Source organism: Adiantum capillus-veneris, chromosome 28 (genome assembly GCF_014529385.1).
Source record: "Adiantum capillus-veneris isolate H3 chromosome 28, ASM1452938v2, whole genome shotgun sequence".
NCBI lineage: Eukaryota > Viridiplantae > Streptophyta > Polypodiopsida > Polypodiales > Pteridaceae > Adiantum > Adiantum capillus-veneris.
In genome coordinates this window covers 95,912,808-95,984,896 of record NC_140958.1, presented here as the reverse complement: position 1 = coordinate 95,984,896, position 72,089 = coordinate 95,912,808, and the positions used below count along the sequence as shown (strand labels likewise).

Genomic DNA, 72,089 nt, shown 5'->3' with positions numbered 1-72,089 from the left:
GGACATTGTTGACGGCCCAGAGCCCCATCCTACAAGGAATCCTAACAACATGTACACTTGCCTTCAAGATGACAAGTATCTAAAATTGTGTGTCAATTGGGATGCTACTAGTGCAAAGGCAATGTCGGCCATTGCCGAGTCTCTTATAAAAGAAATTTCTCAAGCCATTTAGACTTTGAAGACTACCAATGATATGTGGTTCAAGCTCGTTGGAATGTTTGATTGAGACTCTATGATGCGAGCAATCACCCTTCTTGAACAATTATTTGCCATCCAATTTCCACGAGGAAGTTCCTTGCAATCATTTCTTATGAATGCTAAAGTTATTTATGATCAACTATTTGCTATGAAAAGTGCAATGACCAGTAATCAATTAGCTGCTTTGGTTCTCACAAAGTTGCTTGAGGTGTATAAAACAATTAGATACTTCAACTACAAATCACAAAGGAAAAGTCAACTCATTTCTCATTGAGGAGGAAGCCGTGTTGATAATTCAAGGCAAAATCTAATTTTTTTAGAAAGGTGTGGAAGCACTTGCTGCTTCAAATTCTTGAAAGAAGACCAAGAATTATTGGTGTAGCCAAAAAGTGTCGATGCCAGAAAGCATGGAAAACAGTGTCAAGGGTGCTTACAAATGTGAAATTCAATATCAAAGTATGTGGGAAGATTCAATGCAGACAAAAGAATTCATGGTGTGTATGAATTATGCGGCTATGTAGACCAAGATAGAGATTTTATGCTTCAAAGAAGGTTTTTCATATGAAATGTCTCTTAGGACATACAAGGTAGGTAGGGAAGTGAAGGCCATGTGGTTAGTGATAATAAAGGAAAGTGGGTGTGTGGCTTAACTTTCTTGCATGAGGACAACTAAAAAGTCATATTCTGTAAACCGTGTGGTTGAAGGAAAATGCCATTCTAGACGTTTTTGTGTCTTATGTACTTAAGCTAATTTGGCACTGTTTGGAAGATATTTTAATTGTCATGACCTCTTGCTTTTTTAGGTTGCAGACATGACAGAGAAGGAGATAGATCTCTAAGAGAGTGTTCTTGTGTATATGCAACCATACTCAATCACTTGGGAAAGAAGCAGGCTTTGATTGCATTGTCTTTGGGGTTGTCTCCCCCATCCCTTCTTCTCTTCTCTTCTCTTCTCTTCTCTTTTGCAAAGGTATTGGTTAGAGTGAGTGAGTGTGTGTGTGTGTGTGTGTGTGTGTGTGTGTGTGTGTGTGTGTGTGTGTGTGTGTGTAGGCTGTGTGTGAACCCCGCCAAACCAATTGGTGTGTTTGCAAAGAGAGAGAGAGAGAGAGAGAGGGAGAGAGGGGTGTTATGTGTGTGGTCGAGTATTAGGAAGTGATTATGATGGTTGAGATGCTATAAGCTATGCTTTTATGTGTGCTTGTGGGATTGGGTGTGTGTAGATGAGTGTTTGCAGTAAAGTTCTATTGTTTGGTGTGTTTTTTCAAGAGTATCGGGGTGTTGTGATTCCATATGAGGTATAGAGAGATGTGTGTGTGTTGTCGAGTGTGTTTCCCCTTTCCCCCCTTCCATCTTTTGGTGCCCCCACTGACAACCACTGGTTGCTTGTTGGTTTGATCAAGAAGCCAATTTTTCCACAAAGAAACAATGGCAACATGAAGCTACATGCCGATTTTCATCGACAAGAATGATCTGAAGGAGTGGATCGCTGATTTTGAGTTGTACATGTTGTCATTGCATATGCCAAATGAAGATAACAAGATGCATGAATTTTGCTACTGATGCAAGGAAAAGCAAAGGTATGGTTTTATGCTTTGGAAGGAGAACCTAGGTTGGTATGACTGGCCCTGTGGGCTTGCTTCTTATAGAATTTTTGTAAAGAGGTGTATTCAATTGATTTGGATGCAAGATTAAAGACTTTAAGGTAGGATGTGAATGAATAATTTGGTGTTTTTATTAACTATTTTGAAGAGTGTTGGGCACAGTTTGTAGCCACCATGCATTTGGCCAATGACGAGTACTTCAAATTGGATAGATTCATGGCATTTTTGCATCCTAAGGTTTGAGAGAAGGTAGATTTTGAGAGTCTAGAGATTTACAATGGTGCAATTTTGTAGTTGTACAAGCGAAGAATAGAAAAATCAAGAAGAAGATCGATCAAGGTGTTTTGGGGTATGAAGCTATGGCTACTAGCCTGCTCCAAAGTCCATGAGAAGAAGTGGAGAATCAATTAAATCAAGGCATGGCAATTGTTCCTTCACAATAAGTACATATTATTCAAGATTTAATTGAGCAAATGCAAGAGCTTTGTTTAAGTGCTATGGACAGAGGTCAATCGAGGTTTGGAAGAGGCAGGCTAGGCTATTGCCAAGTAGGTGCTACAAATGTGGAGAAGAAGGTCACTACGCTCTAGATTGCTTGCATTCACCAAGAGAAAGAGGTGGAATGTACCCATTATTTGGCCAAGGTAGAGGGCACAAGCACAGTTCAATGGTCAAAGAGAACATCAACCAATTGAGAACTTGGCACACTAGCTCGGCCAAGTAATGATGAAGCGCCTAGAGTTAATATCATTGGTGTGGATAAGCAGGATGTGGATGTTTTGAAAACAAAAGGGCAAGAGGAAAGTGGGAGACAAAGACCAAACAAAGAGAAGGTTTACAAAGGCAGAGATCATCCAGAAACAAGCGGGAGGAGGCATTATCGCAAGATCAAGTAGTCAGATTTCCAGTTCATTTCCAGCTAGGACGGGGTCATCTTAAGTATGGTTTGGTGAGTGATGTTTAAAATTGGAAATATAATATAACATTTGGTCAATTTCTTGCATTGAACCCCAAGTTGGGGAATCAATGGTCTACCAGTGTTATCGCGAGGCTTCCATGAGCTAGAGGTGATGTGCATGCAATGGAAAATCTGGCTCTAAGGGTAGGGAGCCCGATTGATGTGCTTGATAAACTTATGGATTCAATAAAGCTAGGGTAGGTGATTTCTAATCATGATGCACAAGGGAAAAAGAATTTGACCATTCAGGGCTCCAACAGAATAATTCAAATCATGACGGATAATACCAGAAGCAAGAGGAAGGCTCTAAGGCCTGAGGAATTATATAGGAAGTATGAGACGAAGAAAATTGAAAGGATGCTTGCTTCTATGAATGTTTTCCCTTTAACCAGAGATTAATCTATCTAGAGTAGTTCACTGAGCTGAACTATAGAGAACTACCACTTCAAATAGATTGGCGTCTACTAGAATACCCATCATTAGATAAGTTCAATTAGTGGCTAGAAGAGAAAACTAATTCAATGAACTCTAATGAAGGAAATCCAGCAGCACTCGTACCAAAAACTTAGAATGATATTCTAAAAATAATTAATCCTTTTAATGATTATATTGTTGGCATTTAAACTGAGAAGAAAGCGAAATCAATGGCCAAACGGAAGGGAGGAGGGCCAAGTTGGTTAATCCCAAATGATCAAGAGGTAGAGTAGAATTGCGGCTTAGAGGAAAATCTCAGAATGATCAAGATCAACAAGCATCTAAAGCTAGAAATCAAAGAAAAGGCAAAGACATTGTTCCAAAAATACAAGGATGTATTTTCATGGGAACATACTGATCTGAAGGGCGTGGATCCAGAAGTGTGCCAGCATCAAATACCACTTAAGCCAAATTCTAGACTAGTTAGATTGCAGAGGTACAAAATGAACCCTAACTATGACAAGAAAGTCAAGAAGGAGATGGATAATCTTCTCAAAGAAGGGTTCATCACAAAAGTAGCAAGTAGTGACTAGTTGTTCCCTATAGTGGTAGTCCCCAAAAAGAATGGGAAATTGAGAGTGTGTGTGGATTACAGAAATTTGAATTCTTAGATCATTAAGGATCGTTTCCCATTACCATTTACAAATATGATGCTAGATGAGATTACAGGCCATGAAATGTACATCTTTATGGATGGGTATAGTGGCTACAATCAACTGAAGATTGCACCTGAGGATAGGGTCAAAACTAAATTTATTGAATGAAGGGAAGCATTCATGTATTTGGTGATGCCATTTGGGCTCTATAATGCTCCAATGACTTTTTAGAGATGTATGATGGAAATATGTAGTGAATTTTTGCATAAGTTTCTAGCCATCTTTGTGGATTACTTTACTGTGTTCTCCACTGAAGAGATACACTTATTATTTCTAGAAATGGTTTTCAAAAGTGCAAAGAGAAGAATATCTATCTGAACCCTTTCAAATTAGTATTCATTGTCTAGAAGGGACACCTTTGGGGACACATAGTGTCCCAAAATGGGATTGAAATGGCAAATGACAAGATCATGTGCATTTAGCAAGCCACAGCACCAACCACAATATCTGAATTAAGCTCCTTTGTGGGATATATCAACTTTTACATTATTTTTGCTCATATGTTTATAGCTGAGGCATTATCTTTATATGAACTGACCAAAAAAGGGAACAAGTTTATTTGGATTGAAGAATGTGAGCAGCGTTTCCAGTGCTTAAAGGACACGATCAGTAGGAAGCCAATCCTTTGCCAACAAAATTGGGATGTAATTTCTCATGTACATGTAGATGCTTTTAAAATGGTGATGGAGCTATCCCAGAAATCTCACCAATGGCCAAATGGAATGGCTAGTTCAAAAGTCAACTCCATATCAGCTCCTACAAATCAGCTAAAGAAGAATCAAAGTCAGGCTAGAGGCATGAATGCCTCTAGCCAGAAGGGAGGGCTAATGACGGCCGGTTTTCAAAACCGTGGCCGCAAGAACCAACCCCAATCGAGGAGGAGCACAATACCAAGAAAACAATAAAAAAATGTTTTTTTACATTCACCACCACCCCTTCTATGCTTGCTCACAGTGGGCCACCTCTCAGTCTGGCCACACCCCTCCATTATCACCAAAGGACGAGTCCTCTCTCTCTTGCTCGGCTCTACCAACCCACTATCTCTCTCTCTTATCTTGCTCCTGTGTCACCTAGCCCAATGGGCACATAAAACAAGCCCACTCTCTCTTTCTCCCACTGGCGGTCCTCCATACTTGGACAAAAGTCTCCCTCTCTCTCTTTCATTATTCACTCTCTCTCTCACCCCTCTCGTCCATACTCCCTCTTTCTCGCCATGTCAGGCCGCCATACCACCCTTCCCTCTCCCCTCTCATCCACACACTCACCAAGCCCCTCTCCTCCTCTCTTGTTTGTCAACCTCTAGCGGGCCGCCACTCACCCAAGCTCCCCATCTCTCTCTCTCTCTCTCTCTCTCTCTCTCTCTCTCTCTCTCTCTCTCTCTCTCTCTCTCTCTCTCTCTCTCTCTCTCTCTCTCTCTCTCTCTCCCAGCCCCACATTCCCCCCCCCCCCCCCCCTCACCCCTTGCTAACTCTCTTACACTCTCTCCCTCTCTCTCGATGTCGACCGAGCATCCCATGCGGGCGCAGCCAAAGTTTTCACTCTCTCTCTCTCTCTCTCATAGCACACACACACACACACACACACACCTTCACCCTCTCTCTCACCCTCACCCCCTCTGGTCCGCTACCTCTCTCTCTTCCCCATCCCGTTGACTCCCCCCCTTCTCGTTCTTGTTGGAGAGGCAGCCCGAACCATCTCTCTCTCTCTCTCTCTCTCTCTCTCTCTCTCTCTCTCTCTCTCTCTCTCTCTCTCTCTCTCTCTCTCTCTCTCTCTCTCTCTCTCTCTCTCTCTCTTTCTCTCTTGCACTCTCTGTGTAAGAAGCCCGCAGGTGCATCATAACAGAAGTCTCTCTCTCCCTCTTTTGTTCACGCCCACACACTCACACACATACCCCACACTACCCCCTCAACACTCCCTCTCCCCATCTCACTCCCGCCCTCTCTGTCTCTCTTTCCCCTCGGCCAGCCTGCAGGCAGCAGGGTGCAACAATGGCTCTCTCTCTCTCTCTCTCTCTCTCTCTCTCTCTCTCTCTCTCTCTCTCTCTCTCTCTCTCTCTCTCTCTCTCTCTCTCTCTCTCTCTCTCTCTCTCTCTCACACACACACACACACACACACACACACACAAACACGCACGCACGCACCCACACACACACACACAAACACGCACGCACACACACACAAACACGCACGCACGCACCCACACACCCACACACACACCTCAGCCTCTTTCCATCACTCTCTCTCTCTCCTCGCTCAAGTCGATAGAGCTGCATAAATTATAAAAGATATATAATAATTATATTTCTCTCCCTCTCGTTCCCACGCACACATTCTCGCATGCACTCTCACTCACGCCTATCTCACCCATTTCCCGCACGCTTGCCGACCACACACACACACGTGAAACCCCATATATATGCACGTACACACTCACATGCACATACATATACGAGAAAACACGCCTACGTACACACATACATTCAAACACATATGTGTACACACATATAAACACACAGCACATGCTGCCATACGCACCCACAAAAACTTAAAAAAACAACAAAATAATCGACATCGACAAAGAATAAAGACGGCCAAGTCGCACGATGGCGACACCAAATCAAGGAAAGATGTCGAAGGCATGCCCCGGTTGACCCCGAAACTGGTGAACGCACTACATCAACGCACCAGTGAGCCCCGCCATTCGTCGACATCTTGTCCACAACGTATCTCCACAGTAACATCCGTAGGTTATTATTATTTTCCAGGTTCAAGCCAAAAGTCTTGTATAAAAATCGATTGTAAATTGCCACCTCTCTAGGTGATGGTCACAAAGGCCCACCTAAGAGATATCATTTTTAAAATTCTCCTAAGACAAAGCAAGGGTCAACCATCTGGGACCCAACTCCTTGCTTTGTCTCTCCTTACTAGGGCCCTAACCTAATCAAATTACCCTAACCTAATGCAACCTGCACCTATAAAAAGGCATTGAGAGGTCACTACCGGGGGGGTCAGTATTTGGTAGCATTTTGGTGAGGGGACTGGCATCACTTGCATCAAGAGAGGAGATTTTGGGACAACATTTTGGGAAGTTAGCACTATGAAAAGGAAGCCATGTCCACACCGTGACTCCAAGGTTTTCCACACGTACACGAGGGTGGAATCTTCGTGCTTATGAAATCACCTCTAGAGAATGCACTATTAGGCTCACTATCTCTCTCTATCACCATGGTTGCCATCTTGCCGAAGCTAAGATTTCTATAAACATTGCATTGAATCAAGTTTCCCTCACATCCCGAGGATTTTTCATCACCTACGTCTCTCTCTCTCTCTCTCTCTCTCTCTCTCTCTCTCTCTCTCTCTCTCTCTCTCTCTCTCTCTCTCTCTCTCTCTCTCTCTCTGTGTGTGTGTGTGTGTGTGTGTGTGTGTGTGTGTGTGTGTGTGTGTGTGTGTGTGTGTGTGTGTGTGTGTGTGTGTGCGCTATTTCAAATCATTGTTGTCCACGTCCTAGCCGCTCAAAACTAGGTGGTGCCCCCTGTTTATTTCACCGTGGCCAGCTCGGTGTGCATCGGCTCCTGGCGTTTGAGGCCGCCGGGGTGCGTGTGGTGCTTTGCGCTCGTCATTTGGTGCCCCCACTGAGGATAGCTTCTTGGAAACCTCCAGCTTACAATGCTGAAGACAACGCACATCGTCGACCATGGACAAATGGCTGCAAGAATTCTCCAACTGGAGAACGGAGGAGGAGGAGATTAAAGAAACACTAACCGCCTTCATCGAAGTGCTACTGCCAGGTTGTAGCGTCATCAATATCCAAGAGGTAAGCTCCCCATCTCGCATTGCTCGTGCTAATTGCAAATTAAGAGCATCAAGTGGGAAGGCTTCAAAATGTTGTCACTGTCGTCAACCAAAGCATTCTGTCAACAATGAGTATCGATAGAGGAGGGGAAGAAAGAACGATGAGTTTTTCTTTTGAGAAACGCAGCACTCTCACCACAATCAGATTTTGTGTAGCACCAAGTGTTTTCTCTCTAATGGTCCGAGAAGGGTCGTCAACTACCTTAACCACAAAGTCCAAGCCACAAAGCCTAAAGCATTTGGTGGACGTGATTGGGCCTACGCTCTCTCTAGGCCTAGAGAGTTCAAGCGAAGTGCAACCACCCAAGCGCCACTGCCGCATGCAGAATGGAAAGCCGATTGAGGTAGACTCTTCTCGCCCATTCTGTTTTGAACCTAATGTGGAGGATTGTGCGGACTTCAACAAGAGCTAGAGGCATGTGGCGAAGGTGTCACCTTGTCAACACTTAAGGTATGCAACTCTAGTAATCAGTTCCCTACACCCAACATGGATAATAACAATAGGCCAGAAGTCTTTCCTTTCCGTTTCTTACAACACATGCATGTAAACGTGTACATTGATAGGAAGATATTCTACTAGCAAAAGATTGTTTTCCTGTTCGGAGCAGAAATGCTTGATGAAATCCTGATATCTCCACATCCCATCATCTTACCCCTTCTTGATTATTACCACTCTTTTTATGTAAGCATCTTTATTTTGTTCTAGCTTTGCAATCCTCTTATTGTTTTAAATCTATCCACCCAACCCTGTAAGAAAGCCTCTATGCACCGCTAAGTTGTTTGTGATATTAAATTAAAAAAAAGTTTGTAATTTCTTGCTCATTGAGTTACTACCATGGCAAGTGTCTCTTTCCCCACATTCAGTGGAAAGAAAGGAGAAGACATCACCACCAATTTTTTGGATGACTTTGACATCGCTTGTGTGGTTTCCAACAAGGATGACGATGCGTCACGACTACGAATTTTTCCTCTACTAATGAAAGTAGAGGCCAAGTCTTGGTACAATGCTTTTGCCCCAAGCTACCAAGAATGCATGGGATGTACTACGTGTTGCCTTTATGAAGAGGTTTGGTGGAGGCACAACCTTAGAAAAGTTATGGCAACTGCTGACAAAATTAAAGCAAGGAGGTCTGCTAGAGTATGCCACTTACGAGTCCAAGTTTGTGGATTTGTAGGGGCGATGGGTTGACTCACTGGAGGAAGGTGAACGAGAGCCTAATTTCTTGAAGAAGGACCGTTTCATTGCTGGCCTGTGGTCGCCGCTTAAAGAGAAGGTGAAGGGGACATTCCAACGTATGAGTTGGCAGTGGAAGTAGCCCTCCTTAAAGACAAGAAGCTGCCGCATGAAAGCAAGTGTCAACAAGTCAGAGGAATCAAGCTCAGTCCGACTAACCCCAGTGACTGTAATAACCGCTCAGAGAACCCAACCACAAGAGGCATCAAAAGAGCAGCGAGACCTATTAAATTGCATCACTACTCAACTTGAAAGTCTATCCATGCATCTGGTGCAGCAAGGGCATGCACCTGTCAAAAATCCAGAGCAAGGGAGGGGACAACAAAGGCAAAACCAAGAATACCACTGCTACAATTGTGGGGAGCACGGCCATGGCATGTATTAGTGCCCACATCCGAGAAGACAGAACTTCAATAGAGGAGGAAGATAGAATCAGATCTCCCCACCAAGGACGAGACCACCGCCGCCCAAGCAACCAATCCCACCTGTTCAAATTCCACATCAACTGTGCAACCACAGCCAGTCTCACTAGTTCAAGTCCTACAATCACCAATGCAACCACCACCACAATCACCACTTACACTCATCCTACACCACTTACACTCTCTCTCTCTCCTCCCTCAATCCATTCGAGCTGCATAAATTATAAAAAATATATAATAACTATATTTATCTCCCTCTCGTTCCGCGCACACATTCTCGCATGCACTCTCACTCACGCCTATTTCACCCATCTCTCGCACTCTTGCCGACCACACTCACAGCTACACACACACACACACACACACACACAACCCCATATATATACACGTACGTACACACTCACATGCACATACATATACGAGCACACACGCCTACGCACACACATACATTCAAACGCATATGCGTACACACATATAAACATACAGCACATGCATGCCATATGCACCCACAAAAAAATAAAAAAAAACAACGAAGGAATCGACATCAACAAAGAATAAAGACGGCCAAGTTGCACGATGGCGACACCAAATCAAGGAAAGAAGCCAAAGGCATGCCCCGGCCGACCTCAAATCTGGCGAACGCACTACATCGACGCACCAACGAGGCCCGCCATTCATCGATATCTCGTCCACGATGCATCTCCGCAGTAACATCCATAGGTTATTATTATTATTCATGGCCCAACCCTAACCCTAAGGTTAAAGCAAAAAAATTCAGAGACAAGTCTAGTGAAGATGCAGATTGTCATGTGGCTAAGTGATAACTCACCTTGAAGGTTGTAGATGACGATGCTCGGCGTTTGCGCTATGTTTGCAATGTAACTATCCATGCGAAGCTCTTGTGGTGGCTACATTAGTGGTGCTCTTGGTTTTGGCAGTGGACCACCATGTGGTGCAATGCAAACAAACAAAGATGGTGGGAGAGAGAGAGAGAGAGAGAGAGAGAGAGAGAGAGAGAGAGAGAGAGAGAGAGAGAGAGATAAGTGATAACGTACAGAGATAAGCTCCAAAAAACTCTTCAGTATTACTTAAATACTACACTTTGCCTGTGAGTAAACATAAAAAATGTTTTAAGAGATCAGTCACTTATTGTGTCCTTGATAGGGTAGTTAGTTAAATAACGGAAGCGTAAATAGTAATAAGAGGGAATTATGTCATTCTCACGGCTGGCATGCCATGCACGCAGAGGTGTAAGTCCGGGGCGACATTGATGGTGAGCTTATTCCAAAAGTGTCGTGCCTCACCAAGCATGGATAGATCACAAGTTGTCTTTGTCTTATGGAATTTGTGAGCTTATATCCGCACAGTGCCAAATGCCCGGAACTGTGTGCCAATGTCATTGATTTGAAGTCAATGACAGGAGCGTAGCATGAGCTAGACGACTTGCGTCTCGTATATGTTATCAAAGCACGTTGATTTGTACAATAGGCAAGCCAAGAAAATTTGAAATTGTTTATCCTTGTTGCTATGTTGCGGCAAGGTGTCTTGAGTTGCAAAATAAAACTCGTTGGAATTTGGCTCATAGCCATATCTGTGACGGAAGAGAATGTTGTTGTACGCGCCATATACACTCTCTTGTGATGTAAAAACTTGTTAGTAGCATAGTCCAAACCTTTGGAAACTACTTTTCCAAATGGCAAAAGGTATGGCCGCTTAGCTGAGGACGAGGTCGAGGGTTGCGGCCATGGGCAAGCACCCTAGGAGGGGGAAGAGAGGCGCAGTCAACCATGGCGAAACGGAGTGGAGTTGGGCTTGATGGAGTCACAGAGGACCACTAAGAGTTTCTTGTCAATGCCGCGAGGGGGAAGGGGATATGAATACACCGCGGTGTTGCTTGCCGGCCCACACGCCTATGATAAGAAACTCTCAACGGTCCTCTATGACTCCATCAAGCCCAGCTCCACGCGCCTATGATAAGAAACTCTCAGCGGTCCTCTGTGACCCCATCAACCCCAGCTCCACTTTGTTTTGCCATGGTCGACTGCACCTCTCTCCCACTTCTAGGGTGCTTGCCCACGGCCGCAACCCTTGACCTCGTCCTCTGCTAAGCGGCCATGCCCGCCCCCAATCTCTTCGGTCCTCCTTGTTTGCATGAACATGCAAGAAGAAAGTGGGTGGCTCCACGCCCTAGGCCCAAAATAAAATCTTTGATACCATTGTGAAGCCCGTGGTGGGACTGACTTGAAATGGTCCTCCCAACCTCCCTTTATATAGCCCCCTAGGCCTCATTCCCTATCCACACTAGCAGCTGGCCCCTTACGCCTGGTGCTTGACCAGTGGGCTTTATGCCCTTGGCATGACACGAGCACTTCAAGTAAACATCAATAAAAAAGCTACTAATAAAAATAAGGGTCAATCAAGCATAGATCATACTTCAGACTTACAGTTTACTTCTCCCATAATTAATACTTGATAGTGAATTTGTTGCTCGGGTGAAATGCATGCGATGTTCAGAAAAACCATCATTTCATGTCTCAATAGCAATCTCTTTGTTCATTTTTTTATGGAAATATGTCGTGCTCTTTATTTATTTTTATGTAAAATAGAAAGAAGTACCCAAATTTGAATATTTCAGCTCCAAAGCATCGGACAATAATGGTAAAGGTAATCACAGTGGTAATATATGCGATTATTAATAATGGTGGTAACCAAGGCAATAATATAATATGTTGGGATAAGCCTTAGCTTACACTCACGATGAGAAAAAACCCTTAATCCAAGCATGCACCATTAAAGTGCATAGTCACATTTTTCCTATGGAACCTATAAGCCTCACACATGCTACTTATTCCCTAAACACATGCTACTTGTGGTAGCTCACATGACCCTTGCCATTTCCACTTGTGGGGCATATCCATCAAATCATTGATTGCACTTCTCCACAGTGAGCCTATATATGGCCAATATCCAAATCTTGAAACACTCTTATTCTAATTAACCAAGAAAGTTCATTTTCATTGTATTGAACACACTCTCAATTCTCTAATCTACTTACTCCTAATTGTTATGAGTCTCCTATTATGATGAATTGATCATTGGTATATCCACCTTAGGCATTATATGTGGTATCATAGCTAATGTGTAATTAGCATGTCCTAATTACACCAGTTAAGATCCCTATGTTAGATTTAGTGCTTTTCTCTCTTTAAGCACTAAATCTAGCATGTCTTAATTACACCGGTTAATATCCCTATGTTAGATTTAGTGATTTTCTCTAAAATACTAAATCAATTCATAACCCTTGAGGAAGAGGATAATTAAGCTTAAACCTACCTATCTCTTTCCTTGTGATTAGATCTAATTAGGATCAAGCTTTATGTTGTGTGCAATTTTTCTTCTTTCTTGATTGGTTGTACATGCTTTGTTGCTTACTCTTCATGCTTTCTCCTAGCCAAACTAGCTTGCTTGAGAGCATTAATTGAGAATTATTTTGTATGTGCGCATGAAGCCATTTGCAAGACTTTTCCATTGAGCCCTTAATCGTCTAATTTGCACTAAGACCAAACCATCAATTTTTTGCTTATCATTGGTTTGATTAAGTGTAGGTTAGTGTGTGTGTGCTCACTTTATTTAAATTTGTGTGTGCGCCCTCTTGGAGGAGAATGTATGTTGCTATAAGGATAAAAAGGACCTCTTCAATGTCCACTAGTAGGAACCACTTTGAGGACATAAAAAGGTCTTTTTTAATTTGTGAAATTTCAAGCCATTTGTCACATTGATCAGCCACTACTTGCGCTGCTAATTTTAGGTTGTCCTCCACAGTCTTTGCTACTTGGTACTCATGCTCTACCCTCATCGATAGCCTCAACCTTGACTTGCCATCCTCACTAATTCACCACACAAAGCTGCTCGACTTTTGCTACCCTTCAAATTGGGTGCAACCTTCTTACTATGTGGCCTTGTCGATTGTTGTCATCTAACATATCATTTGGCGCTTGCTACCAAACATCACTTGCTGCCAAAGCTTGAAACCTTGCTCCAGTAAGTGTCACATGCCTCCAAACTTCAAAGCCCGGGACAACTGTTAACCTGCAAACAAAAGCGTTGCTTGACCGCATTGAATCTCTTCAACGGCATGTAAGTGCTTGTCATCTATTGAAATCAAGCATTGCTGCTAGGCCCATCATCAAGCCTATCCATCTAATGTAATCAGTTGCCCTACTCACCCAACTGCCTCGCGGCCTCATCATCGATGATTGGAGACTATTGCATGCTTGCTCATCATCGGTTTTTTTTACCATAAGCACGAGGAAATATATTAGAAGAGCAAAAAGATTACAGGAGAGCAGTAACTAAGACTGCACAACAACCAGCAAACCATAGGTTTTGAATACACATACTCCACAACACAGAGATCTAAAGACATGACCAACATTATAATGCATTACAATTATCAATTTCAGCTTGGAGCTTGTCCAGAAAGTAGTACCCTTCATTGATCCTATCTTCCAGTTGAGCTAACTCGATGCATAGCTCATTCTCCCACCCGTTTTGAGCCAACCCTCCAGCTCCTAATCATAAAAGTGCTTGGCGTCCTTCAGAATATCCCTTTTTTCCCAATACAACGTGATCTGATCCTTAGCAATATGCATGTCCTACATAGTAAGAGACGAGAGAAGGATTTTCAGACTTGGTGTCTGGTAAGCAACTTCGAACATTTTACAATTTCTTTGCCGCGAGATCAGCCATAAGAACTCGGCTCTAGACTTATTCCAAAAAACAGAGAGAACTCCTGCATAATCCCCTAGAAGAAGTTGTTTCCATGAGGGAGAGAATCCTAAGGTGCGGGTCAGAGGAGCAAGGAGCTGTTTATTGTTAGGGCAGGCCAGAAAAAGATGGCCTATATCTTCTATGCCTCTATTGCATCTAACACAGATTCCATAGCTGATGTTAGCTTGGAGGGATTTTTTCCCTGTTCATAACGCTTTGTGAAGGATCAACCACAGGAGGACTGACTTCTTAGGCTCAATAGAGGAGGCCCAGATATTATGGAACTTGAATTCCCATTTCTTACGAGAGTAGTCGACTCTCCATCTCTTGTTGAGAGTGGCAGGGATAGAAGAGGCCACACTGCTATGTTTCCAGACCGGGTTTTGGAGTTTGAACCGTCCTATCCAGGTGAAGGCCCTGAGGTCTAAGGAGGGGGGGTCTTGAAGAGTCCATACAAGCTCAGAGGGAAAGGACCTGATCCTTGATCGGATGAGTTGTATGTCCCAAGGTTTAACCCTGAACCTGAGAGAGAGTTGAAAATCATCCAGCCAATCTCAGGTACTGGGATCCCAAAGTTGAGACCATACTTTGAGACCTTTTTTGTGAAGAACCAGAGCCTTCCTAAGCGAGGTAGTGGAGATGGGGGGGATTTCCAAGCAAGGCCACCAGATGGAGTCATTGGGAGGCACTGTGAATCTGTGTTTGGTGAGGGTGTTCAACTGAATACTTTCTCTATGCCTGTTCCAAGCTTGAATTATGGATCTCAAGAGGTCTGAGCCGACTGGAGAAATGGGTTTCTTTCCGAAGAAGATTACATCAAGTGGGAGGTGGGACCAGCCTTTAAACTCCATGAACCGAAACCTACCAAGTTTTTTGAACAGGAGTCTTGCCCATTCCTCGTCCGACTACTTGAGGGCTGCAACCACTAGTTTGACTCCCATCTTATCCGCGATGAGGTTGAGATTTTGAATTCCTAAGCCTCCTTTTTCTCTCGAGAGGGTGCAAATATCCCATGCCACCTTAGCAGTCTTCTTGGAAGAGGGGTCACCAGCCCAGAGAAAATTCCTGCAAATCTTTGTGATCCTAAGCAAATGGCAATCTGCTAGTCTCCAGCAGCCAAAAAATAAAAGCACATAAGCGTTGAGAAAGTGATTGATAACTAGCACTCTGCCAGCCAAGGAGTGTTGGAAACCAATCCACCGGTTGAGTTTAGACTGGAATTTATTGCATACCCAATCCCACCGAGATTTGAGAGTAACACCAAAGCCCATTAGAATCCCTAGCAACCTGAATATTTCCCCTTCCTTGATAAGGTTACACCCGGCCCGAGAAATCCAATCAGGAAGGGAGAAATGAGAGAAGACTCCTGTTTTGTTGTGGTTAACCCGCGACCCTGAAGTCGGGCAAAAAGTTTGCATCACAACCCAAAATTCAGCGAGTGTAGATTTGTCATTGGATAATAATGCATTCATGTCATCTGTAAACGGTCAGAGGCACTGCTGGACCTCAGAGCCCGAAAGGCTGATACCTTTGATGAGTCCCTGTGCCATCCTATCTTTAACTAGACAGTTGAGGGAGTCGGCTGCTATTGCAAATAAGAGTGGAGCCAGCGGCAACCTTGCCTGACTGACCTTGCAAGCTCAAATACATCTGACAAGCTACCATTCAGAGATACTCTTGCACGTGCATTACCCATTAATGTTTGAAAAAAGAGAACCATCCGATCACCAAATCCCATGGCTTCCATACATCTAAGAATGAATGACCATTCCAACCTATCATATGCTTTATCGAAGTGACAAATACAAATTCCTGACCAGATTCCGTTGCGTGCTCGAAGCCTTCACACAAAGAGATCACAGCCTCAACAAGCTTCCTTCCTTTTATGAAACCTTTCTGCTCCTTAGAGATCCGTTTCATGAGTAAAATGCATATCCGATTAGCCACCGCCTTAGCCATTATCTTGTAAGCTGTATTAAGCATTGTCAAAGGACGCCAGCTAGACAAGTCGTCCTTGACTCCTCTCTTATGAAGCAATTTTATCACTCCCATGTTGATGGCCCATAGAAGAGCTTTTTGTGCTAGGGATTCCTCCTAGACGGCCAACAACAATGGTGCCAGAAGGTCTTTAACTGCTGGAAAAATTCAAATGGAAGACCATCCAACCCTGGGGTTTTATTGGGCTTGAGGTTGTCTATGGCTTGAAGGATGTCGGAAATAGAGAGGGGTGATTCAGCAACAGCAGCCTCCTGAGGAGGGATGACTTTGGTTCTGCAAAATAGGGTCTCAATGCGGGCTTATGTTGCTTCTAGAGTTAAGGCCTCATGAAGACTAAATAATGAGGCAAAGTGACTTCGAACAAACTCAAGGCTCTGTTCATCAGACTCTATAGGAGTTGGGGCTTGGAAAAGAGGAATACAGTCTCTTGCCTGCTTCTTGCGGAGAGATTTGAACATTTCCTTCGAAGGCCTGTCCACCTTCCCTGCCCACCATTGCTTGAAGAAGACAGTGGAGTGTTGGAGGATAACCTCTTCTTGTTGTCTAAGTTGACTACGAAGGGCTGAGATACGGTCCTGAGTTACAGAGGAGGGGGAGAGGCTTCAAGGCTGGCCAGGTCCTCGTATATTCTATTCGTACGCTTCTTTCGAATTAAGGTAACCTCCTTTCTAAAGTGAATAAGCTTAGATTGGGTATCCTGGACAGCCTTACTCCAAGCTCTGGCCGGCGAACGCTGAGCAAGAAAGGCCTGGGACCAGATGTTCTTGATGGCCTCCTGGACAATTGGTAGCTTGAATAAAGAAGGATCAGTGTGAAACCAGATGTTCTGAATCTTTGAGTCTTTGTCATCTAAGGTAAGGATAAGCACGTGGTGTATCTGGGCTTGGCCTTAACTCTTGAGAAAGAGTTGGTGACTGAGACATCCAAATAGCACCTGTCCATGCGGGCTTTTCTTGCTAGATCGTCCTTACCATAATTTTTCCAGGTGAATTCCCCGGTTGTACCAGCATCCCACAAGTGATGCTCAAGTTTAAGGAACTCCCAAGCATCCTGTTCTCAACCTCGAACCATTATGCCCTTGGCAAGAAATCTGTCCTCCAAGGACTCAACCATGTTAAAATCCCCAACCAAGATCAGGGGTTCTTGAAGAGCAGCAAGGGCTTTCCAGATGGTAGTGCGGTCAGCCACAGAACCTCCAGCATAGACACCTACCAGTCTAGCATTGACCGGATGAGGAATGAAGGTAGAACACCAATTATGTCCAGCAAGAAGATCCAGGTTGGAAGTTCTGTATTCTTCAGGGACTCCCAGGACACAGCCTCTCGAGCCATGAGAGTGAACATCCTGGAGCCTATAGTGCTTACTTGAAATGGCCTCCAGCACTGAAGCCAGATTTTGACCAGTAGTCTTGACCTCTTGAAGAACCAAGAAGTCTGAGGGATTACTTCTAACCCATGAAGTGATCCTTTTCACTTTGTTAGGGTCTAAGAGGCCCTTTACATTCCAAGATAAAACCTTCATTTAGTAACCCTCTTGTTTTTGTTGTTACTGGCGTGCCTTGGTGGGGTCTGGGCCACACTGGAATGGCTACGCTTATTATCCTTGAGTACTTCCATGGGGGTTGGCTCATTCGAGACAAGAACTAGGGCGGTCTCTCCAACTGGCACATTCTCCTTGTTGAGGTCAACAAGAGCCTGGTTATCAAGTGCATGGACTTCTTCTTCAAGTCGATTTGCTGCTGGAGGATCTTGTGCTTGTGTAGAGGAAATGAACTCACCTGAGTCATCTGAGTCAGAGTCCACGAACTCATGGAGTCTAGCCAAGATGGCAAATCGATTGGGAGCCTTGCTTTTGGGATCTTGCCTTTTGGCTGTGCTGGCCTTGTTGGAAGCCTGATTTGCCCGAGATTTGGTTGGGTTATGAACGTTGACTGGCTGCGCAGGCTCAGGGTTTCGGGGAGCTGGGTCGGCTGGTGCTTGAGGACTGGTCGGGGGGGCAACAGGGGGGGATTTGAGGGGGCATGCCCTCACAAAATGACCCCTCTTGCCACACATGAAGCATGTGTTGGGAAGATACTTGTATTCGATGGGTTGGTCAAACACTTCCCCATCGTCAATTCGGATTTCAATGGAAAGAGGGAGCTTATCAGAATTGGAGATATCCATCTCCACCAAAACCTGGGGATGCAAGCAGGATTTTAGAAATCATTCCTTGGGCAACCTCCCAGCTTTTTCCCTAGCTGTGGCTTGCGATGGGACCAAGGTGGCTATACAGATGCAAGGGGAGATTAGTGAACTCCACCCATACCGGGTAATTTTGAGCTACAAAAACCTCCGGGTTAAAGGACTTGTTCCACCTGAACAAACACAGAGGGGAGTTGCAGATGACCCAGTGACCATAACTTAAGGCTTGGAAGGCCATTTCTGGTTCCCTGAACACGAAGAGGAAATGGTTCTTTGGCAAACATTGGATAGATTCGACTTCCAATCCTCTAGATGTCCATTGTTGTTTGACCCAGGCTTTGAGCAGGTCAACAGGGGGTCTCGTGCTAGCAGGAGCCCTACCAATGCCTTGCTTTCCAACTCCCTTTCAACCTTTCTGACTTGAGAAGATGGTAAAAGGATCGAAGGCTTACCTTTAAGAGTTTGTCTTTCTCCTGACTAAGGATCTCCTTGGGTTTCTCCACGTTGAACATCCGGAGGGGACAGATATACGCTTCCTCTGGGAGAAGTTCCAGGAACTTCTTGATGTCCTCCTGCTGGGAGTCTTTGGGGATCTGAGCCATCCGTGGGAGGGGCTTTTCTTTGAAGAAGCTGATGACGCGCATAAAGGGCCTGCACCAATTTCTTAGCGAGCTCTACTAGTAATACCTTAGTAATAAGAGGGTCAATGCTCGACAAAACCTGAGGGGGGGCGATGGGGGCCAGGTGGGCCGAGGGGACATTGGAGAGTAAAAGGGAATGGCGGTGAGGTAGAGGATTAGCAGCATCCTAGGCATTAGAGGAAGTTTCTGCATGAGATGAGAAAGGGGGGCGCAGAGGGAATGAAGAGGAGAACATCATGCCCTTCAAGGGCAGGTACGGAGCGGGAGTTTACTGGCTAGACCATCGCTGCATAGAGGTTCCTGTACTCTCCGCTCATCAGTATGTTTTGCTCATCATCGTTAGCAACTGACTGGCCCTCGCCACTATAACACACTGTTCTACTCTGACATTGTAGTAATTAAATCCCCCTCATCATCAACTAGTTGCAACCAGGTCGCCTTCACTCACTGGCCCATGCATTGCTCTACCATGTTTCCATCTACTTGTGCTACTCATCAATGCACTTTGTCTATTATTAAAAATCAAGCCTTTGTCCAAGGTGCTATTTCCATGTTGAGCACACACACTACTTGGCCTTGTATTTTCTCGAGTCCGAGATCCCAAGTTCTCATAGCTTCCTTTATTGGAGCTTATTTGGCACCAAGGCCCCGACTCTAAAAGGTAGAGCAAAACACATTTTGAAGATCATTCAAGGCATTTAGGTAGGAGAAAATCAAAGCACTTGGGCTTTTGGTAATGACTATAATATATGCAAAAATGGAGTCATCAATGCTCTTAGAGAAAAGTGCAACTATTTACACTATGCATAGCATATCTAATTTTGAGATTGTAAGGGATTATAGACAATGCCAATATCTATTGGTAAGACCACCCCATGTCAAAGCACCAATATCATCAATCATATACCCAAAATATGCTTCTATGATGTATATGGACCTAGCATAGATCAAACCATGTCCACCCAGGTTTTCACCATAATCAGATCCCTCCAAATTCCGAAAGCAGGGAAATTAATGCATTATAGATGAGGCCCTAACAAAGTTCCCCACAACAGAAAATGATAACCTGCATCTATAATTGTTTAGACACTACCCCAAACCATATAGTTTGGAGGTAAGACCTACACTATTTTTACATCAGATTTGATCATTATGAGCTCATGTAGTTACCCAATGTAGCACATGTTAGACTTCTTGACAACCTGCATCTGTAATTCTTTCGATACTACCCCAAACCATATGATTTGGAGGTAAGACCTACACTATTTTTGCATCAAAAAATGATGACCTACTTCTGTAATTGTTTAGAGACTGCCCCAAACCATATAGTTTAGAGGGAAGACCTACACTATTTTTGCATCAGATTCAATCTTTATGATCCCCATGTAGTTACCCAATGTAACTCATGTTAGACTTCCTGTTCAAAATCCATGCTCTATCGTGTAAGCTTTAGCTTACAAGGGTGTTTTTTGGGTAGGCCTTAGCTTTTAACAAACCCTTAAGCCAAGCATGCACCATTTAAGTGCCAAGTAATATTTTTCCTATGGAACCTATAAGCTTCACACATGCTACTCATTCCATAAACACATGCTACTCACTTGATAGCCACATGCTACTCGTGGTAGCTCACATGACCCTTGCCATTTCTATTTGTGGTGCATATCCATCAAATCATTGATTGCACTTCTCCACATTTTTTTTTTTTAAATGCAAGTTTCCTCGCACGAGGGAGTTTACACAATCCTCGCCAATTTTATATAATACGAGCCTAAACGTGCTATTTCCATTACAGCATGCAAATTATAGTGCATTCGTTTGCTGTGTTCTAGTGTTCAAGAGCAAAATGTGGTAGAGCTTACTCACCGTGTGTTCGGATGTCCCTCTCAGGCATATGCCTTAAAGGTGCAAGCATAGGTAATTGCATGCCTTTCCTCCTAATCCAGTGAACTAAAACATGGAGCTTCATTGTCTTAAGTACAGCCGACGTAGATGATTGCATCAAGAGAGTTTCCTTTGCATCGAACGAGCAACCATAAAAATTGCTTCTATGTGGACTCAAAACCAATGATGCTTACAGGATATTTCAGCAACCACAAAGACCTAGGGTTGCTTTTCATACCCAAGAGGCCAAGAGGGTAGGCCTTGCCTTTGCATCAAGTGAAAACATCATGAATTCTCTTGCCCATGAGAAGGAGGATTTTGAGGTGAAAACAAAAGTGATTGAATTTGGAGAGAAGCCTTGCCTTTTAAGTCGGTGAAAATATTCCACATCTTCCTTTTCCCCTGCCATGTTGGGCGTATCTAGCATTCGAGAGAGGATGCCCATCAAGACATGTTTTGATCTCCAGAAGCCATGCGTTGTAGTCTCTTTTCCCAAAGCCGCCTACATTGTTGTTCACATTTTGAAAAGACTCCAAGTGAACGCTTCTCCTACCACCAGCAATGATATAGGTGGGAAGCATTTGCACAATGCCTATCTTATGCGGGTTCTCTCTACTTTATCCAACACAAACCATGAACACAAGCACTACTCAAGGAGATGTGAAAGTTGGGCATGGACTTGAGCTAGCACCTAGCAAAAGAAGCCACACATTGAAATTCAATCTGTGTAGGACTTTATAGACAATCCATTCGTTTTATGCATCTAGGGTTTAATACCATGCCACCTTTGCAATAATCCAAATTATTCTTTGGATTTTGGACCCCCTTGGCCGAGAGAACAAGCTCTAAATTTGATGTTGGGCCAAAATCAACATTGAAGTTGAGGGCATGACCAGAAATGACCTACAAAACAAAGGGGCGTGGTGATGATCCGCAACTGCATGTGCAGCAACCTATCTTAGAAGTACTACTGAAGAGTTTGGTAGTTGTTGTGCATTGTTGTGTGTTGTGAAGGGAGGGCATGAGTGTGCCCTTGAGCATATGGCAGGAGAGAAAAAGTCCTTTATGATCGACACTCACATTGGCTAAGCTGTGCTAAAAATACGTGATCAGATGTTCGAGATGATCTAGCTCATTTTTGTGTTGGCTAGGTGCATGTACAAGAGAGTGGGAGTGCCCCGCATGAATGGCTTTGAAATGGGGAGCCAAGGAGAGGCGGTTGACAAAATCGTGCAGAGTCGGTGGACCATCACCTATTGCCATCAATGAGTATATACCATAGGCTAGGCGGTCTCATGAAGGCCATGCATAATGCGATGAGGCCTCTTGCATTGCATTTGGCCATGATGTTGCACATTTGCACCTTTTTTCTACAAGCTTATGCATTGTTCATAGTTGTAACATTTTCCCATCCAGCCTCATTTTTGCCCATCAATAACTTTTTATGAGCACGTGCTCTCAGCCACTACAGGCGATGCTCACACGATCTTCATCAACGTGAGGAAGAAAAAGCTGAGTGCACAAATGAAACTAGCATGAACATTAAAAATAGGCGAGCTGAGCGTGCAGATGAAAATAGCTTAAAAACATTAGCCACATGGACCCTTGAGAGGCTAAGAATTTGAATGGTGATGCTATGCTAACAAAGTAAAGATGCTACACCCTTTACTATTGCACAACACCCAATGTTTCATGTTAGCATGTCTGAGTCTCTTCATCCACAAGATCATTTAGCTTCTCTTGATGACCTAGCAAAGCCACTAGAGTCCCCCATAAATTCCACATGAACATGAAAAGATTCTTAGATTTAGGAATCATCATACATGCACACAATTCCTAAAAGAGGTTCTAGGAAAGTTGGAAGAAGATGAGAATGCATCCAATGCTCGAAATTGCAACCCTTCCCACCCTTCCTTAGGGGTCTAGCTCTACACATGCATGGCACTTTTGTCATAGGCCTTCCCAACCAAGAGCAAGCTGGTCAAACCCCTTTCCAGTGGGACAGGTCCTTTGAAACTAAGGCTTCACTAGGAAGGCAAATTTGTTAAAATGCCCTTCAAAGAAAAATTTCACAAATATCAAAATGTGAGGTTCTTTGATTAAGGTGGTGAATACAAGGTTACCTTTATTGAAATTTGAGTCCTAAATCAAGGAAAAGATAGCAATTCTAAGTTCTAATGTATTATTTTTACCTCAAAAATCAAAATGTGGCCACAAGATTCAGGAATCGCACCCTGCTTGTTGTGAACTTTTTCTATACAGCTATAGGGGAATTTCGAATGCATTAAAAAATACATGGAAGAGGTGGATGCATTCATAGATAGAAACTTCAAGATAAAGGATTTTGTGATGCATGGGATGTATGCAAAGATGATGTGACTATTTGTGATTCTTTTCCAAATATGATGAGACTTTGGGAGATTTTATATGCTGCTTTTGTTAATATTGTTGTTGCAGAAAGAGGTTTTTCTCTTCAAAACACCATAAAGACAGCTCATGGACCAAGATGAATTCTACATGGATTCACTAAGGGCCACTGTTGATAGCACATGATTCTAAGAGAGGGAGATTTTACAAGGAAGAAAGGGGAATTTCCCATGAGTTTGGGACTCTTGGTCAAAACTTTGGAATCATCATAACTTGAACATCTTTACTCCAAATTGTGCACTCGGTTTGGAAAGTGCTTTCAACGATAGGTCACTTGATAGGGTTTTGGGAAACTGAAAGACATGTTATCCGGTCCCCACCTCTTTTCATGTACAAGAATGGGACTCGGGAAATTCTTGAATTCTCTAATATGGTGTCACTAATAGTGTTATTGTCATTGTTACTTTGTATTTCACAAAGAATAGCCCTTATAAATGGAGGTAAAAAAGGGCAATTCCATGCACACAACTGGCATCCCTTGAATATTACTAGTGAATCCCTTGGGCATGAATGTAAGTGAGCTTGAAAACTACATGTTTATAGGCATGAATGGTCCCATTATGAGAAAGTTGGACTCAATTTTGGGCCCTGTAAGAAACGCCAACTCAGCATAGAGAGAGGTAATCCTGAAAAATACAAAAGTAGTTTTTTGGAATTCTATTTCTCATAGTACATACATAAAAGTTTGCTCGATCACTTAAATGCATGCTCGTACAAAATGCTTTTCAAGAGCCCAACTTAAGTGTGCACCAAAATCCATGTCCGTGAATCTTAGTGAGTGATGTGATGTGCAATGAGAGAAAACACATAATAGATGTTTTCAAAATACAAAAAGAACACCACGGATGCATCTGAAACGTCCAAAAACCTTAGGATAGCACTTTAAAACACTGAAATCCGACGTCTCTAGTCAAGATACAATTATTTTAAGCCTAGGGCCTCATGAGGTCAGAACCAAGCGAATAGAGGCCCCCAAGACCCCTCATGGGCCTTTATTTGCTTGGTTCTAACCCCTTCATAGTCTTAAAAGTACCTATCAATCGCTATCAAGTACAACCCGTTTGAATTTGAATTGCGAGTACCTCATAAAAAGGTGATTGATGCTTGTGCGAGATAGCAGCAGCTGGTTGGTCATAAAAAGGCGCACGACGCTTGTGCAAGATGTCACTATCAAGCGCCTCACTTTTCTCATGACAATGATAATTTCACCAAAATGTTTTCATGGATATTTTCAAAAATGAGACAAAAAGCTTTTCAACATAACGTTAGCCTTCTTCCTATTGGCTAAGGAGCATTCTCTCACTAGAGCTAAAAGGCCCGAAAATGAGTCCATTTCATTCCTAATGCAAAAACACTGCAGATGTCCCGTGGGATTATGTATTTTCCTTGTGGAGCAAGAAGAAGTCTAGATGCATAAACAGATTGGCACAAATGCTTTTTCTGATGGCATGATGTGTTTCTACTTTTTGGTATGACCTATGGAAATTGACAAACTCCTAGCAAGGTTAAAACAATATTGTTAAGCTCTCGTTGTCAAGGTCATGGAAAGGGGGTTGTTGATCGTAGCCCTCCATTACTATGGATTCTCCTGAGAAATCCCATCAACATTCGTTGGATGCCTACCAAGTCAGCAGCGGGCAGAAAGTATAAGTTGCACGCCAATCATTGCTTCTTAAGTCAGCAAAGCGGAACCTCATCCAATGTCTGACAAATCAGAAGGTAGAACATTGAAGCTGCATGCTAATTATTGCTACCCAAGTCAGTAGACAAAAATTGCTCCAACATGTAACAACTCAGTGCTAGGAATATTGTACAGTTTGTGCATCTACAAACTCAATGAACATATAAGCCCCTCTCCTACCGACCATTGATGGGCGGGAATGGTCATGCACTAACCATTCCCATAGTTAGCACTCCCAACCTTCGCCAGTCCCCTGCCAATCACCATAATTAGTGGGAATGGTCAGTGCACATTCCCTAGTCCATAAAGGTCGGGGATCGTGGAGCAAGTGTTCTCCACCCTACATCCCCATAATATTTGCATACTATCCTAGGATGTTTGACACCTTAGTAGCTCCAGAAATCTAGTTATGCCTTCCAATCAAAGTGCACCAAGTTCGTGCTCACCTATGCAGAAACACCAATTGTTGCCTTTACTTGCCAATCGTCGTCTGCCTATTGGCCCCCTCGACCAACCTTTATGGCTAGCAAAGTTCTCTTAGCAGTCAAAGTCCCCGGTCAAACAGCTAAGAATCCTAGCCCTCCATCTACAGTCAATTACTAGCCATGATTTGAGTATCTGCTATCAGATGTACAGCACATCAATGGCCAAAAAAATTGGAGGTGCTCTATCAATTCGGACCAAATACTTGTGTGCCAAGTTAGTAGAGAGGATGAAGCAGCACTTGTCCCGTACTTGAGAGCTCTACTCATCCAATCCAGAGAGCCACCCGAATACATGCAATATGTCTGGGTTCGATTGCAAGCCCTTGCACCTCTACCCGGTCAATCCTGCACCTATATTGTTGGCCATTGTTGTGCATCTTCTCTCAGCAAACAAGCGATGCCCCCCCTTCGTCAGACTCTTCACAGCTGAAAATGGTCCCTTAGTGATCATTCCCTGTAATATTGCAACCACATGGAAACCTTCCTACACCGTAAAGGTCTCCTAGAGACCTTTCCCCAAGAAACATGCTCCCACAGTGGCTCCTAGCCTCTGCCGATTGCCTCATGGTCACGTGTATTGATCATGTGAATTCCAAGAGCTACACCATCAAGGTCAAGGGTCGAGGGGCACGACATCCTGGTCATCCATCATACCCTCACTACTGGGCAGAATTAGCGTGTAGATTTTTTTTATTGTTACGAGTTTGGGGACCCTCCTGTTGTATGTGGAGCATTGCAATTGAAATAGCTTACATGTAATGGTTAATTACAGCTCTATCTTTTTATTTTTACTAACAATGAGATTGATGCTCTGTAGATTGGAATTCTAGGAATTGAGGAGAAGGCACCAAATAATTTCTCTCAGCCATTTTTATTTACATACTGTTGTAGTTATATTTTGTCAAAAAGATTTCATTGTATATATCTGGTGAGAACTCGTCCTATAAAGGGTCATGCAAGAAGTGATAGCCACCACTCATGGACTAAATGTAAAGAGGGGCCTCAAATACTTGGCACCTAAAATAGGTTTCTCCACAAAGAGGCGCCGTGGAGTTTGGGGGTTAAGATTTTAGGTCACTCTTGTGCAAGATTCTCTTCTCTCGCTCTTATGCTAAGTGTATTTGCAAATCATGTCTACATCTCCTCTTTTACATGCTTTCACTATCTAATCTATTATGTGTGTGTGTGTGTGTGTGTGTGTGTGTGTGTGTGTGTACGGTGTCTTTGTTTAGATTGTATGTACTTGGGTTTTGGGAGAGATGGTGAAAGGTTGATGGTTATGTATGTGAGGAAAGATGAAAGTGTATTAGCTTCCGTTCTCCCGAATTTCCCATCATTGATGCATGACACCTCAGCATTAAAATCTCAAAGGCGTGGTTGACAATTTGTAGGTCAATGTACGGTGTCCAAATCATTGCATATCTCCTCCAATCATCATTGACAATCATTGCATGGAAACTCAAATCTTAAAATAATTGTATGTCTCCTCCAATCACTATAGACCAAGGCAACACATGTAATCCTTGCTTGCATGTCTCTCTCCTCCAATCATTATGGAACAAGTTAACGCATGTAATTTTTCATAGAGAACACTATAGGGCCCCCCGACCCTTGAGGGTCGGGAACGGTGCCTCAAGGACCATTCCCCACAACCCTCCTCCCCCATGGCTCCCAACATCTGCTGATCTTGAGGGGGTCAAAAAATTATGGGAAACGGTCCATGGTCTTACCCCATAAAGAAGTTGTGGTTTAGAAACAGGATGAGTAGGGGTCTTGACTCACCACCTATCTACCTAGAGAAATAATATTATGCCACTATCAATGTTATATAAATATATTTGATCCACAAACGGTAAGGAGAGGCACTCATTGGTAGCTATAGCGTCGACCTTTCGCAATACGAAAAAAAAGATCATCATATCCCCAATCCAATCATGGATTTCAACTTCTCATTATCAGAAGTCCATCGTAGTCAGCATAACGGATAACTAGTCCAGTTATATTGACAATATCTAAGGCAACTCAATCACTCATCCAAGAACTAAAAGAAGCTTTACATCACAATTCACAGTAAGATCAAGCTATAGAAGATTTAGGATGTCCCAAATTTTTCAAAATGGGTGGACCAGTAAACAATATAACATAAATCCTTTCAAATTACAAAAGACACACACATATACATACATGACGTCATCAGAGCAATCCCAAGAGGGCTCAAAGACGTTATGTGTGTGTGTGTGTGTATGTGTGTTCCAGTAACAATATAACATAAATCCTTTCAAATTACAAAAGACACTAGAAACTATGTCAATGAAAAGGTGGTATAATTCCCATTCATAGTACAGAACGGACTTTATACACAAGTACAAGAGAGTCAAGAGCCTAAAGATATATAAATCCACCATCTTCAAGCCAAGGATTTTTGAAAACCATAGTTGAGAAGGTAACCCTCACCTGCACCCATGGAAACAACAGAACTTTCAATTAGCATTGGCATCGTATGTAGGTGATGCATGGGTATCCCACATGTTATAGATGTCACCCAACTAGATTGATTTCAAAGATACTTAATAAGAAAGTAAAACATATATTCAGAGATGGTTTTATTTACAAGGGGAAAAAACGTTTGGAGCCCTATTTGCTTTGCAAGCTCTCATGAGATAAGGCTAGAGACAAGTTTTAAGAGGCAGTTTAGCCCCAAAGTGGGCCACATATGCTTGTTTTTTTACTTTACAAAGTTTGGCATTAATTGCCGCTATTTTTTAGGGTCAATGATAGTGCTCATACGTGCAATCAATTTATACTTTGGAGCTACCTATAACATAAACAAAGGTTAGTAAGTAAGTCTTACACTTCCTTAGATGGAGTCAAAAACCACATATAAATATGAGTGCTAATCCCCTAATCATAATACATATAGATGGGATATTCCATTAGTTCAAAAGGCCAGGGGAGAGTTCCACCAAGGCCCCTAACATCGATGTAATAAGCAACCATTTGCGGCCTCATGAGCAGCCCCTTTACAACCATATTTACCATATTCCACAACCATATTCAGCCACAATCAATCTTAACCATGTTCACAACCAACCATTCATGGCCAATTTGAGCAATATTGCCAAAGCTCTATATCCACAACACAAACACGTCATAGACCATATCCAAGCAAGACTGGTAAGCTCGATAACAAACCCAGAGGCACATTATCAGTATCATAACAGCCGCAGCAACCTTTAACAGAGTATACCAAGCCGCGTGTCTTACACCCCACAAATAGGACAACCCTATCATCTAGGGTCATTCACGAAGAACTTCTATCATTACATTTTGGCTAAAAAAGTAAATTCAAGGCAACAATTAACTAGTGTATGAAAGATGATACCACTTTTTAATGTTTTTTTTTTTTAACGTGCCTATGAAAGGACCATCGAAATGCATTGTCGGGTACCCTAAACTCAGAAGGGAATTCAAAAACCAAAGCCGCTAACAAAAGGGTGCTCATATACATGCCTATGATAAGTTAATCACAAATTGAAAGCCTTTCCTAAACCCATAAGGCGAAAAAAACCAATGCCGTAAAAAGTTCAGTAGAAGTAGCCAATTATGTACATACTTTGGCATATGCATGAGGAAAATAACCATAACAACAAGTGAATCTCAACACATCAAAACAGTTCGAAAAGTAGTCCATATCAATGCCATAAGTCACCTGAGATTTAGTCGGAGCAGTCAGCTCCACAATAGCCTGTTTATCCTTGCCTTTTGCCATATAGCCAACAACTCAACACCACGCCCTTTGCGGGTAAAACCCTCACAGTCCCAATGTACAAACAACTACTCACCGGTACACACACACACCATGGAAGAACAAAGTACCAATGCTAAGTGAGCAAGGAAGCTCACCTTTTATAGAGTTTGGAGCCAGTGGCCACATTCCTCCAGAGCAGTATGGCGGGCCTAGCATCAAGAGGTAGAGGATTCCGCAGCGCCGTCTTGTACAGAGAGAGGGGGAGAGAGAGAGTGCGCGTTGTAGCGCAGACCCGTCAGAGCAGTAGAGGCTAGGGTATACAGAGCTAGAGACCCTCCGAATGCTCATAACCCCTTTTAACTACAAGGGTTAGGTACCATTAAGGTACCACCCACTAATATCCATTTAGAACTTTTCAGTAAATTCAAGCCAATATTCACCCCAAGGCTCTCCAGTCCTAGCTAATTATACCAAGGAGATAGCAACACGCCACTCCTATAAACTGGAAAGAATTTGTAATTCGTATAACTAGCCATATGTGTGTGTGTGGGTTAGGTACCATTAAGGCACCACCTAATGATACCTTTTCAGAACATCACCAAGTGAATTCAAGCCAGTAATTCACCAAAGGTTCCCCAAGCCAACAGTCCTCAGCTAATAATACCAAGGAAATAGCAACACGCTATAACTAGCTCTGTGTGTGTGTGTGTGTGTGTGAGTGCGTGTGCACGCGCGCGTGCTTGTGTGCGTGTGCGTGTGTGCATGTGTGTAAATAGAGAAAGCATTTGACATTGTTCATTGGGACTTCATTGCACAGATAATGGTAGCATTAGGCTTTGGGTCCAGAATGCATCGTGTGGTCTATTTTCTTCATGAGAATAGTCAATCTGCGAGAATTGATGGTGAGCTCACTCAATTATGCGATCTTGGTCGATCGGTCAGGCAAGGGTGTCCCTTAATAAGTGGGGTGTCCCTTAATAAGTGCTATGTTGTATGCTATTGCTACTTCCTTTTTAGTTGTCTAGACTCCTTGACAAAATGCGGCCAATTACATGGAGCAATCCCAAGAGTCCTCAGAGATCTATTTGACGAGTTTCAAATACAAGACCCGCGAAGTGGGATAACCAGTCTAACACACTTGTGATAGAAAGGTAATTCTAGTTTCATCTCTCTCTCTCTCTCTCTCTCTCTCTCTCTCTCTCTCTACGTGCAGGTCATATTGTCTCTCAGTGCACAGGCTATATCACTGAGCGTGCAAGTAGCGATGAACACGCAAGGCGGTGGGCTGCTGAGAGCGACGTGCAGGTCTATAGGGGAGGTGGTTTGTGCGAGCAGATTGGGGGCTCGTGCAAGTGCATCTAGTGACAAGGTCTACGCAGGCAGCAAGACGGGCACGTTACTCTATGTAGGGTTCACGCAGGTGGTTGTGTGCAGGTCTCATGTTGCATAGTGTGTATCAGACGTATGCAATCTATGCATAGTCTATGTAGGGTTCACGCAGGTGGTTGTGTGCAGGTCTCATGTTGCATAGTGTGTATCAGACGTATGCAATCTATGCATAGTGTGGTAAAGGCTAATGATGCATAGTGTGGTTCAGAGGAATTACACAAATTGTGAAACAAGTGCACAAATAGAACAAGCGGACATGAGGAAGCAAAACGACAAGGACGACCCCCTCGAAGATGCCATCCAAAAATGAAAAGAGGAAATGCAAGAGATCATCAACAAAATCAACCACGGCCTCCTAGGCACGATAAAGATACTTGAGGATTGGGTGACGACCCAAGATGAGGAGATTGCACGACTCAAGGAGCTTGAAGAGGTGCGCTCAGAAAGTGCACTCGAAGAAGGGAAACTCCAAACATTGGGACTGGAAGAGCTCAACACAGTAAAAGAGCAAGTGCAGGTCATCAAAGAAGGGGAGGAGCAAAATAAAGAAATGACGACTTCTTGGGTGGACATAATTACAAAAACTCAAAAGAAAGCGGATGAGGCCGAAAATTGGATTGAGATCGCCAAAAAAGGCAAAGACAAAGAATCAACCCCCACACCCACCATCATTAACTTGACACTAGCAGAGGAGCAAAGGAGGCATGTGCGTTCCTTACATGTGAGGATTACAAGCCTCAAAAGATCAAGAAAATGTGGAAGAGGTCAACAAACTCATGTTTATGATGGGGTTACTGTGCCAGCGCATACAAAGGCTTGGCAAGTAGGTAACAAGAAAACTGACAGCAAGGGAGAAACTTCCAAGGAAAGAGTGCTTATCCTCCGCTTCCCATCTCTAGAGGCAAAGAAGTACTTTTTGAAGAAAATACCCACTCTTAAGAAGATGGGTATTTTTCTTGGGGATGACCTCACACTCTCGCAGATTGCTCATATGAAAGAGGCAATGCCAGAGATTAAAGCAGTAAGCGAAAAAGGGAAGACTGCTTTTTATAGAGATAGGAGGGTCGTGATAATGGAGCGACGCTTCACATGATGGTGTGTGACCTATGGGACTAAATTAAAGATGGACTCCTAGAACTGTAATGGATCTCTACGCCTTGATGTAGGTGCCTTTGAGGATAGTTTCACTGGGAGGGACATCATTTTCTATTATGAGACACATCATGCTCCTGGGCAGTCTGTGCCACAGGTGAGCGGATATAGATGGAAGACAGCTTCCAGACAGGAGACCCAATGAGAGCATCAAGGACGGGACTCAGGGAGAGTGGCAGTTTTATTCAGGGAGGAGTTGTAGCCATTGATTTAGGTACATATGGGTGAGACTTACGGCAGAGACATGAAGATATATCTACATTGCTATTTGTTATTTCCTTCCTAGTACGTCAGTATATGCACCACCTAGAGGATAGCCCCCCTTTTATATCTTGGATGATGACATATGGGAGTTTTCTAGGGATGGTAACATTATCGTACTGAGGGATTTCAATGCTAGGATTGCCCATCATCAGGTAGTATTCTATGATCCTTCAGAGGAGATGCTTAGGGAACTTGATGTTCCAAAGATGGGCTTATCCAGACTATCACAGGATGAGGAGCACATAGGGGCAAGCAGGATTCAGGAGAGGCTTCTCCACTCTCAACCAGATTCTGACACTCAAAGCTATGATTAAGGAGGGTAGGCACCATGGTAGGAGGATCTACTGTAGCTTTGTGGATTTCCGCAAAGCTTTTGACACAGTGCAGAGAGCCAGACTTATACCCAGACTATAGGACATTGGTGTGCCCACAGAGATGATTTGGGGGATCTTGGCTTTATACAGGGCAGTGGTAGGGCGGGTAAACTACTCATGGTATGTCTGACATTGTCCACTCCACTATTAGGGTGAAGCAAGGATGCCCCCTATCTCCGACTCTTCTTGGGATGTATGTGGATGAGTTTTCAAGCTATGTAGGACGAGAGGGAGACAGAGGTGCTCAGCTAGGAGGGACATGGATTCCGATGTTATTATACGTTAATGATATAGTCTTGAGAGGCTTGGAGAGGATGTGTTCACAGATTCAGTTTTAGGAACCGCGAACAAAGCTCGGGCTTTTTGACACTCTAGTGGCTTCAACTATGCTTTACAGAGTTCAGATATGGGGCCCCTCAGTAGACCACCACGGCAGATTTGACAGCACGAATGGATGGAGATGTATGGAGAGGCCTGTGGTCTCTATGATTTCTTGGATGATTTAGGCTAAGGCCTCAGTGCCACATCAGATTATATGAGCCGAGCTAGTCGCCCCGCCCCTCGTGAGCTTTATACACAGTGTATGGGACCTCCCTAGAGACGGATACGCTGGGCTAGCCTTAGAGATCCGAACAGCTAGCACTACAGGTTGACACAGCATGTTGGTATGGGCAGATGACATCATGGTTCCAGTCACATGGTTTCAGCATGGAAAGATTGCCTCCATTCTGGTACTCCTATGCACCCTCCCTATCTCTCACACAGACAGAGATCACCAGACTCATGCATGCATCAGGATCTGATTCAGGTAGATACCAAGAGCACATGGATACAAGCAACACAAGAGTTGGGCACGAAGATGGCTGTCTATAGAGAGCATCTTCTCCAACTCACGGAGGACGGTTTTGTGACTAGGCATGCGTACGTGGATACACACTTATCTCATGGGACAAGATGTGCTACTGGACAGATATGCACATCCTCACATCAATTCAGATTGAGGGTGATATTGGGTTGCACTCCACGTCACTGCCCAGTATACTATGACATACGAGGCCACCTCCATTGTCTATTCAAAGAGGGTTTTGGACCATTCTCTAGAGTCATAAGATACGAAGATCAGAGATGTCTTGGATTGTTTCTACTACAACTGGGAAACAGAGTGCTTGCTGAGGACATCATGAGAGAGCCAATTTCAAAGACAGATCACAAACTGCTTTACACCAACCAAGGGATAGCCAAAGGAGCAGTCATCACAGCAAATGTCAAATGCCACCCACACCAAAGTTCGCGGATCGATGGAGCCATTGAGCTAGGCAGATCCATGCGCCCACAACCATGAGGGGCCTCACATCATCGACAGAGGTGGCAAAAAAGGATCCAAGCCATGCTAGCTCAACATGCTAGACGACCAGTATTGGCCATGGAGGATATTGATGAGATTCAACAGTGACCGATGAGGAATCTCATATGATGATTTGTAATAATTTTATCTATCTTTGTTTCAGCTTTGTATCAGCTAACCCATTATATCAACCATCACCCCTCCCCACCTATTGCTTTTCAATTTCAATTTTACTCAAACACTATCAGATTCACCAATTGTAACTTTGGTCTCGTAGGTCACTTTGGCCGCTTGAAGAGGTTAATACAACATTTCATTCTCTCTCTCTCTCTCTCTAGACTCTAGACCAAAGGTCACTTTGGCCTCTTGCAGACGTTAATATAACATTTCATTCTCTCTCTCTCTCTCTCTCTCTCTCTCTCTCTCTCTCTCTCTCTCTCTCTCTTCCCTTTTTCACCAATCTGATGTGGATACCGAGCAGATTTTAACACATGGATCAAGGCAACAAGAACTTCAGCCACTTGGCTTTGCTTCAACAGATTAAATTAATGTACAACTGCTAGACCATTGCTGTTTCAATGATAAGACATGTGCATTGATTGCCCTGCATTACAAATAAAATGTGTATTATGTATTCCAGAGTAATGCGTATTTTATAAAGGCCAATATCATCGTTCCCTAGGAAAACGAAAATCAGCATCGCAGTCCTCAATTCTCCGTGAATGTCTATTTACATAACCAAAATTGAATCATGCTTCTTCCAATAGTGAAAATGGTCAAGGATTATCCAGCCTGGGCTTAATAAGCTCCTCCATAATTCTATGCTCTCTTGTTAAGTTGTAATGTTGCACAACACCCCATCTTGTACTTGAATGAGAGGTGCTTGGTATAGCACCATATGACATCTTTCTCCCTTATGAGAGGTTCTTGGGTAAAGCAATATCTTTCTCCCTTATGTACTTGAACGAGAGGTTCTTGGGTAACCATACAGCTTCTTCCTCCCTTACGTGCCCAATGACGTGGTTTGCAGAAGCAAAATCTGTTTGCTTTGGCATCTCTTCGATCTATACAAGTTTGAAACTCTGCAGGCACATCAATAAGAAGAATCAATGCACTAATGAGGCTACGATATAGAAATTCCTTCAGTAAAAGGAAGTGTAGGAATCTCTCATCTGGACAAAGGCAACTTACACTCAACAGTGTTTGTACATTAGGCACGGCCGTGCTTCAATCCCTGGAGTCAAAGAACAACCTAATGGCGTCTGTTTCCGTCGTTAGCATGAGAATCCACGCTAGCCTGCCTTAGCAATCTCTGAAACTCTGGCAAACTTATCCTGCCGTCCTTGTCAGTATCAGCTTCATCCAACAAATGTTCAATGGATCCCTTCAAACCTGTGTACTGTCCACAATTCAAGATTTTCAGAAACCTTCTACTTTCTACCAAAGAAGAGTAGCAAACGCAAAAGAAAAACATTGCTCAGACTACTTTTTGCACGGAACTAATGGTTATATCTCAAAATAGCTCAGAAACAATAATAAGGTTATTCATTCTGAGGAGCCTTTTTCCTTCTTCTCTACAGTCTATAGCAACGTTTCTGCCTCAGAATTTGTCTTCAGACAAAAACAAGGCTTCCTAGTATCACAGAATCTGAAAACCTTTTATCATATACAAAGAGGGTAGCCAACACAAAAAAGAACGATCTCAAGCCGTAGTTTTTGTACATATTGACCGTTATATCCTAAAATAACTCAGGAGAAATAGCGAGGTTCTTCATTCTGAGGGAAAAGGTTTATCCCTTTACAGTCTATAGCAATATTTGCACGTTAGACTTTGTCTTCAAACAAAGGCAAGGCTTTCTAAGTATCATATGTCAGATTTACCGTAAACATCAAGGCAATGCTGTGGCAATCCTACATAAAGTAACCACCCTATACTCCCCACCTGATGTTCTTACATCTTTCAGGACAAAGCTCTACACTTTCATAGATCAAACTTAAGAGGAAAAAATCTTCTGAAGAAAGCGATGTAATTTTAAAGAAACTGCTCCTTGAGAATCCTGCAGTTCTTTTAAGGAATTTTTTCCTTGCATGTATGTCTCCTGTTTTCCAATAGATGAAAAATGGCCCGACTCTATGCATTGATTGCGTCCATGAGTTCCCATTTCTGTGAACTGCACAAAGGACTCGCTGTTTGGCTGGGTAAAGATTTCTCGTAATTTACTATTCCCTCGGGGCCACAAACAAGTCAGATAAGACAAAAAAATTACCACTTTCAATTCTTCAGGGGTTATGAACCCATCTTTATCCATGTCAAACATCTGGAAAGCTCTAAGAGTCAGCTGATTCCATTTGGTACCATCAAGTTCTTCCATCTGATGAACATGCAGTGCTGCAGCCACAAACTCTTCAAAATCCACAAGCCCATCTCTGTTACTGTCCATCTGCACCCAACGAGCAACAGTTAAAATTAAAATTTCATGGTTAATAGAGCATGCACGCTATATAAAGTTTTGCTTTTCGCTTTTTGCAAGAACAATACATACAGCTTGCAATATCTCAGAGCCTTTGTTCTCCATGAACCTCCATGGTCTGTCTTTTTCAAGTGCCTGTATATTTTCATGTTAAGTACAAAGAGAGCTTGGGAAGAGGAATCCGTGACAACTTTTAAGTTCAAAAACACTTTAATTCAGCTTAAAAACATGTACATGCAGACTCTTATGTGTGACTAGTACCTGTCTCATTTCCTCGACTGTAATAGTTCCACTCCTGTCCACGTCAATATTGTTAAATTGATCACGCAAATCAGCATTCTGATCTTTGTCCAAAGTGCTTGCCACAGCCTGTAAAGGACACACTCAGTACAACTTTTGAAGGTTCCTGACAGAAAACAGGCTAATAACAGACACCTAAGCAAAGAGAAAAATGTAGATACAAAAAAGCTTGAATTTTCATGAAAGATAGGCCTTGCTCATATTCCATCAAAAGGACTGCACCAAATCATCCATCCAGTGGTGGGAGGACTCTCTCCTCACAAGTCAGCATAAAGCTTAGAAATCTACAAGATGGTGACTGCTAGGAAGAAGGAGAAGAAGAGAGAAAGAGAGTAGTGGCCCTCAAGCCGAGCACCCATGCGGTATTTTCTGTTTTAAAAAATGAACTGTCGAGTAACAACTGTTCTCTATGAGATCACTCATTGGATCTGCCTAAAGCTGAACAAAATTCATTGGTCTATCATTAATCGATATCCTCATAAGCTTCAACATCAACTACTGCTAATTTCTGGTGCCAGAAAGCTGTCCTCTGCCACACCATAAAATTCCGTATAGGGTCCATGTCATTTCCGCTGTGATTCATGCTGTAATTTACAGGTACGAGCGCTAATACTTGTATCCTTTGACTGCGGCTGCCTTTGTCGGTTGGTTGATGTGGCCAGCTGGTTAGTGCCACGTCATCAGGCTGTGACATTTGTTGTTTTCAGTTTAATCGTCATGTTATTGTTCTGTTTCAGCACCTTGTCAGGTGACTCTGCAATCGTAAAAATCCACAAAAGATGAATCATGAAACAGGGATCTAATAGATCACAAAAGATGAAACAGGGATCTGATAGATCAATCGATGTGATGGTTTGTATCGAGTGAATTGGTGCTCGGTGTAAGCAATGCTCAAGTGTGCCTCGTTGACAGATCAATCTGGTCTCTAACTACGTCATACATGGGCCCATAGTATGCCCCGCAAGCATACCTTGCACAACTATGTCTGACCGTGTCGTTCAATGTAGTGTAACAATCCAATGATGGTATGACCTTCTTAACACATAGCAGGCTATGTCTTTATTTTGTTTAAGCCCGATACATTACTCCACTATTGGTTTGCATCAGTCTCATCTAAGTAACAAAGTCAAAATTACAATTTAATGTTCTTGATTCAAGAAGAGCAAGTTTCCTCCTCCAATTTCACATCCAATGTATAGTCCGTGTCCTCTTTGGACAAAGTAATTCTTCCGAGGATCTTAAACAGAAGAGTTCTTGTAAAACCATGGCAAGCCCAAAAGGACATCAGAGTGAGGTAGCTTCATAATATGGAAGTCGATTGTGCAAGAGTTCTTGTAAAGCCATGGCATTCCTAAAAGGACATTGAAGTGAGGTAGCTTCATATTATGGAAGTATGGCCATAGCTAATTTGGCTTGAAGAGAACCGCCAAATTGGTTATAATCAATGCTGAGGTTGTTGCAAAAGGAAAAAAATAAAGCTAAAGAATCAAAGAATATTGAGGCTTTTTCTCCCTTTACTTGTCCCCAAGATCTACAGAGTTCCCATGATACTTCATTGGATAAATTATCAATCATATCAACATTCAAGCCACCTGATGATTTAGGGCGTTTGTTAGGTTGGATAAGTTAGGTTGTCATAAAAGGACGGGCACCAAAAGTATGTCCAGTTGGAATGTAACACTGATTGTTCTTTCTCAGAAAATCCTACAGCGTAGCATTACGGTTGAGAGTTTGAAAGGTTTGTCAATTTGTGCGGTTAGGTACAGAGGGTGTATCAAAAATTTAAACAGTGGTTGAAGGAAGAAGAGATGCGTTCTTGAAAGAAGATGTATCCTTGGCATCTTGTAGCCAACTGCACCATGATCCATAAGCTATTGCATGGTAGAAACTTTGATTGTAAAACAATACTCCTATAATGTCACATGCGCATTGTACTCGAGCCACATGGACAAGCTACTGCTACATGTTAGCATTGCTGAACACAGTGTTTCAATCATTCAGTCTAGTCATCTCATCCATCCGGAAGTCTTGATGCACCTAGATTCTTGTGTAGCCATCTCATCCCGCAGAAACTCTTGATGTGCTCACCACAGTATCCAGTCATCTCATTCATATGGGAATCTTGATGTACTAGAATCTTATTTCATCATTCATTTTTCCTCATGCATCATCATCATTCAAATTTCAAAACAAAATTCATCATTTTTTATCTTGAATCGACGAATTCATTCATGAGCTGCAGTTGCTCTCGATTGCTTTCAAATGCAAATTCCTTGCCATGTCATCCTCGATTTCACCTGCAAGACAGGTAAAATTCCAAGCAAATGGTTCACCTCGTTGCAAAAGAGTCGATGTCTGGCTCCATGGTTTCATATGCATGTTCCTCACTCCTAGTAGTTATCTGCACATGGATAACAAGAGCTTCCAAAATCCTTAATTTCACACATACTACAAAAACCCTAATTTTCCAAAGTTGTTGGATATAAAATCTGTTCGTGGCAATGCATAGTGCTTGTTGAGAGGATCAACTTTGCCTTCTATCGCATATCCAAATTCTCAACAGTTGAAGAGATTTTTTAAAGGTCTTCTAGGAAACTTCCTTGCCAAAAATTTGCCCTATTCTTCATTCTGTTCTTCAATTCCCGCACCGGATTTCAACTTTTCTTTGCCTTCTTGTTGAAAGGTGTTATCTCTGTCAGATTCTCCACAAGAACCTATGTGTAATCTAGGATTCTTTATGGATTATGCCTTGTAAGACAGAGCAATGAAGACGGAACGCGTCCGATGCGCGATGAAGTAAGGGTGGAGTGGCTAATAAGTCCGGGGTCGGGATACCAAGATTCTTCAATAACAATTTTCAAAGTGTCCAAGTGCTCTGTCTGCTCATTGGTAGGACCCGTATGCTTTGAGAAAAGCACACGCCTGAAGCTCTGATACCACTATTACAGACTTGGACACCCCAAGTTGAGAATCTGACATGACACACGAGAGAACCACTTAAATACGTCACACCTTCAAAATTTGAATCGACACAGCCCTGTGTAGTTCCGTGCCTAGAGGTATTGGCCCCAAAATCTGACGTCTCTTTTGCTAGTTATTTTCATATTAATGCTTAAGCTAAGTACAACACCCGTCGGACCTCTGCTCTCAGACTCTGCGTCCAGATGCTCTACAGAGTGAGGCCCCAAGGGTCTATTTATTCTTACGAGGGATGCCCCAAAAGCAATTAAACTCAAAAGCAGTCAATCCCAAAAAGCATCTGGTCTAAAATCTACCTCGAAAAGCAATCAGTGCAAATTGCGGAAATCCGTATTATTGGCAACGTGGCAGCTGTCAACGCAAATCACGGGTCCTTCCGTATAGCCTGCCATGTTAGCATACCAACACAAATTATGGGCCTATCTGGCCTTCGTACAGCCTAATGCCACGTCATATGTCCTTTGTCTCAGATAGTACTGCCACGTCATCATTTTGTGACATTGAGATCTAGGACCATGATCTCTCGACAACGTGTTTAGCAATTGCATCTAGATCCACATGGGACCTCACTGACGTCGGATTGACTAATACTTATTGCTATCATGTCCATAGAATCTCAAGACCGACATGTTGCAGTCGTTTCATCTTTCAAACCTACACTCAAACACAATTACATGAGAGAAATCACATTCATTTTCAAGAATTCCCATTTCAAAGTACTTCATTCATAAAGTCACAAAGCAGAATACTGTCAACACATCCGTATCCCTAAAATCCAAAGGAAAGTCAGTGACATAATTCCTTCTGGGTAATCTATGACAAAGGAGCGGAGCAACTCCTCTCTTGTGCAGTCCCATCTACACCACATTCAACCCTGCTGATCTACGGGAACTCTCAGAATAGACGCAGCTAGATCGAAAGCCTCAAGGTAAAATTCCAAAATCTGAGAAGTATCTACGAGGTCCTCCTCCTCCATCCACTTCGCATCCAATGGCGGATAGTTCTTGAATTTCACTAAGAACCGTGTATCACTTTACCCTTCACCTTCCTTTCCTTGTGAGCCAGTATTTGTTCTAGACATAGTCACAAGGGACGCGTTTGGGGACGAGGGATGGGGCTCAAATGGATTTTTAGTGTAAAAAAGAGGGTGGGACGGTAAGTGAGGACGGAAAAGTGGGGACGAGAAGCCCAAAAATGGACGTCCCCTGTGACTATGGAACTTCTAGAACGAGTATCTCCTTGCTCTCCTCTATTTCAGGTTGCTCCTCAGGCTCCTTGTCGACTGGCACTTCAAGCAGCATCAGTCTGAAGGATACATCATTTATCTTCTCTTGAATCTGGAAAGGACCATAACATCGCATACTTGGCTTAAAAAAAGCCGCTTCTTTCCCTTTCTTTTTCTCTAGCGTGCCTTCTCAAATCATAAGACCACCCAATCATCTTCCTTCAGCTGCTATCACGTCGATGTTTATTAGCTATCTTCTTATGCCCTGCTTGAGACATCTCAAGACTGTAACAAACTTGGCCACCCCAAGTCTAGGTTCTGTCGCGACACAATAGAGATTCACTTGAAAACAATTCACAATTAATGAGTCCACACGGCCCGGCATAGTTTCGTGCTAAGAGAGATTGGCCCCAAAGACTAACGCCCCTTTCGGTATTTCCTATTGTATTAATCTTTCAGCAAAGAGCAACTCCCACGGGTCCTCGCTCTCAGACTCTGCGTCCACATGCAGATTCACTTGAAAACAATTCACAATTAATGAGTCCACACGGCCCGGCATAGTTTCGTGCTAAGAGAGATTGGCCCCAAAGACCGACCCCCCTTTCGGGATTTCCTATTGTATTAATCTTTCAGCAAAGTGCAACTCCCACGGGTCCTCGCTCTCAGACTCTGCGTCTATCTAGATGCTCTGAGGAGTGAGGCCCTTGGGGCTTATTTATTGATACAAAGGATGCCAAAAGCACCCCAAAAGCAGTAAACTCAAAAGCAACTTGGTCCAAAATCTGCCATAAAAAATCAGCAACGCAAAAAGCGGAATTTCCGTACAGTTCTGCCACGTCAAGAGTCAGTGCGTTTTACGGCCGTCCGTACAGCCTGCCACATCTTTCCGCACTCGTCAACCCGTTGTTGGTGTTGCATCTCCATGAGTTCATACTGTGTGGGCCGGGGTGGCCCGTACTCATTCTTTGCTAAGTCGCTTGAATTTTCCATATTGCCTCTCGCCTCGAGGGTGGCAAATGGAGTCGTTTGATTCTCCTCGGAATCCATAAGTGTCGCGAGAAGAGGGATCGGATTTCCCAGTAGCAGAGAAATCGGCCGTGCTCTAATACCACTGTAACAAACTTGGGCACCCCAAGTCTAGATTCTATTGCGACACAATAGAGATTCACTTAGAAACACTTCACGATTAATGAATTGACACGGCCCGGCGTACTTCCGTGCCAAGAGAGATTGGCCCGAAAGACTGACACCCCTTTTGGTATTTCTCTTTGTATTAATCTTTGAGCAAAGTACAACTCCCACGGGTCCTAACTCTAAGACTTTGCGTCCAAATGCTCTGAGGAGTGAGGCCTTTGGGGCTTATAGAGGGGGAGAGGGTGCTCTTATAAAGCCAGCAAGAAGAGGGAGTGCTAGAGGATGAGGGAGGGTGAGAGTGAGAGTGAGAGAGTCACTTTGTATTGGTAAGTGTGCCAAGTGGCACACTTGTGAGAGTGCACGTGTGCGAAAGCGTGAGAAACCTAGGCTATGGATAATGGGTGGCCAGCACGGAGACATACTAGCCGTACAAGTATGTCCTAGACCTGTGAAGCAGCACAGTGGTGTAAGTCTAACACCCCCTCTCAACACCGGATGCTGAACAAATCGCATGAAGCCGAAGATGTGAGGCAAATGATGAAGATGTCTGCTGCAATGTCCACTGAAGGACAAGACTCCGCGAGTGTAGAAGCAGTCTGGGGTGTTACAACCTTCGAGAGATCTCCATGGTAAAGTGCCGTCACGAGAAGTGTAGCAAACTGTTGTACTCCGCCAATACAGGGTGAAGATACTGCGTGAAGGTCCCGAATTGAGTGTGAAAACAACTCCTTGTCGTAAAAGAAGTGTCAATAGACCTACAAGTGTCCTGCCTGATGGGATCTGTGGTGTCTGCAGTTAAACTGTCTGGAGAAAATGGAGAAGCCCTCATGAGAATGACTGGAAGCCTGTCAATGCATGAACATGTAACCCAGTGTGGCAAGGTGGCTAAGCTGTGTAAAACTCCAGGAAGGCCAGATCTGGCCATCTGCGTTGTAAACATCCTCCGAATCAAAAAAAGCCAGACTAAACAGTCTGCATTGTAGAAGCTACCATAAGCTCCACCAACAATCGAGAGACCGCACGAACCACCACCGGATGGTGTCCTGTCAGTAGGTAGGGTAATCCAAGATGAGGGGAAAGCCAGACTCAACAGTCTGCGCGGTGAAGGGCCTCTGAGAAGAGGAAAGGCCAGACCAATCTGTCTACGCCGTCTTGCCAGTATCTCCCGCCTCCAATCCTCCGGTGTCAACCAAAACAAAATCCGCACCAACACCACCACCAAACCGCAACTCGGTGTGGCTCTCAATGCGAACGAGCTGGGAGCGGCCTACTACCCAGGTCGGGGGATAAGTTTGTTGTAAGGTTACTGAGGGTGAGTGTAATCAACTCTGAAGGTACAATCCAAATGATCAGGAGTGTCGAAGAGCAACTGCACTACTATCCAAGCCAAGCTTCGGGTGACTCCAAATGTAGTCGCGGGATGCTTGATCTCCCACATCTCGCGGTTAAACTCTCCAAGAGAGTCCAAAGCACTGAAGTCCCACTCCAGTCTGTAGATCCAAGCAATGAACCTGTCCAAGAAGAGATTTAAGATCCTCTCCCTAAGTCCATGTAGATGCTCCCGTGTAAGCAAGTGATCTGACGAGTCGAGGTCAAGTGGTAAGTGTCTGTCCACCAAAGATGGTGTCTTCGTTGGGAATGTCAAAATCCCATATGCCATGAGCATGGCCATATCTCGTGTGAACTCCTCTAATGAGTGCATAGGTGCGCAACCGCCGAATGATGGCTGGAATGAATGGATCTCCCAAGGATCGTACGCCCGTAGATGATCAAGCCGATGTCGAAGATACCGTGTACTGCAACAGTCACTGAGAGACCGCACGGACCACCATGGGATGGTGTCCTGGCAAGAGGTAACTTCATCCTCTGTAAAAAACACAAGCCATGTGGCTGCTGTCCACCCAAAGACGGAACTGCGAGGTGATGAAAACGCTGCTGTCCAGCGATTTTCAGTGTGCTCGTACGCTCCCGGCATCGTCCGGAGCGGTGCAGAGGGTGTAGGGACGGGTGGTAAATCACTGTCACTGCCCCAGATGGTTGAAAACAAAGAAAACAGCAAGGGGTAATGGCTGAAATCTGTAGATTTGAAGAGAAACTTCGCCGGCAAGGCACTGGATGCCAAGGCTGGGTAGGTGGTGGCAAGGTCCGGGGTCCAGAAGCTCAGCGCTGCCCTCCTGCTGCAAAAAACGCAGGTCAATTTGCAGCCCACTTTTGTTGCACTTTTTGGCACCAAAAACCTTCTGTTTTCTGAAAAAGCAAAGGCTTGATGGGTACCCTAGGTGCCCATCAACTTGTGGAAGGTGTCGACGACACAAAGTGACCAATAAAACCGCCGAAAATGGGTTGAAAACCCAAAAACGCAGATGAAGGTCAAAAACGCTGATGGATGGGAGGGGTTTTCCGCGACAAAACTGTCCAGAGAAGGTAGCGCTAGCAGGGAAATCAATAGATCCGATGTTTCTTGCAAAAACACAAGTTGAGGTGAGGTCCTCCGCGATAGAAATGGCTCTTGTTTCTACGCTTGCTTGGCTAATGTAAAAACGATGGCAGATCTAGCTCAAGTTGCAAAAACGTTGGCTGATCCATCCCTTGGGAGAAGGAACCCGATGGGATGTAGCGCCTCAAAATAAGCAGAGCCTGAAGCTGCTGATACCATGTGCCATGGCGATTGATACCATGTGAGAGTACGCGTGTAAGGAAGAGAGAGAGAGAGAGAGAGAGAGAGAGAGAGAGAGAGAGACGCTATGTGTAGGAAAAGGGGCGATCAGGCCCCCACTGACTACAAGAGTAAGAGAACCTCAGTACAGATGATGGACGTGGGTACCCCTGGCCCTATAAATAGGTGCCCAAGGGGAGGTAGGGCAGGGCCTAATGAAAATCCCCATGACCCAACAGAAAAATGATATATGGAAATATATGAGAGCGCCTAGACAAAAGTGGGCGGCCGAAGCCAAACTCGGGCGGCCAGACCAGGAGAAACCTAGGCTATGGGTGGCAAGCCCGGAGACATACTAGCCGTACAAGTATGCCCTAGACCTGTGAAGCAGCAAAGTGGTGTAAGTCTAACAACACTTACTTAATAACTTAAAAACCATTCAACTTTTACATTTAAAAGTTCCTAGACTATTAATGAAATGCAAATTAACTCACAACTCCACACATGGATGCTACTTATGAAAAACGTTAGCTGCTTCTCAATACAATGCCATACCGGCACTGCTCCGGCATTACCTGTTCGCACTTGTCCGGCAATTTGGTCCGGCACAAACAATTAAAATTAGCTTAACTGACTTCTCCTAAGGCTTTAAAAATAATCCAAGCCTTAGGATTATTGTTCTTAAGGACCCCATCTCATTCTTGTGCTCACACTGACACGCGTAATTTTCTGAGGCTGAAATCTGAGGCTACTATCTACCCCTTATTGAAGACCCGATTTCCCAATCACTAGGGCTTCAAGGTAATTTCTGTTAGGGTCTCCCTGAGGTGCTCTGGCCCAAGTTTGGGCACACTTGAGGCCCTAGAACTACTAATTCTATTCTGATGTACACACAACTAATTAGATAACTATTTTCTCGTATATACATTATTTATTTATATAGTCTGACATTGTTACAAGAAGTGACTTTCCCGGCGCATACGGACACTTTACAAAACCTAGCGAGAATCTGCGGGACGCTGAATTCTCTATTTTCGGCCCTGAAAATGCACTTATCACCCGCACAGCAATCCCCTCGCGTCCCCGGATCTCCTGGGGGTATTAGGGACCATTTAGGGCCGAAACCCTAAACCTGCAAAAATACACAGCAGGCTGTATTTCCTTGTTTTGGGCTCCCTTTCGCGAGCCGCTCGCATCCATAGCAAGTCCTCGAGGCCCCACACCTGTAGGGCTACTTGCCCTTTGAATCGGACGAGAATTCTCGCGTTAAAACTCTCCGAATTCACCTGTACATGTGGGGGATTAGCAACTAGCTAATCCAATACATGTGCAAGAGGGTCTTGCCTCGGCAATCGCGCATGAACCCACACAATTGTGCATACAGATGAAAAGCCCTCGAGCGGGGCATCACGTTTCTGTATTCAAAAGGGGGAGAGGTGCGCGAGAGCAGAATCATCGCACTACATAGTGCAAGGGAGAAGGCAAGCTTTCCATTAAAGCTTCAACACCTGCACCAACTACTCACACACTCACTGTAAGTCACTATGAGAGAGAGAGGCAGCCCCAAATTGATTTTTGCACTAATTCTTGGCAGAGGTGGCAAAGTTTGACCCTCTGGAGGCTCTAGTGCTGCCAAGTGTCCACTATGCCTCTTTGAGTTAATTTTCCTAGTACCCACCGACTTATAAATGTAGCAAGGGGGCCTAAATGACTTTGAACTGAGCCTAGAGACCTTTTACTGCTCAAATTCCAGTGCCGGTCGGCCCGACCAACTCGTGGAGACAAGACCTTCTCGTCTGTGGGTGAAACTCTCGGCCATCAGCCGTTTCACACTGGCCACACAATGTCCGGCCATTTGCAACTTAAAAAAGAGGGTCCCAAAATTAAATAAAAATCATCGGAAAGAAACCAACAACTAAGGTTAGCACTTGTCAGGTCCTCGTGACAGTAATTAGTAGTTGCCACGTCCTCATGACAATGTCATCATTTTGTGACAGCACAAGCCCAAAAAACTTCAAACTTCATGAACATTTTTCAAATCAGGCCAATCACCGATGGTCTCTACTTTGGCCGGGTCTATCTTTACCCTTTTTGTTGAGACGATGTGTCCAAAGCGTATCTTTGGCAAGAAAAACTCACTCTTTTTCGCATTTATAACCAAACTATGTTTTCGGAGTGCCTGGAAAACCTGTAACAAATGGTGTCGATGCTCTGTTTCACTCTTGGAGAAAACGATGATGTCGTCAAAGAAAGTGCCCACAAATGATCGATACTCTTTGAAAATTCGGTCCATCATATGGTTGAATGTAGCCGGTGCACTCGTAAGGCCAAATGGCATTGATCAAGTATTCATATAACCCAAAAGCAGTCTTGAAAGTTGTATTGTAGACGTCTCCAAGAGCATTTCGGATTGATGATATCCACTCTTCAGATCAATTTGGCTAAAGCAAGTGGACCCTTGAAGTCTGTCGGGTATATCATCGATCCTAAGGATAGAGAATTTGTTCTTAATGGTGATTTTGTTAAGAGCTCTATAGTCAATGCACTTTCTCCAAGATCCAACCTTCTTTAATACTAGTAGCACGGGGGAACAGAAAGGTGAAGTGCTAGGTTGGATAAGACCCTTTTCTAGAAGTTCTTTTACCTGGTTCATTATCTCTTCATTTAGGGCTCGGCTAACTCGGTAAGGTGGTCGGTTCATTGGTGTACTACAAGGAATCAAATCAATCGTGTGATCCTCATGACGAGAAGAAGGTAACTCACCTGGTAGGCCTTCAGAGATACAGTTAGCCTGCATGTGTAAAAATTCTTGTCGTTCCTTTTCCAAATCAACATATTTGACCTTTGTTCATCATTCAGTTCTTTCAAGAAGATCGAGTAAACAAAAGATTGGATTTCATTACTGGAAATGGTCAAAGCCGATACAAGTGGGACGAACTCGCCTTTCAGCTTTACGTCAAGTACAATCTCTCGACCCTTCTCATTCTTCAAAGTAGCTTTCCTGGCCCTATAATCGACCACAGCGTTGTTCTTGTGGAACCAAGGGACTCCTAGGAGGATATCACACCCTTCCAAAGGCATGATGAAAAAGTCCTCGTGCCCTAAATACCCCTGACAATGCAAACGAAGTTTGCCACTGACAAGTGTAATAGCAACATCCCCACTAGAACAGGCTCCGCCTGTGGCCCCATTTGCTCGGGTGTAATTCCAAGTAGAGCCGCCAATTCGGGTGAAATAAAGTTGGTGTTGGCTCCTCCGTCAAAGAAGATGAGGACTTCTTGATCTCGTACTTGCCCCATGCGCGGCAAAGTTCAGTGCTTTCATCCATCTAATTTGGGTCAGTCCCCACACAATCTGGTACCAGTTCTGCTTTCGTCTTTCCTTTTAATGCTTGAGCAAAGTACAAAGTCTGAGGATCCTCTCTACTGAGTGCTCGTCAATAAATCTCGGTGCACGAAGCCATCTAGGTACATATATATATATATATTGAGCAAAGTACAAAGTCTGAGGATCCTCTCTACTGAGTGCTCGTCAATAAATCTCGGTGCACGAAGCCATCTAGGTACATATATATATATATATATATATATATATATATATATATATATATATAGGCCCATGGCCTCTCAAAAGCAATTACAAGAAAAGATTCAATTCAAAAGCATCCTACCCCAAAAGCTCGCGCTCCAAACTGTCAACGTGATTTGCGGAATTTCTATACGCTGTCACGCCAGCAGTCATCGTAAAACACGGACTGTCCGTATAGCAATTGCCAAATCAGTAAATCAACGATCTCTCTCTCTTTTATTTCTCTAGGTGTCACCAAGGGCCCCATCGACGGGTACCGAATAAGTTGGACCAACTTATTCGTGGACATGCCACGTCATCATTTTGTGACAGTTTCTGGCTTATGATTGATTTTGCAGGTGTAATCGAGGGCGATTACAATTCTTTCAAGAGGGGGGTATATCACAAAGTGATGACGTGACATGTGGTCGAACAAACCAAAGAGAAACTGAATGAATGAAGCACCAGTCGTGGGGTCCAAAACCCTAAAAGACAAAAGCTTGAACCCTGAAGGAGATTTCCGTAAAATGCACTGGCATGCTATCGTGGTAGTCCGCACGAATGGTGGCATGGCAAGACTGTACAGGTTTTTGAAAATTACCCTTGCTGCTTTTGGGAGTCCCCAACGCTAGCTTTTGAGACTCGATGGACGACGTGAGGTGAATGTGATCTGACTGTTTAGTGATTGTCGTCTTTGTGCAAGTGCTGGATTTGTGTTGTCTAGTGCGTCGGTGCTTAGAGTCAATGTCTACTGAACTGGTTTCTTGCTTATGTTTGATTTTGCATCGAGAGCGATTACAATTCTTTCAAGAGAGGGGTATGTCACAAAATGATGACGTGGCATGTCCATCCGAAAACAAACAGATTCAAAACTTATGGGATCCCGTCCGATGGGGCCTTAGAGACACAAGACCACAAATAAAAGAAGAACATCGTGAAGTATTGCTGACGTGGCAGGCTGTACAGATAGCCCCGCGAATCGTGTTGACACCTGACGTGGCATCCATATGGATTACCGCGAATTACGGCAACTGCTCTTGCGCCATTTTTTGGGACCTGATGCTTTCAGAACCTGTAGATTTTCATGTAACTACTTTTGAAAGTCCATGGGCTTATAAATCCATTGCCAAAGTCTCTCCCTCTCTCAGATTGGCTTGGAAACACTGAGCAAAGAGGACCAGTGTTCCCAAAGAACAATTTCCCAAACAAATAGAAAAAATTGAGCTTTTGACATTTACCGGGTTTTCTCCAAAATTCTACAGGTTTTTCTGAAAATTATAACTAAACGAGGAAAATTTTTACAATCTTTCCACATTGTAAATTTTTATTTTATAGGTAGAAACCAAAACCTAGCAGGTACATTGTAACCGTTTACACGTTTACTGTGAACATTGGAGGGGACCCTCGGACAATGTACTTTGCTCAAGCATTAATATAAAAATAAATATCGAAAGGGGCGTCAGACTTTGGGGGCAATGCCTCTGAGCACGAACTACGCCGGGCCCTTTGGACGCTCAACTTTTGGACCAGATGCTTTTAGAAGCTAACACTTTTCACGTAACTACTTTTGGATGGTAGTACCCTATTGAAGCAATATAAAGAAATACCAAAAGGGGCGCCACAGTTTCAGGTCGGTGCACTTTGGGGGTGGAACTATGCTACTCCGTCTCTCCTACGAAGTCTCTCTTTCTGTTCAGTTGTTTGAAGTGCTAAACATCTGTCTCCGTCTGTTCTTTTAGTTGGCGCGTGGTGTCGTCCCATTACAGATTCTCTCTTAAGTGAAGTAACCTTGTGTTTGTGCGAAGTACTAGATCTGAGTTAAAATCCTTACACCCTTCCATTGCACCTGACATATAATGAAGAAGGAAGACCGGAACAAATTTCGCAATGATCTGCCAAAGTACATTCCTTGAGGATGGAATGTCACAAATTGGTGATGTGGCATACTGGCACCGGACCAGAAGAGACAATCAACCTGATCAAGCGCCCAAATCGAGGCCTAGCCAATTGCAAAACACGCCGTAATTTGTGGCAGAATTTGCACCATAAATAGCGGGCTCCTGACATAGCATTTTGGGCGGTAGCTTTTGCTCATCAGTCTTTAAACAGTTGACTTTGGGCTTTCATAGGTGCCATTCAGTCCACATATATAGTCTATGCAACTATTGAACAAGACAACATTTCATGTCATGCAAACTATGCAGAAGGCATCCTCAACTTTTGACCAACCATTTCAATATACCGCCACAGCAGATCCTCGTTTGTCAGCCAACTGTTCAAAATAAACGTCGTACCCGGTCATGAACAACATCCAACTATTACGTCATCGCTGTGTGCTAACCATAGGATTTCAAACAAGTGGTTGCCTCAAACGCCCCTCAATGCATGTGGGCGGGCTAGTGCTATTCAAGGCCACTCCACAGCTACTCCCAAGACCAAAGCAGGCTCGCAACAAAGCGGTCTTCCCATCTCCACATCTCTGTGAAAATCCACTAGGTGGAAGGGCTCCATGGGTTGCCCGTCTGTGGGACCCAGACACGAATTGTGTAGCAATAGCTCCTTCCAGGGCTCCTCCCCTGGAAGAAGTCCTCTGACCACAAGCTTCCCAAGGAGGGCTCTACTCTGCCATGCTGGGTCGATGATCCCCAACCCTCCCTGAGAGCAAGGTAAAGTAATGACCTACCAGGAAACTTTGGCCCGAGCGGACCATGTGTCTCGCCCTAACCACAAAAAGTTCATGATCAACCTCTGAAGCTGGCTAATGCAAGAGCTCGAGAAAATCCAACAAGACGTGATGTACCACATAGTAGCCAAAACACCTAGTTGGCCACTACAACCCTGCCAACAAGAGAGAGTCGTGCTGAGCCCCAATAAAGCATTTTCCTCATGATGGAGAGGAGCAATCTTCTGCCTTGATGACAAATCCAAACCAACATGTCAGCCCAAGTAGCGTACGGGTGTCACTGGGGGATTCCACCTAAAGCCTTGTTACGTCCCCAGAGATCACGATGGACGCCCGGCCAATGTGAACCAACCCTGAATGTGAACACACCCTTAGTTGAAGGGAGGTCAAGAAAGGCGGTTAAGAAGTCCTATAAATAGGACTACGGTCTCATTTGTAAGACATCTTGTGTGACCACCTCACTATGACTCTATGCACTTGGCAACTCTACCCACACCCACTTCGTGTGGGCTTGGTGGTATGGGACATCATCCCTTGCGTAGAGACTCATCCGTTAGCTGCTCAAGGGTGAGTCCGTATCGATTCTATGGCTGGGAGGTGAGTCTGATGTTCGCTCTCTGCGCACGTTTATGCATGAATATGGATTGTGTCATGTCATGTATGCAGGATGGACCGGGCGAGGGATAACATTGGTATCAGAGCTTCTTCCTCCTCGTACATACGTCATGGCAACATGCAAAAAACCATTAGATCTCCTAAGGCCGTGATGACCTAGACTAATTGTCATAAATTGCTGACGTGTCAGCCACTGGAGAAGGGAGCCAACCTACAAACCCCAGCCGAGGGGCCTAAACCCTGAGAAGAAGAAGCAGAAGAAGAAGAAGACGTCCTACCAACTTATGGGACCCCGTCCCCCGCCGATGAGGCCCAAGTGACATTAAGGCGTTAAAAATAAAGCAAGCCCACACACACACAAGCGAAAAAAACTGATGACGTGGTAGCAACCTATACGGATTTCCGCAATCTGCGCTAACATGTTGACGTGGCACGTTTCTCGCTGACTACTCACATGACACTTGTACGGATTTCCACAAGACCCGCTGGCAGCTTTTGGGCACTAGTGCTTTTGGGACTAGACGATTTTGAGTTTGACAGCTTTTCAAGGCCAAGGGCCTTTAAATATGTAGGGCGCCAAGGTTTGGGGCCAGTACTCTCTGGGGTGGAATTCCGCCACTCTATGTCGCGAGTGCTCTCTCTCTTTCAGTTCAGTCGTTGTTGAAGTGCTAAAAGTCTTGTTCAGTTTGTTCTTTTCCGTTGGCACGTGGTGCGCATCCCGTGCCAGTGGTATCAGAGCTTCAGGGGTGTGCTTTTCTCAAAGCATACCGGTCCTACCAAAGAGGAGACAGAGCACTTAGACACTTTTGCAATTGTTATTTGAAGTATCTTCGTGCCCCAACCCCTAACTTATTAGCCACATTTCCACCCTTACTTCATCGCGCATCGGGTACGCTCCAGTCTTCCTCGCTCTATCTTACAGGGCATAAGCCATAAAGAATCCCAGATTACACATGGGTTCTCGTGGAGAATCTGACAGAGATAACACCTCTCAAAGGAGATATTACAAGGCGAGGAGATACTCGCTCCAGAACAGACTTTGAAAAGGAAACTGAAAGGGATAATGATGTCTTGTTGTCTGTGTGCAGATAACTGATAGGAGTGAGGAACATGCATATGAAAGCATTTGGAAACATGGAACTAGACCTCGACTCTTTTGCAACGAGGTGAACCATTTGCTTAAAATTTTGTCTGTTTTGCAAGTGAAATCAAGAATAAGATGATGACGAATTGGAAGCGACGACAGATCCGGAATGAACCCGATCACGATTCGAGATAAGAATCATGAACTTTGAATGAATGATGATGATTCTAGTGCATCAAGATTTCCATATGAATGAGATGACTATATACTGTAGTGAGCGCATCAAGAGTTCCTGAGGGATAAGATGGCTACACAGGGATCTAGGTGCATCAAAACTTTTAGACGGATGAGATGACTAGATGATTGAAACATTGTGTTCAGTATGAACTAAGTAAGTGTGTGAATGAAGAACTTTGAAATAGAAATTTCCGAAGATGATTCAAATTTATGTATGAAATTAATGTTTTCTGGAAGAACTTGCTATTTGTGTGCAGATAACAGGCTTGGCCACCCCAAGTCGAGAATCCGGCACGACACACGAGAGAATTACTTAAAATACTTCACAACTTTAAAGTCACGGTTCAATTTGGTCGACACAGCCCGGCGTAGTTCCGTGCCCAGAGAGATTGGCCCCAAAGACTGGCACCCCTTTCGATATTTCTTTTATATTATTTCTTGAGCAAAGTACAACACTCGAGGGCTCCTCCGCTCTCAAACTCTACGTCCACGTGCTCTCAAGAGTGAGGCCCATTGGGTCTATTTATTGATACAAGGGATGCCCAAAAAGCAGAGCCCCAGAAGCTTCTAACTCAAAAGCAATGGTGTTCCAAAAGCAATTGGTCAAAATCTATCCAAAAATCAAGTAGCACAAATTACGAAACTCCGTACTGCTGCCACGTCAGCTTGTTAGCGCATTATGCAAAATTCCGTACTTACTGCCATGTGGCACCTATCAACGCAAAATCCAGGTGATGCCGTACATTCTGCCACGTCATCACTTGTACGTACATCATGTTGCCACATCAACATCCGTATTGTCTGGATGGTCATGCCACGTCATCAGTTTGTGACACTGATGGGCTCTCTGCCCTCTTACATAGGGTGGTCTGGGATGCTACTAAAGCTTCCCCTTGAGGTGGTTAAGCATAAAGGGCAGCTAAGCATTCCATCTATAAATAGGTGCTCCCTCCACATCTAGTAACAGAGCTCAGCGCTTCCTTGCCATGGCCATGCTCGGCATATCCAGTAATCAACAACCCATCAATAACTTTTTGCGCTTTCGTGACGGCACCACACGTGGCATACATAACGACCAAAGCACCACCAACCAAAACATGGGTGAAGTAATCTATTGTTGTTGAGCAAAGGCTTTCAATCCAACCAGAAAACAAAAACTCGTTGCTTTTGATTCCTCATCACGCTTTTCCTGTCTATGCTTTTGTAGCAAATATTGCTACTTCCCTAGATTTGTCAATGGATTTTGCAACCACTCTCTGGACACAAAATTGTTAACACTTACGGTATATTAACCCCAAAATTTGAGAAAAATAGAACTCAAGACGCACTCAGACTGCGCATTTGAGACTCCACATCCTTGCATTCACGCTATTGTGGAATTCACAAAGCGTAAAAGCTAATGAGCATTGATGTAGCATCTCAACGAAATCTCTTGTAATTCTATTCGCCATCTGTAGTGGGGCCGCACAAAGAAAGCGGAAGGCTTTATTTCCGAAGAAAAGCCACTCAATTGTAGGGTGGGTCCAAAAATGAAAGGCTATTTCCTCAACCAATCTCTGCTAGCTAGGTAAGATGCACACCACTGCATAGGCTCCTTGTCTCGCTCTAAATCGAGTTCGTTGTGTCTACTATCCTCGGAATGTTGTGCACCAAATTTCATTCTTATAGGTTGCAGGGTCTTTCAAGGCCACTTTTGACCATCAAGTGAAGTGGCAAAATTTCAAGGATTTGCTTATGAAGGGCTATTTTAAAAATTTTCCCTTTTGTAAACCAACGACATTGAAGGGCACTTTTTCTGGGAAAAAATCGATACATATATACGTATACGATATAATAATAATAACTTTAATACAATGATTTTCTTCTCAGAGTTGGAGACCAGATTCCCATGGTTGCGCTTTCATCTATGTCACAAATACATGTTTGTGTTGAATTTGGCTTTGTAGATTGGAGAATTTGTATTTCAAAGGACACAAAAAAATGTATGTATCATTTGAATTTTCGAAGGCAAATTTTTAAAAGTGCCCTTCATGAAGAAGGGCAGCTTCTAAGCTAGACGTTCCATAGAAAGTAGAGGGCCACCTTGTAAAAATGAACGTTGTACAATGTGCACACAAGAGGCGCGCACGCGCACACAGAGAAATGAAATGAAATGAAATGTTATATTAAATGTCTCCAAAAGGCCAAAATAACCTACGAGACCAAACTCATACGATCTTGGTGGATCTAATACAATGTCTGGGTACGAAATAAAATGAAGTAACATAAATTGAAGTGTCTGAGGATGCCTGACATTGGGCATTGTTCGAGGATGTATTGCATCGATCGCTAAAGAGCATCATCAGTGTCCGCCTCTGTAAATAGCCGTACTAGATGTCTCCCACTAGAATAGTCATGATCCTCTAATGGAGCCTCCGTCAATGTCGTGGTGGCCCTTGTAGACGTGGTCGTCTAGCTCTAGCTCAATGGCTCTATCAATCAATATACCTCTAGTATAGGTGGACTTTGAAGTCTGTTATGAAGCTTGCTCATCTGATTGCCAAGTCTCTGCTCTAAAGAAGTCCATGATCTCCCTCTGTGAATGTCTCCCACTGTCTAATCTTCTCAAGAGACTCTCCCTGTGTCTGCGCAGCTCTACCATAAACAACTCGAGGCATCTCTGATCCTCATGACTCTAGCCAGTGGTCCAAAGCCCTCTTTGAATAGAGGGTGAAAGCAGCCACGTATCTCATAGTATACCAGACAATGAAATATGTGATTTAACTCTGTCTCTAACTCTATATGACACAATTGGCAAATCCTTGCCTCTACCGGTAATCTCTTAAATCTGCCCGTCTCTATCTCTAGCTGATGCGATAATGTGCGCATCTAACCAATAGCACATCATATCCCATGACATAAATGAATGTCCATATAGGCAGGTCTGATCACATATCCATCCTTTGTGAGCTAGAGAAGATACTCTATGTAGAAATCCATCTTCGTGCCAAGCTCTCATGTCAGCTCTGTCCACGTCCTCCTGGTGTCTAGCTGAATCAAATCCTGTCTGATGAGGCGGGTAATCTCGGTCCGTGTAGGGACAAGGAAGGTGCATCCAACGAGTACTAGAAAGGGGGTAGTCTCTCCATACTAAATCCATGCGGGTGAAACTACGATGTCATCTGTGCATACCAACAAGATGTGTCTCCCTGTGAGGCAAGCTGTCAAGAAGACTCCAAAGCTAGGTGAGCATATCTATCTTTAAGGAGATCCCAAATACCGTGTATAAAAGTGACGGACCTGGTAAGTGCCTCTATGACCAGCCGGAAAACAGCAAGCTCTGCACGAATAATCTCATGCGGTAGAAAGGCCTTGGCCCTAATCACCCGGGAAATCATAGAGACCAGAGGTCTCTCCATACATTTCCATCCATCAATACTGCGAGCTCAGCTATGATGCTCTACTGATGGTCCACATATCTGCACCCCATAAAGCATAGTTGAAGTAACCAATGTGTCAAATAGCCAGAGCTTTGTTTGAACTTTGAGCTCCCGAAACTAAATCTGTGGACACATCCTCTCCATGCTCCCAAAGCTGCATATGCTCTGAAGGAGAACTTTGGACCACTGAAGACCACTCCCTGGTAAGTGTATGCGTCTGTATACTCAACAGTTTGCTGACCATATGTGAATCGGTGCAGATCGCCTGACCCACTGTGCTGTGGTGTTGAACACCATAACTTTGGTCTTGCCGAGGTTCACCGATAAGCTGCTATCACTAGCAAAAGTGTGCAATGCATCCAAGTATCGTTGCATCCCCTATGGGAGTTTGAGATAAACACAATATCATCTTCATACAGTAGTAATGGAATCCAGGTCCCTGCTAGCTGCGCTCCTCTGTCGCCCTCCCTCTAAACGTAATCTGAAATTTCATCTACAGACAAACCAAACAATGTAGGGAGAGTGGGCATCCATGTTTCACTCCAACAGTGGAGTGAATATGCTCAACCCCTCGAGAGTATGAACCTTCCCCACGATTGTCCTGTATAAAGCCACGACTCCCCAAATCAGCTACATGGGTACTTCCATCTCTTGTAGTCTTTGCATCAGACGAGCTCTAGGAACCATAACAAATGCTTTGCGAAAATCCACAAAGTTACACAAAATCCTCCTAGCATGTGATCTGCTTTCCTCAATAACAGCTCTGAGTGTCAATATATGATCAAGAGTAGAAAAACCCCTCTTGAAACCTACCTGGTATGATGCCCGAATGTGTTCTCTCTGCCAATCTACTCAGCTGTTGCTCAAGAATGGATGCAAACAACCTAGCTAGTGTGTGCCCAATCATGATGGTTCGGTAATTCCCCAGTATCATGGGGTCTCTTGCCTTGAAGATAAGCATAATAGTAGACATGCTCCAAGTATCCGGAAAACCCTCACACGTGGCTCGATTGAACATTACTACAAGAAGCTTTGCAAGCATATCTCTAGCATGTATAAAGTGCTCCCCCATCAATCCATCATGATCATATGCTCTACAAGTCCTCATCTTGTCAATGGCTTTCTTTACCATCTCAGCAGTAAAGAGAGTGCAAGTCTATCGGCATGGCTCCTAAAAAAATAGTCATTTGAAAGGCTGTGCCACGTGGCAAAGATGTGGAAACAAAATCCCTAGGCTCTTAAGACACACACTGGCTCTATACACATGGTATTAGCATGTCAAGTGGCACATAGAGCCATGCGCACACGACAAGCATTTTTCGGATTTGTAGCCCCAATTACAAAAGGAGATATAGAAAGATTTGGGGGAAGAAAAAACATGAAGAGAAAGTAATGAAATCATTCATGTAAGTTGTCAAGTTATCAAAGGGCCGAATGGAAAGCCATATGGACACTTATGGCAGCCAAAGAGGGGCATCTAACTAAGATTTTTTACATATCTAAGTTTGTATTCTAGCAGATGACTTTCTGCTTATAACAAATCCTCCAGAAGAGCTTACGACACTCACTAAAGTCACTTTGCATGCATAAAGATCTCCGAATAGGCCATGACAAAGCAAGAATTTGACACTTAACCACCACACATACTCTGGCTTTAGCCTCCATTCTTGTATATTCAAGAGAGGCAATGGAGGCTCTAGTCTTGTAGCTTTAAGAAACTCATTATAACTTTCACAGGCACACACAAAAATATTAAATGTACTGAGTGTAGACATAGTCTTAAGTGTAAATGAGTGTAAACATACACACACAAAAATATTAAATGTAGATGAGTATGAACATACTCTTAATGCAATTTGTTTCAGTCTACTGTATTTCACAAAGTCCCGCATGTTTGAGAGAACAGATATATCCAATGGAATCTCTGCAGCATCTCCACCTTCTCTGACCCATGGATGAGCTACAAAATTCACATTTGAAGGTATGTTTGGTGAAAACTTTTTCTTCTCCATTTTCAAAATATGCTTCACATGAGAATGAAGAAACAGATCTTACACAATGCCTGTGCAGCAGTAAGCCTTGCTTTTGGATCCTTCACGAGAAGTTTTCTGACGAAGTCCTTTGCACTAAAGCTCAAACTTGGCCAAGGTTTTGCTTGAAAATCTGGTTTTTTTTTCAAAACCTGCATACACCAAAACAAATCACATCAGTGGCAGAAAAGCTTTTTTCAAACAGTAAAAGATAAAAATAGGTCAAGCTTGCCTCCTTAAAAACTCCACTCTCTGTTTTATCCCAAAAGGGACGTCTGCCACAAAGTAATATATATGTGATGACACCAATACTCCAAACATCTGACTCTGGGCCTGACTTTCTTTTTAAAACTTCAGGTGCAACATAATATGCACTTCCCACAACATCTCGAAAATGTCGACCTGTGTACAATCACTAAGCAATATTGAACAAAGTAAATCTGTATGGAGGACTAATAAGGCAAGATGAGATCTTGCCGGTCAAATTCACGACAAAAAACATACATGGTAAAATAAAATCTGAGAGGCCAAAGTCTGTTGCCTTAAGAGATGAATCCTCTGCTCTGGATTTGAACAAAAAATTCTATAACAAACAAATACAATCATCATAAAGTGACATCCAAAAAATATTGTGCAACAAAATAAAGTGGGTTGAAAAATGTGATGCATACTTCAGGCTTTAAATCTCGATGTACGACCCCATTCAAATGGCAACAAGCTGCCACTCTTAGCATCTGTCTGACAACAATAGCAGCATCCTTCTCACTATAACGAACATCCTTTCTGTTGTTTTTTTTATGAATCCAGTGATATGTCAAAAGTACAAACAGCATTAGAAAATAGGATGTTTATTTCGCACATCAAACAATCTATTTCCTTCTTTACAAAACTGCATACGATTACAATTGCCAATACAGCACAAGAGCCAATTTGTTTTGTGGAGCACAAAAAGAAGAACTCGCATGCAACCTCCTTTTGTCAAACAGTGAGAGGAAATAACAGACAACATTAATCCATAAACACATAAATGATTTTCCAATTTCATAACGCCTCGTCCTGATGAACCCAAAACTTAAAAATAGCTATACATTAATTACATTGCTTGAACAAAGTGTGCAGCTTCTATACATTCAATGCTTACTAAGCACGATAATCTATTCACAAGCAAAGACAAAACAGGTCTCAGATGCATAGACTCTATCAACATACTTGTGTCACTTAAATGAGACACAGTTGATGACGCAAAACCAACAAGGAACAACAACTGTGGAGGTTGAGACACAGCTTACAAGTTCCAACACAGAACAAGCTAAAACCAAAATAAGTTCTATTCGTACTTTATCAAAACAATCATGTCACTTTGGTGAGGCACACGATAATAACCATTGACTTATTATTTACTGACCCTGACACAAACACAACAAAACCAACTATGGCAGAACTTAAAACACAATTTAATACTTCCAACACCCTAAAGCTTTACAGAGGAAATGATCTATTCAAGAGCAAAAAACAGAACACACAATATGTTCCAGTCATGCACAGACTCCATCAATGTGACATTTAATCAAGACATGGGGCTCAAATTCATAATTGAAGGCTAGACACTATTTGTGCTGCTGACTCATATAGAAAGAGCTAAGAAACCTTCTCAACAGACACTGCTGAAACATCTATTGAACAATCAACTCTTAATGAAAAAGATGCCAAATCACATACTTGGCAAGTATCCTGTCAAGAAGCTCTCCACCCTCACACAGTCTGCAGCCAAAAATATAGATATAAGTTAGCAACAAAACCTTGACAATCGCTTGAAATATGCAAAATTACATTCGTGAAATCACTTACTCCATGACTATGTAAACATAATCATCATCCTCAAAGGCCTCATGAAACTGTACAACGTTTTCATGCCCAGACAAAACCCGCATAATCTTCACTTCCCGTCTTACATCATCAACAGCGATAGGTAGAAGCATCTAATTAAATGAAATGGAAGTTTAGCAGAATCAAGAAAACAAAGAAAGTCTTCTACTCATCTCCAGGGCAGAAAAATGACTACATTGTGTGGCTTACAATGCAGAATGCCTAATACTATGGTCCAAAGCACTTTTAGAAGAGGACTGATGCAAAACACAATCTTTCATGATTTTATCCTAGTAATCTGATCAAAGCTGCACTCAATTCTACTCACAAATTTTTATTTTTCAGCTAGTGAGGCCTGATGATTTCGCTAGTTCTTATAATAGACCTACACTTTGTAAGAGAGAGCACCTATGCAGACATTTCTCCTATTTCTCGACCACTTAAGTAGTTGCATGGCACAACTGCTTACTCAGCATCAACCAGACGGACTAATGTCTCATAGAATCACAGACTAAATCCAGCAAGCAAGCCAATAAAGGCACTTCTCAGTGTCTAATCGGAGTTCTCCAAAGAATAATTGAAACATAACCATGTATTCAGAAAGTAGGCATAGGCATTCATTAACTTTATGTGACCATCTATCCAGTCTATAGGGAGTGTGAAGAATACCTTTTTCTTTTCTATGGTCTTCACCGCAACTTGTTCCCCAGAAGATAATTCGGTGGCAACATAGGTATACCCAAATTGTCCATGGCCAAGTAGCTTTCCTTGCTGGTATCTCTGCTTAAAATCAGTGGAGTATCCAAACTTGGTGAGTTTCCCCAAGGGTATAGATTCAACCTTGGATTTTAATTTGATTGCTCCTTTATCAGGTATGCAGGGCCTCACTACTACATTCTGTTGCTCATATTTTCCCTGGGCAACTTGCTTGTGAGTACTTGCCGGTTTGGGCTTGTTGGAGGAGAGGCAGACCCCCATAGACCAAGAGATCCCAAAACTGCTAGTCAGGTACAAGAGAGTCTCAGGAAGGAGTTGTGGCCCGATTCCCGAAATTCAATAAAAAGCGCAACTGTAGAATTCCCTGCAATCAACGTGGCTGAAATGGCTTGCATTCAGGAGCTTTGCTCTGTGTCGTTACGAAGCTCAACTAGATGCTTGTTTCCTGTTCTATTAGATGGAAGCGTCACTTTCCTGACTCCTGTTTAGCTGGAAAACCGTTAGTAAAGCTCAATCTGCACTTTGATGAACTGGTGCGATAGTTCCTGTGAGTGTACCGATGGCTCGGCGATAATGCAAATTTCTAAGCTGCTGTTGGACTGAAGCTCTGCGTGTCCCCGTCTACCTCTCAAATGGGTAGCACAGACTTTTCTAACAGAAGCTTGATCCCTGCGTGATAGGAAGGTTCCTTCACTGCGTGATAACAAGAAGGAGATTTTACCTGATTATAAATGGCGAGACTCAACTCTGGTTGCTCTGCAAACACATGCAGGGACGAAGAAACAAAGAAGCAATGCAGAAAGGCTTTGCGCACGAGGAGAGGAAGCTTGAACAGGAGCTATGGCGGATGAAATATCATAAGGAACGCGGCATTGTTGCTGGACTTTCGAAGCAAATTCCGCGCATTCCCATTTGCACGGAAAGACGATGGGCACCTAACTTTCTTGAGAAACCGATCACACGCAATCAACAAATATTGTCGTGGCGCAAAAGTCACAAGTCCCTTACGAAAAGACTTTATGTCGATGCGTGAGTCTTGCATGCAAGGTTTGTATGTTGTGTCCCTCATATTCAAGTACAATGAAGAACTAGTTTTTGGCCTGCCCCGAAGAGTGATGGTTTCTCTTTTTGCTAATGAAAAAGGATAGGTTATTTTAAAAATAGATTTTATATTTTTTCAAAATTATTTAGTTTTCATTGGTGCATGGCGATAGTGGTCGTTTAATTTGGAGGTAGTGGTCATTTATTTCATTCTTTGGATGGGATAGGAATCATGGTTTAGACGAAGGCAGGAGGAAACTGCACCTTTCTCTTTTGTCTCCGTCTCCCCAATTCACAAGAGCCGGTGGCAATGCTCACTGAAGATGAAGCGCAGGGAATCAAATCAATAAACCGTTGTTGCGCCATGTCTTCCTGTGCAGCCCATGAATCATGCTGAAAAGGAGTTGGCGGAAGCAAGCCATTTTCGAGGGGGGGTTGGTCGCCCAATATATGGTGGGTCTGGCAAAGGCTGGAATTTCTTTCGCCCAATGGCTGTTGTACACAGAGGATCCACGCCCCTGTGCCTTCCCCTGCCTCCGCTTCGTCTGCATTGCCAGGTTAGTTGAGCTCAGGTCAGGTTGGAGCTGAAATGCATGGGGCAAACATGGAAAGCACGGACGTGATCAAGCATGTTTGGAGCCAACCCACGATGAGGGACATTAGCTGATGGGGGTGCCGTATGGGAGGAAACGGAGAAGGGGTGAGTTGTATGCCTAATACAGGTTCAATGGGCTGGGCAGGAGCGCCTAAGGGTCCAGACTCGTAGACCGTAATATTCTGGGGGCAATTATGGTGTGAAGGAATATGGGCGTTGTGGCTTGGGGCTATGACAGAGATGGTGGTCATCCACGGGGTGCAGGTATGTTGGCCTAGTCCATAGCAGGAGGGCCTTGAGGGGTGTGCTCACTACTCGTAAGTACCTTGAACCTGTTGCAAACTTTCAAGTGCTTCCAAGTCCCGAGGTGAACCTACAAGCAGAGTCTCTCTCTCTTTGTCTCTATCTGTCTCTAGGATTAAGACACACTCTTTACTCTGGGGCCATGATGTTGTAGCATATTTGGTGCAGTGGATGCTCATATCTGAACCAGCAATGCATAGCCACAGTTGGGGGAGGAGCGGCTCTCTAAGCGTGGTAGAATGTAAAAGCTAAGTTGCCAGCCCTGATACTCACAATTGCATCAAAAAGCAAAGCAAAAGGCAAAGGGCAACAACAGCAAAGGTTCAAACTTCAACGTCACAGTGAGTACTTGGAAGCTTTGTGCACTTGTCATCAATACCATTGAAATAGGTATTGTCGAGGTAGACTTTCATTGCAGGGACAACAGCCTGTACTGACTGGCAGTATGAAAAAGGCATGGAGGGCGATAAGAGCCCATCTGGGGGGAAATTTGGGTGCAATGGGAGCGCATCTGCAGGGCTGATGGCGCATAATGAATGTTGTTGTACAACCAGGAGGCAGGGTAGAGGGGTCGATGGATGGTTGAAAGGCTAGGTGACCTCTCTCTCTCTCTCTCTCTCTCTCTCTCTCTCTCTCTCTCTCTCTCTCTCTCTCTCTCTCTCTCTCATCAGTACCTTGACTATGCCACCTAGGCTACGCCTCTTCAACATTCATTATCGTCTGCTCTTCTGTAGCACATTATAGATGTCAAGGGTGGGCTATAATTAGTTGTGTCACTTCACTCAAGAAAGTTTTCAACAGTTTGAAGGAGGTGGTTTTACAGAAAGACGAGCTTGTAGTTAATGTTTGCCAATTTTCTAGGAGTGCTCGCTCTTGTGCCACTAGTGCTCCTTGTAAGTCCAGAACCATCCATGGCCCTGTGTTTATGTTTCCTACACAGTGACTGATAAGTGCTTCTAAGTGAGTGAATGTTTGGTTTTTTCTGGTGTTGTTTTGCAGTTGCTTCTTGATGCCACCTATTTCGTGAGGAGAAGTCTTGTATAGATTTGGGGGAAGAGGAGTTAATTTCTACTAGTTCTTCAATTGCAAGCCTTGAAAGGCTTTCAAAGTCATGCGATTCCCTTCTCTCTGGTATTTCAAAACCAACCATGGCCTCATCTGCAGGGCGATAATGAGTTTCAAAAAATAATTCATACTTTGCTAAAATGTAGACAAAAAAGAAAAAGGCATCAAGTTTTTGAGAACCAAGAGGAAAGACCACGCATTCCACCTTCAGAAAGAGTCAATGCCAATACAGGAGGTTGTGTGTAACATTTAATGGTCTAAAAACTTATGTGTAGCGGAAATTAGCATGAACATAGTGGGCATTTCATTAGAATAGATTCCTAATGAGAATTACAAGAGTGCTTGGGTGGAGAGAGCAACAAAAATCATAACACCTAGATAGATAGCATCAACAATACTTTCAAAAGAGAGAGAAATTAAGCTATTGACAACAGTTGAGGACCGGATTTGCATGGAGCCGGTCCCCCCTCCAAAAGGCTTTGTATTATGGTTTCTCCCATCAAGAGAGACATTGTACAATACAATTCTTTGTGTTCCTTCAAGACTAGCTAGTGCAATGAAGATGAAAGCTTCATGCACTAAGCAAAACACTTAACAAACACAACTTTAATTATCCCCGTTCTCAGACCCAAGACCTCACACACCTTCGAAGATGGTGAGAGCTAGCAGGGTATGAGAGTAGATTGAGAGGAAGAAGGAGTATCTTACGAGAAAGATGTACATCTCCTCACATAATCACTCATATTAGCATAGCTTTATCTTAGTAATTAGCTTGGTAGAGGAGATGAGCATGCATTGAAGCTTGGCTCTTGGTTGGATTTGCATCCACAAGCCAAGAGTGTGTCGTTGTAAGCTTCTATCTCACAACCTTGGAGTAGGTGATGAGCTCTCCATTAAATCTTGGGAAGAGATATTCTTCTCTTTCTTCACACATGAGATTGTGTAAATGTGTGTGTGATAATGCCTTGCAAAAATCAGCCCCCTCTCTGTCTTGGGCGAGCCCTCTTGCTATTTGCTCTTGCTGAGCCCTCATTGGCTCTCCCCAAGTCAAGCCAATGATTATTAAGCAACATAAGTGATAGCCTTCTGACATGTGTCCCCCTTTCCCCTTTTGTGAGAGCTTTAGGTTATTAAATAATTAAACTAAACTCTCATTGGACCCCTTTGCCTCCTGGCCAATAGGAATCAAGCAAGCCATTGGGCTCCTGAATGCTCATTGGACCCCTTGTGAGACTGCCCAATAGTCTTCTAGGAGACTTAATTCTCATTGGTTCTTTTATTAAGTGTTTTTTAAATTAATTAAACTAGATTTACTCTAGCTTAAATTTCATTGGTCCACCTCCAAGGCCATCCAATAGGAATTGGGCACACCTTGTGGGCATCTGGGCTAGGGAGTTGACATGTGTCCCTAATTCCCTTTGTGTAAAGGGAGCCTGTGTGTGTGTGTGTGTGTGTGTGTGTGTGTGTGTGTGTGTGTGTGTGTGTGACTTTCTCTCTCATCCCCTAGAAGAAGGGCTCGCCCCCTCCCATGTAGGGATTGCAAAGACTTTTTTTGGTACACACAAAGCATCCAATTTCCCCTAGGGTTGACCTTTGGACACAACCTTTGAATTTTGGAACCTTAGCATTTTGGAAGTCTTAATGGGCTGAACCTTAGGGTCTTTTTAGCCCATTGTTGCACATGGCTCTTTTGCAGATGGCCCCCCCTTTGGATCCCTATTTTCCCTCCTTTGGATCCCTACTGAGGCCGGTCTGCTAGCTTAACCAATATTCTAGCTTTTTCTCCCCTGGCACTTCCCCACATTAAATGATCAGTTTAATATGAGAAAATCATTTAGGAGAATTAGATATTGATTATTATGACATTGTGTCAATGAACTACTGAGTAACCAAGTTGAGGACGGCCGGAAGGGAAACACAGTGCTATGAGTAAGCTTTTCTGCCAACAACTTGGACCGAAGAGTAGGGACATTGCCAAGGATCCTTGCTATGAGGAAGTTTGGAACTATCCAACCTTCCAATTAGTAAGTATGAGCTCTATGGTCAGGCTTTTGGGGGGAAAAAAAGCTATTAACATACTTGTAGATGCCCTTTTCAACATGGAGTGTTGTTGTTGAACTTGCCATCGCCTTGTAGTCCCCAGTCAGTACAATGACTGCCTGTACCTCCCCTTTGTAACCAGCACTGTTATAGTTGCCTCCTCACCCGTGCCTCGAGTGTTGGCCCACTCTGACTCTCTGAGGGCCTTCCAAAGTATGGGGGTCTATCATCTTACATGCCTCCGGAGTCCAACTTTGTGAGAGCATATGGTTTGTTAATTTTGGGAGTCCTCAAACTTGGAAGTATAGGTCATGCATCTTCGGCATGTGCCCGTACAACTTGAACTGAGTTATAATGCTAAGCCAAAGTTTGAAGCTTAGGTCATGCATCTTCGACATGTGCCCATACAAGTTGAAGTGAGTTATAATGCTAAGCCATGCATATGTCTATTTGTGTGGAGGCAATATTGGAGATGGCCAATATTTATACTTGCCAAAAACACCTCTACATACATAAGTCATGCATTTTTGGCATGTGCCCGTACAAGCTGAAGTGAGTTATAATGCTAAGGTAGGCATATGTCTCTATTTTTGCGGAGGCAATATTTGAGATGGCCTTGTCCAACAATATTTGTACTTGCCAAAAACACCTTTGCATACCTTTAATGTTGGGCTTCATCTAGTAAGCTTACATAGAGCTCAACCTCATGCATTGAGTTTGGGCATGTGCTACTACTATGAGGTAATACTGAGCTTGGTTCTCATTCTCAACATCTCCATTGGTCATTTTCCACATATATTTGTTTTCACTATCTGTAACATTTAATGGTCTAGTAACTTGTGTGTAGCGGAAAATAGCATGAACATAGTGAGCATTTCATTAGAATAGCTCCATAATGAGAATAACAAGAGTGCTTGGGTGGAGAGAGCAACAAAAATCATAACACCTAGTTAGATAGCATGAACAATACTTCAAAAGAGAGAGAAACTAAGCAATTGACAACAGTTGAGGACTATATTTGCACGGAGCCGGTCACCCCTCCAAAAGGCTTTGTATTATGGTTTCTCCCATCAAGAGAGACATTTTACTGTTGGAATTAGGGTTGTAGAGAAACACACACAGCTTGGAGAAGACGAAGGAAGCTCAAGGCACACAATAGAGAGTGTGTTACTTAGTGTGCAATGGAAAGATAGGTAGCCCTGCAGTGATGGGCGTATATACAATGCACGGGGGAAAAAACCTCCTAAAGAGGGAAAAAATGCCCCGGCGGTCCTAGTGTGTTCACACACATCACTACCACATGTATATGGTAACAAATCCCCCCTGGAGTGATGCGGTGAACGAGAGCTGGCACATGAGTAACGGGAAGTGCCATGCCCTGAGGATAGGATCAGTCCACAAAGGGGAGTAAGCCCAAAGCTTTGCGGAAAGCTTCAAGCTTCTCACGAGACAATGCCTTTGTTAAAAGATCTGCAAGGTTGTCCTATGTTGGCACATAAGCCAAGCTGATCTCTCCTGCTGAGAGCCTCTCCCTGACATAGTGGTAATGCACCTCAATGTGCTTTGTGCGAGCATGAAAAACTGGGTTTCTCGCAACTGCCAATGCGCTCTGACTGTCAGTATAGATAGTGTTGGCAGTGTTCTATCCAACACCCAAATCAGCCATAAGGTGTCTGAGCCATACACACTCAACCGTAGCTGTGAAGACTGCCCTGTACTCAGCCTCACAACTCGAAGTGGCCACAGTAGGTTGCTTCTTGCTCAACCATGATATACATGAACTTCCAAGCATGAAACAAAAACCTGATGTGGACACTCGCGTGTCAAAACAACCAGCCCAATCTGAGTCCGAAAAAGCATGTAAGTCTGGCGGAAATGATCCCCCCTTGGGATAAAACAAGCCAAGATGTAAAGTGCCACTAAGGTAGCGGAAAATTCTCTTGACAGCCTGCCAATGCTTAGACCCTGGGCTCTGCATAAATCTGCTGACCTGTGAGACTGCAAACTGAATATCTGGCCTCGTGTTGCATACATAAATGAGGCAGCCAACAGCAGTTTGGTAAAGAGTGACATCAGCAGGATTGCCAGCATCATGTAGACTCAACTTCAAACCTGTTTCCATGGGAGTGGCAATAGGTTTGCAATCCTCAAGTCCAAACTTACATAGCAATGTCTCTATGTAACTTTTCTGACACAAGGCAATACCACCATCACACTGCTTAAACTGTATACCCAAGTTGTGATGCAACAGTCCCAAATTTTTCATCTTGAAAGTAGCATCCAAATCAGCCTTAAATTCAGCAATATGTCTCTCATTTGGTCCAGTGATCAGCAAATCATCAACATAAAGAACCACAATGAGAAGTACATCACCCTCACGCTTTACATACAATGTGCTTTCTGTTGGACTGTTCCGAAAGCCTCGTTTAACCAAATGAGTGTCAGCTTTCTCATACAAAGCACGAGGAGATTGCTTCAACCCATACAAAGCCTTCTTACATCTGCACACTTTGTTTTCTTGTGCTTTTATGACAAAACCGCGAGGTTGCGTTACATAAACTTCCTCAAATATGTCACCATTCAAGACAGCAGTAACAATGTCTGATTGATGTACATCCCAACCAAAATGAGCTGCCAATGCACATAGAAAACGCACAGTAGTCATACGACAAGTGGGAGCAAAAGTCTCTTCATAATCTATGCCTTTTTGCTGTGCATAACCCTTTCTAACAAGTCGAGCCTTATGGCGATCGATCTCACCGTCCAGTTTGCGTTTCAACTTGTAAACCCACTTCGTACCAATGGCCTTTTTGCCAGGAGGCAAATCATATAAAGTCCATGTGTCATTTTCTATAAGTGCATCAAATTTCTGATTGCATGGCAGCCATCCAATTTTCTGAATTCTGTGCTTCATCAAAAGACAGAGGCTCCTCAACATCATGTAAACTAGACACAGCCAAAGCATAACAATCTGATGCATAAGATGCATGGTGAGAGCCTCAACGAGTACGACTAGACAAAGGTGCATCCAATTTACTGTCACGCAAAGTGTGCACCAGCCATTTTGGCATACCTCTAGCCTGCTCATTTTCAGCCCTTTCCTCATCAAGTACATCATGTACATCTACATCAGTAATAGGCTGATCTAAAACATGTTCAGAAACCCCCATAGGCTGTACATTTGCCTCATTGGAACTTACATTCGTATTTCCACCACTGAAAAGAGGCAACAAAGTGTCATAAATGTCCTGTGAGCTTACATTATTGTCTCTAGTACATGACAGCAAGGGCTGAACAGAATCTTCCACAAACACTACATCCCGAGAAACCAGAATACGTTTTGTTTGCGGATGATACAACCTGTAACCTTTGCTTTTAGCACTATAACCAACAAAAATACATTTGATAGCCTTATCATCCAATTTTCTGCGCCGCACTTGTGGCACCAAAGCATATGCCAAACAACCAAAAACACGCATGTGCTCAATCGAAGGCTTTCTATCATGCCATGCTTCATATGGAGTAATAGACTGAAAAGCTTTCGTAGGACACCTGTTAAGTACATAAGTGGCACACATGATGGCCTCAAGCCAAAAAGAATGCGGCAAAGCTTGACTTTTGACCATACATCGTGCCATTTCCGTCAGTGACCTGTTTTTCCTCTCAGCAACACCATTTTGCTGAGGTGTATAAGGCACTGTACATTGGTGTTTTATCCCACGACTAGCCATAAATGCATTAAATTCATGAGACATATACTCCCCCCCTCGATCGGAACTGAGGGTGCCCATAGTACATTTCGAGACTTTTTCAGCCATAGCCAGAAATTGTTTGAAGCACATGAAAACTTCGGACTTCGCTTTAAGCGGAAATACCCATGCATGCCTGGAGTAGTCATCAATGAAAGTCACGAAGTACAAGTAATTTCCCAAGGACGGAGTTTGCATGGGCCTACAAACATCACTATGCACAAGCTGTAACCAGCATGTGGCCCAAACTGAACCATCCTTTGGAAATTTAGAATGCTGCATCTTACCCAAAATACAGCCTTCACAAACATGTTTGACAGGTGCTTCAAGAGGCGGCAGAGAAGCAACCATATCAGATTTCTGCAAACGCAGCAAACTGGAAAAATTAAGATGACCAAAACGTGCATGCCAAAGTTTTGCATCTGAAATAGCCCTTGAATCTGCAACAGCATTTGCAAAATTTTGTCCACACTTGTCATACAAAGTGAGCTTATACAGCCCATGGCACAAAAGGCCAGATGCAACAATTTCATCACCAAAACTGAGATCATGAATTGTACATCTGTCATCCACAAATTTGACTACAAGTCCAAGTCTAGCAAGTGTGGATACAGACAAGAGATTCTTCTTGATCTCAGGTACATAAAGTGCATCAACAAGTGTGAAGGAACTGCCATTAGCAGCAGTGAGCACAATCTTTCCAACTCCCTGAACTGGATAAGAGGCGTTGTTGGCACAAGTGACTGAATTCCCATGAGGGACAGACTCGAGAGAGGTAAACAATTCACGATGTGAGGTAATGTGCTTTGTAGCACCACTGCCGAAATACCACACATGTGAATCTGCAGCATCTGACAATCATGCATCATGGACAGCAGGATTGTAAGTGCACTCTGCGCTAAAAGCCCATTCTGCATCAACATCAGCAACACAGTCTCCTTTCATAGAAGACTCAACAATGGCTGCATTTGTAGTGGAACCAGCATTTGCAGTGGAACCACCCTCTTTCTTCTTAGCCTCTTTGGCCTTCAACTTAGGACACGACTTGATCAAGTGATCATTGGCTTTACAATAATGGCAACGCATCTTCTTTTTGCCCTTATCACCAGAATTTCCAGACGAATTGCTGCCAGCAGAAGCATTAGGAACATAATTTTTGCCACTCGTAGCAAAACCATAAGAAGTGGCTGCATTACTGTTACCACCCTTTCTTTGAGAAGCAATAAAAGCATGTTCAACTGCACGCTGTCTAGTCCTGTTTTTTCCGGAAAGTGACTCTTGGAACAACAATGTGCATAATGCATCAAACTTGACAACTTCTGGATTTCCTTGGGTCATAAGTCTTCAAGTACTAGCAAAAGTCTGGTAGGAGTCTGGTAAGGCATTAAGAAAAGTCTGCACAAGGGAACTGTCTGAAATGACTTCACCTGCAGAAATAAGCGGCTTGCATAAAGACCTCCTAAAATATCCCAAGCCTGTTTTGCAGATTTTGCAGAACGGATGTGAGGAACAATGGTGCGCTTCACAGACAACGCAATAAATGCATGAGCCTGCGCATCCTTAACATCCCAACGAGCTTGTTCTACCGTAGGCAAAACAACTCTAACAGCTGCAATCGTTGCAGCAAGACCTGCAACATCCTCAACATCGCCTACATCTTCAGAACCAGGACGTACATCAATGCCCTGCACAATGTTCCAGACACCCTTTGACACAAGAACATGTTGCATCATATAAGCCCACATAGGGTAGTTGTCCCCATCCAACCTGTCCTCAGCAGTAAACATCTTGAACACATCTGTGTTGTTGTTGTCAGCCATGGTAAATGCTGCACCTGATGTGAAAACTGTCCAAAAATAGGAGAAACGGAGCGGGAACAACCTGTGCTATATAGCACAAACCGTACAAGACTGTAAGGCACATGTTATGCAGAAAACAACACTGACACAAATTCTGCACAAAATGATGAAATAGCCTGTGCAGTATTGCCTGTAGTGGAAACGGAGGCCGAAATGAGCCCAAATCAAAATTCTGAGCAGACTAAGCTCTTCGAGCTTACCCAAAATTTTTGTCCACCTGCAAACGCTCGCCAAAGCTCACCGAAATCGGAGAAAGTGAGGAGGCGTGTGCTGGAGCAGCTGGCGACTAAGCCCGAGAGGACGTGACTTGCTCTGATACCAATTGTTGGAATTAGGGTTGCAGAGAAACACACACAGCTTGGAGAAGACGAAGGAAGCTCAAGGCACACAATAGAGAGTGTGTTACTTAGTGTGCAATGGAAAGATAGGTAGCCCTTGAGTGATGCGCGTATATACAATGCACGGGGGAAAAAACCTCCTAAAGAGGGAAAAAATGCCCCGGCGGTCCTAGTGTGTTCACACACATCACTACCACATGTATATGGTAACATTTACAATACAATCCTTTGTGTTCCTTCAATACTAGCTAGTGCAATGAAGATGGAAACTTCATGCACTAAGCAAAAACACTCATCAAACACAACATCAATTCCCTCACGGTCTCAGACCCAAGACCTCACACACCTTCGAAGATGGTGAGAGCTAGCGGGGTATGAGAGTA

General features: G+C 43.5%; 1 protein-coding gene across 2 annotated transcripts; it reads right to left on the bottom strand.

Annotated features, from left to right (window-relative positions):
- Positions 1-34,236: 34,236 nt before the first annotated feature.
- LOC147420926 (calcium-dependent protein kinase 28-like) lies at positions 34,237-61,640 on the bottom strand. Of its 2 annotated transcripts, none has more exons than XM_086504112.1 (13): positions 60,669-61,638; positions 59,982-60,112; positions 59,853-59,894; positions 58,805-58,916; positions 58,638-58,716; positions 58,366-58,535; positions 58,159-58,285; positions 57,948-58,063; positions 36,466-36,573; positions 36,277-36,339; positions 36,001-36,174; positions 34,925-35,132; positions 34,237-34,815 (listed from the first exon to the last, which is right to left on the bottom strand). In XM_086504112.1, the coding sequence occupies exons 1-12, from the start codon at positions 60,975-60,977 to the stop codon at positions 34,986-34,988; spliced, it is 1,578 nt and encodes a 525-aa protein (XP_086360238.1). In that variant the 5' UTR covers positions 60,978-61,638; the 3' UTR covers positions 34,237-34,815; positions 34,925-34,985. The 2 variants fall into 2 exon arrangements, with proteins under 2 accessions (XP_086360238.1, XP_086360237.1); XM_086504111.1 differs by lacking the exons at positions 34,237-34,815; positions 34,925-35,132 and adding an exon at positions 35,139-35,904 and having other exon boundaries at positions 60,669-61,197; positions 61,274-61,640.
- Between the last annotated feature and the right edge of the window lie 10,449 nt (positions 61,641-72,089).

Excerpts from the sequence above, each read along its gene's own strand:
- LOC147420926 (XM_086504111.1), bottom strand. The coding sequence starts at position 60,977 with ATGGGGGTCTGCCTCTCCTCCAACAAGCCCAAACCGGCAAGTACTCAC. Across the intron at positions 58,064-58,158 it reads TACTGCTGCACAGGCATTGT|CTCATCCATGGGTCAGAGAA; the intron begins GTAAGATCTGTT and ends TGAATTTTGTAG. Across the intron at positions 36,340-36,465 it reads CAGTCGAGGAAATGAGACAG|GCACTTGAAAAAGACAGACC; the intron begins GTACTAGTCACA and ends GAAAATATACAG.